At 38.9% G+C, this 72,089-nt stretch overlaps 1 pseudogene; it reads left to right on the forward strand.

Annotated features, from left to right (window-relative positions):
• Positions 1-5,511: 5,511 nt before the first annotated feature.
• LOC149230516 (ubiquitin-conjugating enzyme E2 22-like) lies at positions 5,512-29,382 on the forward strand (annotated as a pseudogene).
• The last annotated feature ends 42,707 nt before the right edge of the window (positions 29,383-72,089 follow it).

Here is a 72,089-nt window from a genome sequence, read left to right on the forward strand (position 1 = left end):
GCATCAACCTCTTCTAGGCCCTTACTTAAAGATGAGGATGAAGGGTGCCAATATCAGTGACAAACGACAATCAACCCAAAAAATGGAAGTGGATACAAAGGATTGTTTTAAAGTGATAAGTTTGAATTACCTTGGGCATGTTGTATCAATTAATGCCTCCTATTTGTGCCCCTCCTAGATGGTGAAAAGGAAAGGCCTTAGGGAAGGTCACATTGGACTAGGGACAAAGGAATCACCTCCTAGGTGAAGCATGGGAACAAGGATACAATCAAGAGCGGTCAATCATCTAGCTAAACCTATGATTCATATTAGAATGCCCTTAGCATTAAATGAAAGCAGATGATTACATAAATGGTTAGTGTACCTTATAATATATGACCACCTTCCTTCATGTATGCTAGGTGAGGAAGAAATCATTGACCGAACATATGTGGAGAGCTCTGAGGCATAACTATATGTCGATCATACTAGGGCTGTTGGCTGTTAGGTTGTCATTTAGGAGAAAAAAATTCTCCTAGTGGTTATCCGCTTGGGTGGGAAATAGTCACCTTGTTAGAACTTAGACGTAATATCTAACAAGATATAGGCCTTTAATTGTTCATTATATTCAACAAACATCAATTTGCTGCATTTTGGATCTAAGTTGATATTTCCTCATATATAATTAGAACATATGCTACTAGAGAAAAAATATTTCAAGTTGCAACCATGCAGTTTTCTTGTGGACTAAGCTTCCATTGGTGTGACATTCCATCCTGCCTTTGGTAGGATTCCTCTTGATCTGGTACACTGCAGTGTGCACTCCTTTCACTCAGTACCTGTTTTGAACTTCCCTACATCCCAACAATCATCCTATTTTTTCCTTCTCACAACCCTAATCTGTTGAGGTGTATATGTTGCAGAAACAAGTCTTTGGATACCTTCCTCCTTACAAAATTGACAAATTCATTAGAGTGGAATTAACATCGACTCTCAGACTGAATGATATTTATAATTTACTTGATTTATTTTCTTCTATCTTAATATTCTTAAATTCAACATATGCATCTGACTTAATTTAAGAAAGTAAACCCACATCTTCCTAGAGGAAACATCTACAAAGAGAAAAAAATACATTGCACCAAATATTTACAGTCACCTCAATGGACCACAAATGTCATAGTTGACCAGTTCCAACATTTCCTTAGTCCTTCAAGCGTTCTCCTCATATAAAGCTAATCTATGTTGCTTTCTAGCTAAAAAATCTTTGCAAAGATCCCCCTTTTCATCTACATCTAGCAAACCAAGCACCATAGTTCAGCCAAATATAATTTAAAACAATATTCATGTTGGAAACATTTATTTTCACATCTTATAAATAAAAAAATTCAACTCTCAAAACAAGTGCCCTATTCTTCTAACCATAGTATATTTGTAGTGCTCCATTAGCCTGTCGATATTCCATGATGTTGTCTTCATTTTCTTATGCTTTCTAGGGAATCAAATGAGTTAGAAGTTGTCCCTTAAGAAATGAGTGAAATAGTCATGCAAGCTAGGAATATTTGGATTTTTTAAGGCCTCCATGGGATCTTGTGAGGTATACAAATTAAAGAGTGCGTGAGGTGAGAAAGACCTCTTGTTTACATTTGTTCAAGAAGGTCTTTGAGAAGAACATGTTGGGTCTTTGTTTTGTTTCTAAAAGGCTTATGGCCTACTGATGACATGTGCAACCTTGGCAGGTGGCTAAGAATCTGGACATGTCTAGCTAGATGAGGCCTTATTGTTCTATGAATTATTTCTTCCCACCTGTGTTCAACATTCCTTTAGGAAGATTTTGAGTGGTTGGTTGAGCATGAGGAGCTTAGGGTTGTCAGTTGTCTGGTTTGGACAAAAAGGAATGTTTCCAAATCTTGTGGTCAAGGGTCTGACACCTAAAACACGTGTTGGGTAGATTATTATATTGCATTGGTTGGTGGAACATTTTATCCAGAATAAGAACATATTATTCGAGGTCCATGGACATATTGACCTTGATATAGATACATTTTTACATCACAAGGTTGTAAAACCTCAGGCTTGTGATAGTTAAACTCCTTAATAGGATTGGTGAGAATGGACAAAATTGCATAGGTAAGCTTCATAATTCAATCCATATCAGGTAATGTAATTGAAATTTTTTCTCAACAAAACATCTTTGGCCCAAGGCTGCTTGGAAGCAGGAAGCAGGAGTGGGAGCGACAATTTTCAGAAACTTCTGGGTCAGGAAGCATTGACTGTATTTTGTTGTTGTGTACTCAGTTGTCTTATGTTCCACTATTGCTATGGAAAATCCATCTAAGCATTTTCAAACTGTGACATTCACCAATTCTGTCTATGCTAGAATATAAACTTGACAGTTCTCTTCATATTCAAAATATTGGGAGTCTCTAGCCAATGTTGAGGAAAAAAACATATCATGGGAGAGATCAAGGGCCTGAAGACATAGTAAAATGATCCAGTGTAAGAATACTGAACACTTTGCCTTATCTTTAATTAGGCACTGGCATACTACCATGTCCTACTGCAGTCTTATAAATTCATGACCACTAAATTCCATTTTACCTAAGAATACACTTCAGTTGATGTAAGACTCTTGCATTGAGTGTGCTTGATGAATGTTTATTCAAAATGAGAGTAAATATTGGATTTCTTAGAGTATTTTGTTTGACACAACCAAGTTTGCAAATATCCTCGTTGGGGATGTTTTTATGAAAGGTACAATGAGGATCCAAGCAATGACAGAGATAATCTTTGGTCTGCATGGGAAACATCCTACCAATTCCATGAAAAATATGCCTTTAGTAGCTAGACAGTTAGTTGAAAACCTTGTGTTTTATTCATTTGTCCTTTCCCATAGAACATGAATTTTTTTATCAATCAATTATGCCACATATTTACACAGTTAGTGATCTATTTATCTCTATCAGGTCAAATGTTGCAACCTATGCTAAACATTTTGTTGGTGATGGTGGAACAACCACTCTGTAATCAGTTATAAAGGATTGGTGCACATCCACATGGCAACCTATTTTGATGCCATTGCCAAAGGAGTTTATTGTTTGAGGTATGATTAATTGACAGGCCAGTATTTATAGGTTAATGATGCAAAAAGGATGGAAATGTCTTTAATGGATTGAAATGTGCTTTGACGTCCATGAAAGGCATTAAAAGATTCACCCTGTCGACAATGGGGTTCTTTTTGGGTGAGTTTTACAATTAGTTGAGCACATGGAAGCAACAGAAAAAAGCATAGTGCAAGCTAACACAGATTCGATGAATCTTGAATGTTCAATCTTATTTTGTAGCTCACGAGGGTTTCGGTATGGGGTTTTGTTCCTTTGTCTCACTTTGAATAAGATTTATTTGTGTCATTTTGGCCCTGGTTTCATGTGGGATAGGATTTTATGTCACGGAATTGGGTTAATTTTGTTGATTGAGGCTTTGAGCATTCAATTCAGTAGATGAGGGATTTTTTGGATTGTTGCTTAGTCTGAAATTTGATCTAGTGAAGTTGTGTCTACAAGAGAGATTCATTCCTAATATCTTTTGGGGGTTGTATTTCTAAGGGCTTTGTAAATATGTGCAATGAAATTTGCATTTTGGGATTTTTTAAGCATGTGAATTACTGGGATTGTCGATTATTCGTATGCACAAATGTAAATTTACATTCATGGAGAAATCTGGGCAAGGCAACCCATGCTTGTATAAATTCAATTTATCTTTATTTAGATTTCCCACAATTAGAAGAATTTCTCACAATTTATGTTTTGGGGTTTTCTATAAGGTCATGGTTTCGACTCTTATGGAATCATCACCTGCATTAGCTGGGTGGCCACGGGCTTGAAAAATATTCCTTGCACCCACTTTGTTAAGTTGTACACATGAGTTCAAATTTTCTGGATTCATTCCTTGAAAAGACAATGCAGAGCCCTGTGACCGTGTGTCACTGAAACTAACCCTATGAGAAAACTGGTAGTTCAGGATTTCCTGATTATGTTGGCTTTAAGTCATGGTTCTGCTAACAAAACATAACAACATAGGAGAAATGAGTTAACTAGATGACTTTATCAATTTTATTATTTGGGGGGAGCTTGTGCATGGACTCAAAATTTGACAAATTTTTTCCATGGATTCTGAAATATGCAGATATTCCCTTCCATTGAAAATCAAGTGTGATTGGAAGATCAACCGCTCGAAAGAGATCATGTATGTGAATGTTGATACAGTTTTGGACAATTTTTTATCATCTACTGGTACAGACAATTGAAGATAGAGACAACCTGAGAAGAGTACTTTTGTTGTAAAAAGGACAACCAAATATGTGGACAACCAATTTTGGGGTTTTCAGAAATTTCGACAAGCATTATATGTGTTGTAATAAATTGTTTTGCTTCTGATTTCATGGTAAGTAAAGTATGCCTTCTGTTTTCAAGGTGGAAAATTATTTTATTATAATCGAGTTGCATTTGATTGTGTTGTTTGTTTCTCTCAGTGCTTCTTGGTTCCATATTCTTTAGTGAAGAATCTTTCATGCTGAAACCTTAAAGTTAAGAAATAATTGTTGTAATTGATTTTACCTGCAAGATTAGAGTTTTATTTTTCTTCCAAGATCAATAGGTGGAAACTTGCAATCATTGTGACAAGTCATAATACAGGAAATTATGTTAATGTTGTACACATTTTTCACCCCGATACAATTGGTCAATATGGATAGAAATGAATACGTGGCCCCTTTATCTTGTCATGGCCAGTGGTCTTTATTCCTTGACTATGTTATCTGTTCTTTTTTCTTTCCACATTCCTTACTGAATTTGTCATTATCAAGCCTTCAAGGTAAATGAGAGTTGTGAAATTCCATCTTACTTGCTAGATAGGGAGGTTCCATCTTCCAAATTAGCAAGTGGATGTTTTCAACCATTGCTACAAGTTGAATTTTAGGCAATTGTATTAGTGGGACATGGTAGAAATTTCGACCCTTCTAATGGATGATGGGGCCTTTTAGCTCATTATATATAATCAATTATCTCTAGTAGAGGTTTTCCTACAACTAAATTGGTATATTATGAATGTTTCTATCCCTTTTTATCATAATGCATAATTTTTGGCATAAATTTGTTTATTTTTTACTACAAGGAAGTCCCTTTTCCTTTCAAAAGTAAAAAACTTACATCAGTAAATAGTTGGGGCCTTTCATCTCTTATTGGAGTTTGTTGTGCTTTCTATTACCATTTTCCTATACATAAATAGCTATCAGTAATTAGCATATAGTGAGTGTTTCTATTTTGTCTTTACCAATACATAGAGTTTTAGCATATTTTTGTTTCTTCAACACTGCAAGAAAGTCCCTTTTCCTTTCATCTCCTCAATGCTAGAATTAAAGGTGCAAATTTCCAATTAGTCTTCAATTTACAGAATGTAAAACCCCAAAAACCTGGACAGTGGTGAAAATTTCATGTAGGCTGTTATATTTCGAGTTGCTCACAATCAGTTGATATGGGTTCATTCAGGCGTAAATTTGTGTGATGTTGTCCATTTTGAAGTGGATCTTCATACATAAATACATATATATCTTGTGTTATAAGCTGAAAACAAAAACCTCCCACCCGGGGTGATAAATGAAATTACAAAGGGGCTGAAGAGTCTTGATGAATCGCCTCATGGAGGTATAAAAGTGGTGGTGAACGATGACAACTTTTCAGTCACAGTTGCAGACATTGAAGGACCAAGTACATTCTAAAATTGTAATATAGAACAATGTAACATATTTTGGATGCTCCATGCTTGAGAAAGGGATCATTTTTTCATATTGCATTTACTGAAGAATTTGAATTCAATTTTTTTGCATGGTTATTACTAGATTTTTGAAACACAAGCTATATTTACATTTATTGATACTTTTTCCTGCAGCTGGCACTCCATATGAATTTGGTGTTTTTCGAATGAAACTAGTTCTAACTCTTGATTTTCCAAACTCTTCTCCCAGAGGTAATTGTTGATCCTTATAATGATGCTTCATCCAATTTACATTCTCTTAAATGGATATTATGTTTTCTTTAGATGTTTAGTTGCCTATAGGACATTCTTTTTGTTTTTCTGCTTACTGCTTATCTAAATCATCAAGTATATAAGGGGGATGCATGACTTGTAAAAAATGAGAAATAAACTTTTGTTTCTTTCAATAGTAATGATTGGCTTATACTACAGGGTATTTTTTCACAAAAATCTTCCACCCTAATATTGCAAGAAATGGAGAGATATGTGTCAATACTCTGAAGAAGGATTGGAATCCAACCCTTGGACTGTGACACATTCTTCTTGTATGTGTTCATCCACTTATCAATTTAGCTTATTTATCATAATGTTTGTTAAGAATTGTAGTGTGTTACATTTGGCTGGACACAATTGTTCTTGTTGCATATTTTTTGCTTAAAATATATTTGGAAATTGAAGATGCACATAAGCTATTTGAATGGCATTGTAGTGTGTTAATTTCTTCGATACAATGTAAGCTACAAGATTTTCACTTTTTCATATTGCTTAAATGATATTTGAAAACTGATGTTGCACATGAGCACAAAACTCAATGGATTTTTCTCAACTTGTGGATCGTTTTTTAGTGGCCACTTTTAACTTTCTATAATTAATTGACCAAGAAACTTAGGGATGAACTATTTGTGGTTCTAGGATTTAGAAGTGAATTTTAAAAATGTATTCAAAATGTTACATTTGACGTGATCTATGCACATTGCACAATGAGAACTGACTGGACTTCATGTGAAGAAGAAGAACTTTGTTGGAATATTTTTTATTGTTATTTGTAGCATGTTGGATGCCTATAGTAATAGGTTTCATATTTCATGATTGATTATTAAATTTCCAAATATGCTCTGCATTGTTAGCACAAAGATCACATATTTCCAGGTAATCAGAGGTGTGGGAAATTACTTCAGATATGGAGGACCTTATTTCATTTTGTGGATGATTCAACAGTCTAAACTGGATCATGCCATGTTTAAATTTTGAGTTGTAGAATAGATGAAGAAGTCTGTCCAAACAGCCTAATCTTGGCAGACAAGTAGTTCAGGTAGAGAAACAAAGGTTCCCAAAAGTCTAATCTGGGACCTTGGAGGAGATAAGGGTAGAAGTAGATAGATAAAAAAGGAAAAAGCCAAAGAAAAGAAAAGGCAATTGAGGGTTGCAAGTCTAAGTGCCCCTCCAAGAAGAAACAAAAAATGTTAGGTGAAATAGTTGGGTAGGCAGTTGTGGTTGCAGAAGGGATATGTTCACCATTACACAGTTGTCACAAGATGTTTTGCCAAGGCAATAGATATATCAGCAAACAAGGTGGTGAATTCCATGGACTCACATCAAAGAGCATCACTAACTTCTCTTTTCCCCCTCTACTCCATCACTAACACCCCCTTTCTAAACCCCCCACCTTCACTTATACTAACTCCTAATTCTACTATTTAGCTCCCCTATTTTACCCCTACCCCTAATAATACTAACACTAAGGTGTATAAAGCCCCAAATCTTATGTATATTCCCTCCCCTAGGCATAATAGCCGAGCATTCTTCAAAAAGGGACCATAATGGCATCTGGCCACTTTGGTGAACCTATTCCACCCCTTTCCCCTTTGCTGCAAGTCAATTTACCCTCAAATCACCTCTGCATTGGTAAAACCCCTCTCCAAACCCCTTTGGCCTATAAAATCCTGTGCAAACCTTACAAAAATCAAAATCCGCCTTCGGCACACTCCCAAATGCGAGCGCAGGTGATTTGAATAAAAACATTTGAAAAAACCATACAAAACCCATAAATTTTAATATTTTCCGCCCATATTATCGAACGTACACCTTCCTCCTCCGTCAGCCGTCGGATCAAGCCCATCAGATCCGACGGTCCTCATCAATATCGGAGCACATCCGATGGCCGCACGTTATGTCCCGAGAAGATGACGTTGCTCCTTGTCATGCTTCCGCCACGCGTCAAGCGCTCACCCATCTCGGAGCTCCGTCTGACACCCTCCGCGCCGTACTCAAACCGCCCCGAGAAACCGCGGCGGTTAAGGCTATAACCGTGACCGCTACGGTTTGACCACCACCGGTTCGCCGCTGACCCAGCGCCACGTCTTTCTCCGCTCGTACCCGCCTTTCTTATTGGTCCACCTCACTGCTGACTGGGCTGCCACCTCATCGCCCCGTTGACCAGTCGTCTGCTGCCACGTCCTCCCCGATGACGTCAGCCGACGTCACGTCGCCATGACCCACCAATGACGTCATGCTGACGTCATCATAAAAAGCGCCAAGTTGGTAAAAAACCCATATTTACCAATTCTACCCGTGTTTTTCGTCATTTTACTGTTGTGTCTGCTGAATGCTCTGCTTAACCGTTGCTGCCCGAATTTTCGCCAACCTGTGAAATTCGACCAAGGCGACCGCTCCAGTACCTGCGCCACACCTAACCACGACCTCTGCACGTCGAATTACAGGTATTTACCCTGCTCTGCCCTCCATACGACCTGCATTCTTCTCTAAGCCACTCACAGGCACAATAGGACCATAAAACAAATTTTTCACCGCTGGAACCAAATTATACCTCCACCATTGTCCCTGTGAAGTCCCAAACTTCCCTGCAGAGTGCTAACAAACCGCAATTCAGTTGAAAACCCCTCGTCCTCCGTGTTCTCGGTCAATGCCCCTCCGAACACCTCTGAAATACTACCAGGAGCCAAAATTGAACACCAAAAAGAGCCTCTGTAACCAATTACCAGCAGTATTTCAATTTCTAGCTGGTAAATTCCCTTCTGACAGTTCAGAAAATCAAGTTTTACCACAGAGGGCAATCTGCAGTCTGTTTTGCCACTCAATTGTCCAATTGCAACTGTTTATCCTTTCACAAGCTATGGAGACTCCCATTGCTCTCAATATTAAGCCTATCAATGCCCCCCACCAAGAATTAGCATGGCAAGCCCTGGGAGACATGGATTACCAGATGTTGGACTGGTTTCCTATGGGAACTAAGTATAATATCCAAATGTTAAATGAACTGAGAGCCCAGCACATGAGTGGAGCAGATATCCTGGGAATTTGGGAATCAAATTTGCCCATATACAACCTTCCCCAAGTTAATCCCATGCCAGAGCTTATCTACAGTTGCCAAGAGCGCTATGACCCCAGCCAAAGGGCAGTCATTAGCCCCACAGGCCTAGTACTGTTTCAGATCACTCCAGAGAGTATAAATCAGATGCTGCATTTCCATACAGCCAAGAAGTTGACCCCTCTTTCCATGCAAGATTTGATAAAGAGAGGAAGCAGCCTGCCTAATGACCAGATTGTGAAGATCAACCAGCTATTTGTTGCACCTAGCTCTGAAGCAGTCAGAACCCCTCCCATTGGTTACCAATACCTGAATGAGTTGGGCAAGATGATGGTGGACTTGATTAGCTATGTCCTAGGATTCAGAGGACTAGAAGATGTAGATGAGTGCATATTGGCAATGCTGTCCATATTTGCCCCTGGTAAGCCTCCAGCTATCCACTATGATTATGCTACTTATATAGCTGAGAAGATTCATGACCAGTTCATGAACTTGAAGAGGGAGAGGCTGTTCAAATACACCTCCTACATATACCATCTGTTCTTGTTCAACCAGCCAGCTACCTTCTCTGTCCCTTTGAGGCCACTCAACGCCCAAGGAACCCCAAGATCAGTTGTCTTTTGGACCCCAGTGTTCCATCGTACCTCAGTATCACCTTATACATACTGTGAGTTTATTGACTTATTTGTCCATCCAGCCCTGACAGTGCTGCAAGGTGCCCCTCCTCCTAGACTGACAGAGGAGATGAAAAGAATTCTTCATTTGAACAAGCTTTACAACATTGGCAACTGGTACTTCTACCAGAATCACACAGTCATTAGGGTGTATGGATGTGAATTAAATCCATTTAGACTGCCGAGGTACGTTCCCATGAGACTGTTTGCCTTAGAATACTTCAGGCAATTTGGGAACTCAGATTACCTACACTTTCAGAGTAAAAACAAGAAATCACAGTTGAAAGTGAGAAATCAGCTAGGTCCCTTCTTATACAACAGAAAGGAAGAAGGCTGGAAGGAGGCAGACAGGATCCTGGAAGGACTCCAATTGAAAACCAGTTTTGAGTGGATTCCATATGACCCTAACCACTCTATTTCTCTCAGGAGGATCAGGTACAAGTTAGGCAACTATGCACATGCAAGACTACCTGAAATTGAGAAATATGCAAATGCACCAGACTGGGAAGAGGGCACATTAATAGAGCAAATGACTAGTGAAGAAATATTTGAGCAAGAGGCTAGAAATGTCCAAAAACAAGCTGACTTGGAAACTTGTGGACAGGTGCCTACTTCCTACAGGAGGCAAATTGGGGCAGCCACCACAACACCAGCAACACAACAGCGAACTGCCGAGCAGACAACCCAATCAGCAAGCAAGGACAAAGGCAAACAGGTGGAACAACCACCTACATTAACAGAAGAGCAGGTTGACACTTTGTCACAGCAGCAAGAAGAAATGGAAGCACAGGCATTGGGGCAGCAACAAGAGAAACCACAAACTAGTGGGCAGCAGCCATTACAGCAAAGTAAGGAGACAGATTTGCCTGATTCTACAGAACAGCAGCCCCAAACAGAGTTGCCTCCAAGAACAGACATCAATGTGGACAGCTCAGTCCTCCAAACACCTCAGAAGGAGGACTTGACCAGAAAGAGAGAAAGGGAGACTCCCCAGACTTCATCCTTTATCAGAGGAGAAAAGAGGCAAAGATTGAACGACTCCCAAGAGGAGGACATGGCAGTAAGGCAGGCCATGGGCATGGGCCCACCCAGTGGAGAACTCTCGGCCAGCTCATCTCAAAGAGGACCAGATATGACAATGGGAGGAGAGGTCAGCTCTTCTGGCCAGCATAGAGAGGGGCACTCAAGCATAAAGCAGCAGTTCATAGAAATCAAGAGAAGGAGTGATCCCATAAAAGTGCAACTCTATGATCACTTGTTAAAACTAGCTCCCAGCAACCAGCAGAGACTAATGTCTGCTTTTGATGTGAGTGAGGGAAAAATGATAATGAGCCATTTCATGCCCACAACTCTACATCCTCAGTCCACCTCAGACTATTTAAGAACCAACATGGAGGTTCTGGCTAAAGATATTCACCCCATGGATAAGATAGAGTTACACAAGCAAACGGGTGAAATGGTGTACGCCTCCCTGGCAGATGAGACACTGGAAAATTACAAGTTAAAGAGCAGCCTAGACAATACATCATCCCAGCTGGAATTGGAAAGAGCATCCTCACAGGCCAAGGACAACAGAATCAAATCCTTGGAGGAGGTAATCATAGAGATTGGACATGATCCCAAGGATGTCAAGGGCATCCAAGAACTGCTGAAGATAAGGGATGCTGACATGGCAGCCCTAAGAAAGAAAATCAAGCTCCCGGCCACCATCCATCCACAAACAGATGAAGTTGCCCAGCAAAGGCAAGAAAAAGATACCACAGACTTGCTGGTATCCTTATACAAGGAGCTGGTTAGGACTCAAGACCAGCTAGGGCAAACTGAAGCTGCAAAGGCAGCACTACAAGAAGCCATGAAGCAGAAAGGGGAAGGTCAATCCTCCCAGCCTCCTCCAATAATAATAAATCTCGAGGAAACACCTCCGATCATCACTCCTCCTCCTCAGCAAACAGGAGCTACAGCATCATCCACAGCCCCCACAACAACATCAGAGCAAGCTGCTACCCTAGATATGCAGAAGCTACAAGCAGAGATCCGAGCTATGGAAGCTCAAATGAAAGAGCTGGATGAGCTCAAACAGAACTTGGCTAATGTTCATGAGAGATTTGATAAAAGCAAACAAAATGAGGCAGCCAAGGAAAGGGAGGTGAAAACCCTTAAGAGAAGGATTGCTGAGCTGGAAAAGGAGCTTGCACTGGAAAGGGTGACAGCTGACATGAAAGCAGTGTTATGGAGCAACATTGGGAGATCCATTGCCAAACAGTGGCAATACATTGAAACCATGGATGAACAAATGGTGCTCATCACCAAAGCTAACAAAGAGATACAAAGAGCAAGGGCAAGCCTTGGGCACATGCCAGAAGCAGCTACCAGGATGATCAATATCCTGAATTACAAGACCAGCACTCAATTGGCCACCATGGGAATCAACAACAGAACAGAAACAATTGCCATAGCCAAGAGAGTTGTTACTCTGAGAAACTTGATTGGAACCTTGGAAAGAAGGACACAAGATATGCAGACAGAAATCAACAGGTTCCTGGAGAAGTTTGTAACACTGCAGAACAGAGGCCTCCCCAACATTTTGAGCAGTGTGGGTAGACTGCTCACTTTGGACAACTATAATAAGAGAATTGATGCCCATGCTGTGGCAGAGATTGCAAAAGCTCCCAGCAGTTCAAAGGACACAGGGCCAGCCACGGGACAAATGATGTATGATAGAGTGGAGAACCTGTTTTTTCTCATGAATGAGATAGATCACCTGTTTGATACACCTCCCAATTTCTTTAAGTTCACAGAGGCAGATGAAACTCTAGGGGCAATTTTGGCACATCAACTGCCCACACAGGATGTCTGGAGGCATTTGACTCAGACAATTTTGACAGGACAGAACCAATAGCGCAGAAGGAAAGAAACAGGTACATACAGCGACAATTTTGGGAATTAATACCCACAGGAAAGGACAGAGGCTGAGCCAACTCAGCCAGACCAATGACTCACCACCTGCAGCAGTCAAAGTCATAATGGACAGGTCCGAGATACAGTGTACCAGCCTACAGTCGGGTTCTCCATGCATTAACTCCAAATATTCAGACCGACTTAGCTATTCCCAGTAATCTGAAATATCTTCTGACAGAGCATTAAAATGCCTATACTATGTATTAAATGCTGTATTAAATTCTGCCCATAATATCTTAGATAGTTGGTAAAGAAGTAAATCTGAGATAACCGAGGACTCAGATATTTTGTAAAAAATGACTAGTATATATTCACCCTTCACAGCAGTAAAAAGGGTTGGTTGGTTGGTCGATATTTAGAATTCTCCTAGAAGAGCTCTGGATGATTGTAATTTTTCAGAGAAACTAATACAAAGAAAGCATGGAATTTCCAAGGCTGAGTGTTATCTGATGTCTTGTGGTGAAGGATGCATGTTACAGGATTCCATGGGTGTTGCATAAGACTATAAGTATTCTCAAATCTCTTTGTCGTGTCTGCTTTGAGTCTTTTGTTCTCTTTACTGTTCTTATGTTTACACTTGATAGCAAGGTGAATGATTAGTACCAGGATTTAAACATGTTTACCCTGGACTCAAACTGAGCTACTATAAATGTTTTCCTCTTATACAGTAACAGAATTGTAATTCTTAAATGCTGCAATTCAGAACTGTGTATTTATTATAACAGTCATTCTCAGGGATTCAACTCTGCCCCTAAGACATCTGTTTTCTCCTCTTAAATCTATCTGTTGGGAACATATAAGTAAATAGTGAAAATTCTTTAATGCTTTCACTGTTCATGCTAGCTGTTTCCAGTCTTTTAACCAAAATCTGTCTTATTAAACACCCAAGTGGCCCTGTAAGTCCCATCTTTCATCCCAAAACTTCAAATACATACAGCTGCAGACTCCATTGCCCAATGGTACTCAACTTCTCAGAAAACTACTTCACCAGAACCTAAAAGGAATTTTCACCAATCAAACACAAACAAACACAGTGCATAATAGCTAGCCTAAAACCCTACAACAAACAGCTACATATCATAAAGAGAGAGCCCTCTCTGATCACTGTTAGGCTAGAAACAGTGATCCAAAGACTGGTTAGTGGTTACCCCGGCCGTATTCCCTTGGGAGTCATAGGGAACAACCTGGGTGTTAACATAAATGGCGACTCCACTGGGGACAACTATTCAATTACTATCTATCTTCCAAAGCTTTCATCAAGCCTGAAACTAGCCAAGACATCTTAGGACTGTTTCTCTAATACAGGGGCAGTCTTAGGGAAGAGCTAAACTAGGGAAACTTATCCTAGCCTTGAAACATATATAGTCATTCCAGAGTTCTTATTTTGCCCTTGTAAATACTAAACTTCTGTATAAAGTTCTGAAAGAACACTTAGAAGCTGGCTCCTAAAAGAAACCCAAGGCATACTAGGGCACACCCTGACCCTGATCAACCCATCATTGTTGATAACCCTAATATCATCCCAAAGAACATAAGGAAACAGCACAAGCAGGATAAACCTGCTGATTCAGGTATAAGGTCAGACCAACCCATCCTCATTCCCACTCCTTGCAAAGTCCTTTTTCGTTCCACACCCAACTCCCCTAGTTCATCTTCAACCCCTCAAAGTCCTACCTTTCCATCTTCACCATCTGCACATACTCACTCAGCCAGTTCTCTACTTCTTACCCATCCTATTAACCCCAGTACACCTGTTATCCCAGTTGTCCCATTTGTTCCTATCAACCCCATTAACCCTATAAACATGGCTAACAGATATGCACCATTACAGATTCCAGCCAATGCGCCAGCCCTACCCCAAGATTATCAAACCAAACTCTCATTTTTTGATTCCCATGGCCCTTTGACAGCCATCCAGCATGCTAAAAAGATGCAAGACCACTTTGAGACCTATGAAATTGATGATGACAGTGTCAGGATGAGAATCTTTGTTCAAAGCTTGACTGGGGATGTCAGAACTTGGTTTAGATCCTTGAATGCAAATTCCATTGCAACCCCTGAAGTTTTATACCACGAATTTACTAACAGATGGGAGAAAAAGAGAGATCCCCACCACATACTGGGTGAATATAACACTATTAAAAGAGGTCCCCAAGAAACGGTGTTGGAATATTGTGCTAGGTTTAACAACATATACAATGCTATTCCCCAGAACTTAAGGCCCCCTCCTGATTTGGCCCTTTATAACTTCCCTGATGGTTTTGACTCGGATATGGCTTATCAGTTGAGAGAAAGAGACCCTCCAACCCTTGCAGAAGCCCAAAGAGTTGCAGTCACTGTAGAGGCCAACCTAATTGCCAAAAGAAACAGGGCAAAGCTGGAAAAGAAGGTTGGTTTCAAGGAAGAGCCCTCGGGCTTTGATCAGAAGTTGGATGCAATACTAAATAGCATGAAAAGACTAGGTGAGAGAGTGGAATCAGTAGAAAGAAAGTCATCCTGGGAAGCGCCACAAAACAATACTCCTAGAAACCCAAATTTTAGGAGAACACAGAACCCCAATACAGGAAAAACAGGTGCTGACCAAGATATCAGACCACCTTTTCAAGAAAATTATGCAGAAACTTCCTCGGCTAATCAGCTCAATGAAGATCCTGAGATCAATTTAATAGGGCTGGATGGTAAAAGCCATGTTTTCCTAACACAAGAAGACCATGATAAGGATGAAGACAAAACATTCCAAACACAATCAGGAGAATCCTTTGATTTTAAGCAAGGATATGATACTGCTGTCTATGAAGTCCATAAGCAGTACAAACTAAGAAGTCGGACTGTAAATGCAAATCAGCCTGAAAAGGTAAAGGAGAAACAGCAATCTAAAGAAGCCTCAGTCACTGAACCTAATCACAAAACAAACTTACCTGCAAAGGAAGTAGTGGTTGAGGAGGTCACTGAACTTCTGCCTACATCACAAGAGCCCACAGCAACTTCATCCTCCCACCCAAACCCGAACATCACCCCTCAAGACATGGGCATGAGGGGCAGGTTCCAAAATCAAGATGAAATCCAACCAGAAGAGTCATTGAACAAGGAAAGGACTGCTGTCCGTGACCTTAAAATTCAGATGGATAAACCCTTTGACTTAGGAACAGAGATTGGCAAGTTAAAAATAGCAATTCCCCTTTTAGAGCTAGCCAAGCATGACATATATAAGCAACAGATCAAGAAATCCCTTCAGCTCACCAACAACAGAGATGATGTAAATGTGCTAGATGACACTCCAGAATTACTGTTTGGTCCAGAGGTAGATGGAAAAACAGTAGTCACAGGGGTTCTACCTTTTTATGTCAGCCTACACGTGCATGATAAAATACTGCACAATGCAATGTTTGACTCAGGTGCATCTCACAACCTCATGCCAAAAGCAGTCATGGAAAGATTAAATTTGGATATAACGAGACCATACAAAGACCTGTTTTCTTTTGATTCTAGTCAAGTAAAATGCCTGGGCCTGATTAAGGATTTATGTGTGTCCCTGGTCCAATTCCCCAACAAGACCATTTTGATGGATGTTGTTGTTGCTGATATCCCACCCAAGTATGGGATGCTACTATCAAGATCATGGGGAGCAAAGCTTCAAGGCTCCCTGCAGTTAGACATGTCATATGCAACCATCTCTGTCTTTGGACAACCAAAAAGACTTTATAGGGAAACACTCATGAAGTATATGGTTAGCAGTGAAGAGAAACCCCAAAATTTTCCAATATATGCTGTCCATTCAGACGTAGACTCTTACATCCTCTTTAATGACAGCATAGGCCTCTCGGGCAGTCACATTAGTACGGAGACATTTAAACCAGAGCAAAACATCCCTCAAACAAATGGCACCTGCAAAAATTTAATCAGCCCAACAATACCCATTCACCCTCCTTTAGTTGTCAAAAATTGTCAAACAAATGATGAAGCTACCCTGGAAAACAAATGGGAGAAGATACCCCAACTCATGCTCACACTGCCATCCCATGAACAGAACCTCAAATCTCCTGAACAGCAGGATAGTCTGTGGGTCCTAGAGTTTGACGGCTCAGTTAACAAGTTAGGGGCAGGGGCTGGAGTGTGGATACATAACAAAGAGAAAGCCTGTGCACAAGGCAGGGCTTATAGATTGAACTTTAGATGCACTAACAACATGGCAGAGTATGAAGCTCTGCTACTAGGCCTCAAAATTGCAAAATCATTACAAGCGCATAGCCTCTCAATCATGGGGGACTCTGATCTAGTAATTCAACAAGTAAAAGGGGATTTTGTCACCAATGACAAAAGATTAAGGTCCTACAGGTCTGCTGTAATTGATATACTAGAAACTTTCTCCGAGTTTGTTCTCACAAAGATTCCAAGGGGCCACAATCTCCATGCTCACAGCTTGGCAACATTTGCCAGCACCTTCAAATTCCCATTGCAGCCCAACAATTGTTTCACAGCAGAAGTCAAATATAGACCTTCTATCCCAAACAATGTCAAAGAATGGCAAGTATTTGAGAATGATAGGCAAATAAACAACTTTTTAACTTTGCAACAAGAGTTTACAGGATTAAATATTGACCTTGAGACAGCAAGTCAATCTCAAATTGTTGATGGAGCAAGTCAATCACAATTACAGTTTCAACAATCTGCTCGCCCAATGTCACTTAGGACAGCAAAACAATTACTCAGCCCAACCATTTTCAACAATGAAAACATTCAACAAATTAAACAAATGGACTGTGAAGAGGTGAGCAACATTGAAACTGAAATTATACAACTCAAAGACAACTTCCTCCCAGCAGGCCTTACCCCACTAGAGGACATTTTTGACTCAAATGATGTCCCCAGGAAACCAAAGATGCAGCCATTAGATGCAAGAGTTGAAGAATGTAATATTGGCACTATGGAAAAGCCTAAGATAGTCAAGCTGTCCGCCTCTTTGCCCCCCGATCAAAAGCCCAAATATGTTGATCTCTTTAAAGAATTCCAAGATGTCTTTGCCTGGGGTTATCAAGACTTGAAGTCTTATGATACCTCTGTTATACAGCACACCATTCCCCTCAAGCCTAATCAAAAACCATTCAAACAGAAATTGAGAAGAATCAATCCTGTGCTTCTTCCGTCCATTGAAAAGGAATTACAAAAAATGTTCAAAGCTGGGATCATAGCACCAATCAGGTTTTCTGACTGGATTTCAAATTTGGTCCCTACAAGAAAGAAAACTGGTGAGATTAGACTTTGTGTAGACTTAAGGAATTTGAACCTAGTATCACTCAAAGACAACTATCCCTTACCCAAAATGGACCACATCCTCCAAAGAGTAGTAGGAGCATCAAGAATATCATTGTTGGATGGCTTCTCAGGTTTCAATCAAATCCTGGTACACCCTGACGATCAAGACAAAACTGCATTTACTACCCCATGGGGAACTTTCAAGTATGTGAAAATGCCATTTGGTTTGAAAAATGCAGGGGCGACATTTCAAAGAGCAATGGACATTGCTTTTGCAAAAGAAATTCATGATTTCTTGGTCATTTACTTAGATGATCTTACACCCTTCTCAAAATCTGACCAAGAACATTTGAAACATTTAAGACAGATTTTCATAACATGCAGAAAATATGGCATTTCCTTGAACCCCAAGAAGTCTTTATTTGGTTTGGAAGAAGGGAAACTTTTAGGACACATCATTTCAAAGGATGGCATAAGAATTGATCCAGAAAGGATACAAGCGATCCTACAAATGCCTCACCCTAGGAATGTCAAAGAGTTGCAAGGATTCTTAGGAAAACTCAATTTTTTAAGAAGGTTCATCCCAAATTTAGCAGAATTGATCAGACTACTAAACAATATGCTAAAGAAAGATTCAAAGGTTAAGTGGACTGTGGAAGCAAAGCAAGCCTTTGAAAGCATAAAACTGGCTTTAACCCAAACCCCGGTATTAACTAACCCTCAGTTTGACAAAGACTTTATTATTTTTTCTTTTGCCTCCCAGCATACTATTGCTGCTGTTTTATTGCAGAAAGATGATCAAGGGAATGAAAAGCCCATTGCCTTCTTCAGCAGAGCTCTTAGAGATGCTCCTTTGAAATACCAAATAATGGAAAAACAAGCCTATGCATTAATCAAAGCTATCAAAGATTTTAGGATCTATATCCTTTACTCTCATGTTGTGGCTTATGTACCAAGTCCTATTGTTAAAGACATTCTCACCCAAGAAAACTTAGAAGGAAGGAGGGGAAAATGGATTGCAAACATACTTGAATTTGACATTGAAATCAAACCTACAAAGTTGATAAAAGGGCAGGGATTAGCTAAGTTAATGACAGAAGCAAATTTCCAAGCCTTAGATATAAACCAACTGGACAGTGAAACAGAGCTGGCGACTCCAAAGATCAATGTAGCCTTTGAACAATCTCCATGGTACTCTGATATCTGTTATGTGTTACAAAACCTGTGTGCTCCCCCAGGACTGTCCAGAACTAAGTCTAGGTTCCTAAAAATGAAAACATCTAAATTCTGTGTGTTAGATGAGAATCTGCTTTGGAAAAACCATGAAGGTATTTTGCTGCACTGTCTTCTTGAGAATGAAACTGATAAAATTATGCAAGAATTCCATGCTGGAGACTGTGGTGGACATCTGTACTGGAAATCCACTGTGGACAAGATATTAAGGGCTGGTTATTACTGGCCCATTATGTTCTCAGATATGAAGAAATTCACAACATCATGCCACAAGTGCCAACTGTTTGAAGGCAAAAGACAGCTGCTGCCACTTCCTTTGAGGCCCATTGCAACAGAGAGACCTTTTCAACAATGGGGCTTGGATTTCATTGGAGAAATTCACCCCTCATCTTCAGGACAACACAGATGGATTCTAACAGCAACAGACTACTTTACCAAGTGGATTGAAGCTGCCCCATGCAGACAAGCAAATGACTCAGTGATCATTCAATTCTTAGAGAACAATATACTGGCCAGATTTGGCTGCCCAGACAAGATAATAACAGACAATGCTGCTGCCTTCAAATCCAAGAAAATGATAAATTTTTGCCATAAATTTCATATCACTTTAGGCCATTCTACAGCTTACTATCCTCAGGGAAATGGTCTTGCTGAATCATCAAACAAAAGCCTGATAAATATCATTAAGAAAGTGCTGGAAGAAAACAAAAAGAACTGGCATAAGAAACTAGTCAATGCTTTGTGGGCAGACAGATTAACCACCAAAAGATCAATTGGGACCAGCCCATATGAGTTAGTCTACGGATTAGAGGCCAGGTTTCCCTCATCACTAGGGGTGCCAGTTATGAAACTTCTACAAGAAAGTCAAGCAGAGCCAAATGACATGCAAAGAAGGATCAACCAGATAATCTGTTTACAGCAGACCAGAGAACAAGTCTTCAACAGAGTGCAGATACTACAAGAGAAACTGAAAAAGGCCTTTGACAGAAGAACCAAAGCAGAAGACTTCAATCTAGGAGACAAAGTTCTAAAGTGGGATGCAAGAAGAGAGGACAAAGGGAAACATGGGAAGTTTGATTCTTTATGGAAAGGACCATTTGCCATCCAAGCAGTACAAGGTAATAACACTTATTTCCTTAAAAGCTTGACTGTGACTGAACTAGATGAAGGTCCTGTCAATGGCAGGATGCTGAAGCACTATTATGATGGTTCAATATGATGAGGATTCCGAAGGTTCATTGTATATATGCAATTGTATATATTCTCTTTTGATTTACATTGTATAAAGAGGTTTTCCCAAGTGCTGCAACTAGCAGCAACAGGCAGATAATATCAGAGGTTCTCCAAAAAAGAAACACACCATTTTGACAGGTTACATGCATAAGATCTCAAAGATCAAGATGGACATCCAAGGAACAAGGCAATCTGACCTGCTGTTCTTGGTCTTTCAAAAGAAAAACCATCCCCATGTGGAGCCACTGTTGGATGCCTATAGTAATAGGTTTCATATTTCATGATTGATTATTAAATTTCCAAATATGCTCTGCATTGTTAGCACAAAGATCACATATTTCCAGGTAATCAGAGGTGTGGGAAATTACTTCAGATATGGAGGACCTTATTTCATTTTGTGGATGATTCAACAGTCTAAACTGGATCATGCCATGTTTCAATTTTGAGTTGTAGAATAGATGAAGAAGTCTGTCCAAACAGCCTAATCTTGGCAGACAAGTAGTTCAGGTAGAGAAACAAAGGTTCCCAAAAGTCTAATCTGGGACCTTGGAGGAGATAAGGGTAGAAGTAGATAGATAAAAAAGGAAAAAGCCAAAGAAAAGAAAAGGCAATTGAGGGTTGCAAGTCTAAGTGCCCCTCCAAGAAGAAACAAAAAATGTTAGGTGAAATAGTTGGGTAGGCAGTTGTGGTTGCAGAAGGGATATGTTCACCATTACACAGTTGTCACAAGATGTTTTGCCAAGGCAATAGATATATCAGCAAACAAGGTGGTGAATTCCATGGACTCACAGCAAAGAGCATCACTAACTTCTCTTTTCCCCCCTCTACTCCATCACTAACACCCCCTTTCTAAACCCCCCACCTTCACTTATACTAACTCCTAATTCTACTATTTAGCTCCCCTATTTTACCCCTACCCCTAATAATACTAACACTAAGGTGTATAAAGCCCCAAATCTTATGTATATTCCCTCCCCTAGGCATAATAGCCGAGCATTCTTCAAAAAGGGACCATAATGGCATCTGGCCACTTTGGTGAACCTATTCCACCCCTTTCCCCTTTGCTGCAAGTCAATTTACCCTCAAATCACCTCTGCATTGGTAAAACCCCTCTCCAAACCCCTTTGGCCTATAAAATCCTGTGCAAACCTTACAAAAATCAAAATCCGCCTTCGGCACACTCCCAAATGCGAGCGCAGGTGATTTGAATAAAAACATTTGAAAAAACCATACAAAACCCATAAATTTTAATATTTTCCGCCCATATTATCGAACGTACACCTTCCTCCTCCGTCAGCCGTCGGATCAAGCCCATCAGATCCGACGGTCCTCATCAATATCGGAGCACATCCGATGGCCGCACGTTATGTCCCGAGAAGATGACGTTGCGCCTTGTCATGCTTCCGCCACGCGTCAAGCGCTCACCCATCTCGGAGCTCCGTCTGACACCCTCCGCGCCGTACTCAAACCGCCCCGAGAAACCGCGGCGGTTAAGGCTATAACCGTGACCGCTACGGTTTGACCACCACCGGTTCGCCGCTGACCCAGCGCCACGTCTTTCTCCGCTCGTACCCGCCTTTCTTATTGGTCCACCTCACTGCTGACTGGGCTGCCACCTCATCGCCCCGTTGACCAGTCGTCTGCTGCCACGTCCTCCCCGATGACGTCAGCCGACGTCACGTCGCCATGACCCACCAATGACGTCATGCTGACGTCATCATAAAAAGCGCCAAGTTGGTAAAAAACCCATATTTACCAATTCTACCCGTGTTTTTCGTCATTTTACTGTTGTGTCTGCTGAATGCTCTGCTTAACCGTTGCTGCCCGAATTTTCGCCAACCTGTGAAATTCGACCAAGGCGACCGCTCCAGTACCTGCGCCACACCTAACCACGACCTCTGCACGTCGAATTACAGGTATTTACCCTGCTCTGCCCTCCATACGACCTGCATTCTTCTCTAAGCTACTCACAGGCACAATAGGACCATAAAACAAATTTTTCACCGCTGGAACCAAATTATACCTCCACCATTGTCCCTGTGAAGTCCCAAACTTCCCTGCAGAGTGCTAACAAACCGCAATTCAGTTGAAAACCCCTCGTCCTCCGTGTTCTCGGTCAATGCCCCTCTGAACACCTCTGAAATACTACCAGGAGCCAAAATTGAACACCAAAAAGAGCCTCTGTAACCAATTACCAGCAGTATTTCAATTTCTAGCTGGTAAATTCCCTTCTGACAGTTCAGAAAATCAAGTTTTACCACAGAGGGCAATCTGCAGTCTGTTTTGCCACTCAATTGTCCAATTGCAACTGTTTATCCTTTCACAAGCTATGGAGACTCCCATTGCTCTCAATATTAAGCCTATCAATGCCCCCCACCAAGAATTAGCATGGCAAGCCCTGGGAGACATGGATTACCAGATGTTGGACTGGTTTCCTATGGGAACTAAGTATAATATCCAAATGTTAAATGAACTGAGAGCCCAGCACATGAGTGGAGCAGATATCCTGGGAATTTGGGAATCAAATTTGCCCATATACAACCTTCCCCAAGTTAATCCCATGCCAGAGCTTATCTACAGTTGCCAAGAGCGCTATGACCCCAGCCAAAGGGCAGTCATTAGCCCCACAGGCCTAGTACTGTTTCAGATCACTCCAGAGAGTATAAATCAGATGCTGCATTTCCATACAGCCAAGAAGTTGACCCCTCTTTCCATGCAAGATTTGATAAAGAGAGGAAGCAGCCTGCCTAATGACCAGATTGTGAAGATCAACCAGCTATTTGTTGCACCTAGCTCTGAAGCAGTCAGAACCCCTCCCATTGGTTACCAATACCTGAATGAGTTGGGCAAGATGATGGTGGACTTGATTAGCTATGTCCTAGGATTCAGAGGACTAGAAGATGTAGATGAGTGCATATTGGCAATGCTGTCCATATTTGCCCCTGGTAAGCCTCCAGCTATCCACTATGATTATGCTACTTATATAGCTGAGAAGATTCATGACCAGTTCATGAACTTGAAGAGGGAGAGGCTGTTCAAATACACCTCCTACATATACCATCTGTTCTTGTTCAACCAGCCAGCTACCTTCTCTGTCCCTTTGAGGCCACTCAACGCCCAAGGAACCCCAAGATCAGTTGTCTTTTGGACCCCAGTGTTCCATCGTACCTCAGTATCACCTTATACATACTGTGAGTTTATTGACTTATTTGTCCATCCAGCCCTGACAGTGCTGCAAGGTGCCCCTCCTCCTAGACTGACAGAGGAGATGAAAAGAATTCTTCATTTGAACAAGCTTTACAACATTGGCAACTGGTACTTCTACCAGAATCACACAGTCATTAGGGTGTATGGATGTGAATTAAATCCATTTAGACTGCCGAGGTACGTTCCCATGAGACTGTTTGCCTTAGAATACTTCAGGCAATTTGGGAACTCAGATTACCTACACTTTCAGAGTAAAAACAAGAAATCACAGTTGAAAGTGAGAAATCAGCTAGGTCCCTTCTTATACAACAGAAAGGAAGAAGGCTGGAAGGAGGCAGACAGGATCCTGGAAGGACTCCAATTGAAAACCAGTTTTGAGTGGATTCCATATGACCCTAACCACTCTATTTCTCTCAGGAGGATCAGGTACAAGTTAGGCAACTATGCACATGCAAGACTACCTGAAATTGAGAAATATGCAAATGCACCAGACTGGGAAGAGGGCACATTAATAGAGCAAATGACTAGTGAAGAAATATTTGAGCAAGAGGCTAGAAATGTCCAAAAACAAGCTGACTTGGAAACTTGTGGACAGGTGCCTACTTCCTACAGGAGGCAAATTGGGGCAGCCACCACAACACCAGCAACACAACAGCGAACTGCCGAGCAGACAACCCAAGCAGCAAGCAAGGACAAAGGCAAACAGGTGGAACAACCACCTACATTAACAGAAGAGCAGGTTGACACTTTGTCACAGCAGCAAGAAGAAATGGAAGCACAGGCATTGGGGCAGCAACAAGAGAAACCACAAACTAGTGGGCAGCAGCCATTACAGCAAAGTAAGGAGACAGATTTGCCTGATTCTACAGAACAGCAGCCCCAAACAGAGTTGCCTCCAAGAACAGACATCAATGTGGACAGCTCAGTCCTCCAAACACCTCAGAAGGAGGACTTGACCAGAAAGAGAGAAAGGGAGACTCCCCAGACTTCATCCTTTATCAGAGGAGAAAAGAGGCAAAGATTGAATGACTCCCAAGAGGAGGACATGGCAGTAAGGCAGGCCATGGGCATGGGCCCACCCAGTGGAGAACTCTCGGCCAGCTCATCTCAAAGAGGACCAGATATGACAATGGGAGGAGAGGTCAGCTCTTCTGGCCAGCATAGAGAGGGGCACTCAAGCATAAAGCAGCAGTTCATAGAAATCAAGAGAAGGAGTGATCCCATAAAAGTGCAACTCTATGATCACTTGTTAAAACTAGCTCCCAGCAACCAGCAGAGACTAATGTCTGCTTTTGATGTGAGTGAGGGAAAAATGATAATGAGCCATTTCATGCCCACAACTCTACATCCTCAGTCCACCTCAGACTATTTAAGAACCAACATGGAGGTTCTGGCTAAAGATATTCACCCCATGGATAAGATAGAGTTACACAAGCAAACGGGTGAAATGGTGTACGCCTCCCTGGCAGATGAGACACTGGAAAATTACAAGTTAAAGAGCAGCCTAGACAATACATCATCCCAGCTGGAATTGGAAAGAGCATCCTCACAGGCCAAGGACAACAGAATCAAATCCTTGGAGGAGGTAATCATAGAGATTGGACATGATCCCAAGGATGTCAAGGGCATCCAAGAACTGCTGAAAATAAGGGATGCTGACATGGCAGCCCTAAGAAAGAAAATCAAGCTCCCGGCCACCATCCATCCACAAACAGATGAAGTTGCCCAGCAAAGGCAAGAAAAAGATACCACAGACTTGCTGGTATCCTTATACAAGGAGCTGGTTAGGACTCAAGACCAGCTAGGGCAAACTGAAGCTGCAAAGGCAGCACTACAAGAAGCCATGAAGCAGAAAGGGGAAGGTCAATCCTCCCAGCCTCCTCCAATAATAATAAATCTCGAGGAAACACCTCCGATCATCACTCCTCCTCCTCAGCAAACAGGAGCTACAGCATCATCCACAGCCCCCACAACAACATCAGAGCAAGCTGCTACCCTAGATATGCAGAAGCTACAAGCAGAGATCCGAGCTATGGAAGCTCAAATGAAAGAGCTGGATGAGCTCAAACAGAACTTGGCTAATGTTCATGAGAGATTTGATAAAAGCAAACAAAATGAGGCAGCCAAGGAAAGGGAGGTGAAAACCCTTAAGAGAAGGATTGCTGAGCTGGAAAAGGAGCTTGCACTGGAAAGGGTGACAGCTGACATGAAAGCAGTGTTATGGAGCAACATTGGGAGATCCATTGCCAAACAGTGGCAATACATTGAAACCATGGATGAACAAATGGTGCTCATCACCAAAGCTAACAAAGAGATACAAAGAGCAAGGGCAAGCCTTGGGCACATGCCAGAAGCAGCTACCAGGATGATCAATATCCTGAATTACAAGACCAGCACTCAATTGGCCACCATGGGAATCAACAACAGAACAGAAACAATTGCCATAGCCAAGAGAGTTGTTACTCTGAGAAACTTGATTGGAACCTTGGAAAGAAGGACACAAGATATGCAGACAGAAATCAACAGGTTCCTGGAGAAGTTTGTAACACTGCAGAACAGAGGCCTCCCCAACATTTTGAGCAGTGTGGGTAGACTGCTCACTTTGGACAACTATAATAAGAGAATTGATGCCCATGCTGTGGCAGAGATTGCAAAAGCTCCCAGCAGTTCAAAGGACACAGGGCCAGCCACGGGACAAATGATGTATGATAGAGTGGAGAACCTGTTTTTTCTCATGAATGAGATAGATCACCTGTTTGATACACCTCCCAATTTCTTTAAGTTCACAGAGGCAGATGAAACTCTAGGGGCAATTTTGGCACATCAACTGCCCACACAGGATGTCTGGAGGCATTTGACTCAGACAATTTTGACAGGACAGAACCAATAGCGCAGAAGGAAAGAAACAGGTACATACAGCGACAATTTTGGGAATTAATACCCACAGGAAAGGACAGAGGCTGAGCCAACTCAGCCAGACCAATGACTCACCACCTGCAGCAGTCAAAGTCATAATGGACAGGTCCGAGATACAGTGTACCAGCCTACAGTCGGGTTCTCCATGCATTAACTCCAAATATTCAGACCGACTTAGCTATTCCCAGTAATCTGAAATATCTTCTGACAGAGCATTAAAATGCCTATACTATGTATTAAATGCTGTATTAAATTCTGCCCATAATATCTTAGATAGTTGGTAAAGAAGTAAATCTGAGATAACCGAGGACTCAGATATTTTGTAAAAAATGACTAGTATATATTCACCCTTCACAGCAGTAAAAAGGGTTGGTTGGTTGGTCGATATTTAGAATTCTCCTAGAAGAGCTCTGGATGATTGTAATTTTTCAGAGAAACTAATACAAAGAAAGCATGGAATTTCCAAGGCTGAGTGTTATCTGATGTCTTGTGGTGAAGGATGCATGTTACAGGATTCCATGGGTGTTGCATAAGACTATAAGTATTCTCAAATCTCTTTGTCGTGTCTGCTTTGAGTCTTTTGTTCTCTTTACTGTTCTTATGTTTACACTTGATAGCAAGGTGAATGATTAGTACCAGGATTTAAACATGTTTACCCTGGACTCAAACTGAGCTACTATAAATGTTTTCCTCTTATACAGTAACAGAATTGTAATTCTTAAATGCTGCAATTCAGAACTGTGTATTTATTATAACAGTCATTCTCAGGGATTCAACTCTGCCCCTAAGACATCTGTTTTCTCCTCTTAAATCTATCTGTTGGGAACATATAAGTAAATAGTGAAAATTCTTTAATGCTTTCACTGTTCATGCTAGCTGTTTCCAGTCTTTTAACCAAAATCTGTCTTATTAAACACCCAAGTGGCCCTGTGAGTCCCATCTTTCATCCCAAAACTTCAAATACATACAGCTGCAGACTCCATTGCCCAATGGTACTCAACTTCTCAGAAAACTACTTCACCAGAACCTAAAAGGAATTTTCACCAATCAAACACAAACAAACACAGTGCATAATAGCTAGCCTAAAACCCTACAACAAACAGCTACATATCATAAAGAGAGAGCCCTCTCTGATCACTGTTAGGCTAGAAACAGTGATCCAAAGACTGGTTAGTGGTTACCCCGGCCGTATTCCCTTGGGAGTCATAGGGAACAACCTGGGTGTTAACATAGCAAAGTTAACATGCCTTGTATTATTTTTTGAACTTTGGTTTTTATCAACTCTGCAAAAATAAACTAGCATGTACATTCATGCATTCTTGGATCTTAGTTATAGGGACCAGAGTACCTGATTTTTTCCATAAACAATAGTATTTTATTTCCCTTTTTAAACTTTGGATTACTATTGTGGGTCATAATGTGCCTACTTGTAGAACCATTCCCGGAGTCTGCTTTGAATGAATAGGTTGGGAAGATGCTCATGGAACACTATGAAGCATATGAAAAGCATGCTAGGTATGTTATATTTTTTCATCTATATCTAGAAAGTATTTACATGATTACATTTTATTCATATAATTTTGGAATATATATGGTTAACCATAATATTAAAAAAGTGATTGGGGTACTGGTAAATAAATGAAACGTTGAACATACCCCCATAAGAGGAAATGAGTATTGATCTTCAAATCTCAATTTTGTAGTTATTGACATAATTCTGGACATTTCCCCGTGTAAAGTTGACCATGCTTTAAGTATAGTTTCTACTAACATTTCCCCTAGTGAGTAGGGTCTAAAACTTCTTCACATTTTCCTTTAATTTCATTATTTTAAGTTTTGTCTACACATTAGATTTATCAGGTTCTTCACTGGTTGTATTCTCTCTACATCTCTGTCTACATCTGCCTGCACTATCTAATGTTGAGTAGTGCATCTCCCTTTTCTAGGGTTAACACTCGTGGGTCACCCTTTCTTAGGGTCTTCTTTCTTGTTTTCACTTGTATCCCATAGCTTGTAGCTTAGGCTTGTTAACTGGGTTTTCTAGCCCCTAGCCTCATTCACCTATTTTCCTTGTGACAAATTTTTCTTTATCAATAACATAAATAATAGTGTGAGAGGTTCTTAATGGGTCCAGATCCACACACCTGCACCTGTCTCTACACATATGCCTTTGGTAGTTGTCTACCTGGATCTTCTTATGCGAGTTTGCCTTTGGTAATCGTCTACGTGGGTCTTCTTATGTGAGTGTGCCTTTGGTAATTGTCTACGTGGATCTTCATATGCCAGTAGTAATATTAGTAATATGTAATATGTAAATTGTTGAGACATGTTGTGGATCTAGTCAACTCTTCTAAAAAGGGTATCATAAAAAATGAAAACAAACTTGTGTGCCTAGTTAATTATACAACTTGATTTATTTCTCTTCTTTCCAAATATTTGTTTCCAAGAGGTACAATGTGCTTATGTTACAAACAAAATATATTGATATGGGTTTATTTTGCAGGCTCAATGCAAGCATTCACACTTTGAATCCAAAATTGAAGAGTAAAGTGGCAATTTTAGAGTTTACTGCTTTAAATGAAGGCCCAAAATATACCCTTGTGACCTCTCCTACCTCACTTGTACCTTACAAAAAAAATAGGAGAGTAATATTCAAAATCCAATGTTGCTTCAACAAAAGCTATAGGAGTTGGTGCATCAAAAGTTCATAAGAAGGATCTAGCTTCTACCAAAGTGCACGTTGATAAGAAAAATCTCGATGCAAGGAAGAAACATCATAAAAGATCATAGAACTTCAGCCCTTCTTATCAGTTATTTGAGTCTTTTAACTGGTCATGTTACAAAGGTGAGCTAATTTATTCTACGAAATTAAAATGCATTGATCCTTTGAGGCTAGATTGAGTATAATGTATTTAGAAGCTGGAAAGGTTTGGTCTCAAAATTTTTGGGAGCCAAAAATTGGGTATCTGAGACATAGGTAATGGAAATTGCTACAAGTTTATTAATTGGTATCTACATTTATTATTTTTTGCACTCCCTTAAATAATTTTGTATTTTTGTGTTTTTTTTATGAGATTTCGTCCATGTAAATCTAGTTTGGTATGTAATTTTCAATGATTTTATGCAATTTTCGAAATAATAGTTTTTTTGGTGCTATGTTGTTACTTCGAACAACCAAGCCCATAATGGAAACATTGAATACCCCTGAAATATTGAGTTTCTTTGGCAATGTTGAAATTTAGTCCTTTTACAACAATTAGTTTTTAGTTGAATAATGCCTATTTTTCATTTTTGTGGGTATGATGTGTATTAAGAGGATGGAAAGGCTTGGTATTAGAACCTTCTCCAATTATAAAAACATAATCACTACTTAGACCAGGATGTTCAAACTTGATATCAAAAGTGGGTTGTTCTCAGATTCAAAAATATTTTTTCCATCGAATTCACAATCAATTTTATCCATTGTTTTTTTTTTCACCTGATTAGATTCATGAAGAAGCAGAGGAAATACTTATTCCTCTTGTTCAGGTTTTGGCTATATATTTGAACATAACACTACGTGACATATAGGATTGCTTGTATGTTATTATTCTTGATTGTACATCAGAATTTTTGCAATTTTTTTTGGGTCTCCAAAATTAACTATGGGTTGATGGTTAGGCCTGTAATTTCTCCCGTTTCATATTAAAAATTTAGAACAACTTTTTGTATGTAACAAACTTACATGTAGAAAATACATTTATACAAAAAAGCAGTGACATTGCCACCACGTGGGTCTTGTTAGATCTCCATGCACAACGCTAAAAAAACACCTGTAAAGAAAAACAAGCATAGTGACATTGCCACCATGTGGCTCTTGTTTCCCAAAGAAAACAACCTAATCATCTTATTTATAGAGGGAGTACATATATATGGATTTTTAGTTTGTACAAGTGTAAAATAGTAACTTTTCATTGGTCCCATATTTTCCAAAGTTTTTATCATAGTAGATGTACATTACATGAAGTATTTCATCCATATTTTTGCTGAAAAGGATGTTTATTTAGTGAAAAGAACACCCCCTACGCTGAAATAGTCAACAAGAGACCATGGTAATACATGTATTTGGGAGGGGCTGCTTAAATATATAGCTTCACTTCTATTCATAGAGTCAAAATAGGACTATGGTACATGGAAGGGAGAGACCCTCCAATGTGCTCTTGATCTGTAACCTAGTGGAACTATCACAACATGAACTGCTAGCTATTATGCTTCATTGTTAAGCTCCTTGTATATATGAGTAAGAGATTAGGATGGAATTTGGAAACAATATCACATGCAGTTCTTACTCTTGCTTGATGGAAAATATCAATAAATGTGGAGTCACTCGAAATCTAACCTAGAACCACTTGTGAGTGCCCATATCTACCAAGCAATATCAAGAAGTGTGCACATTGCAATGAGCTATGCTCTATTGTTGGTGGCACTTCCAAGTCTATGTTTGAAAGATAATGTCTCACTAGAGGGTATTAAGAGTCATTCTCTAGTGTTGTTGAGTCTCGTGTTCCCTTGAGAGGCACCATCAAAATATCCTCTAGAAATTTTAGAATTGTATTTCAAAGGTATGATAGTGCAAGGAAGCCTTGTCTTTGGTGAGGTGCACGATAAGTTAATGCTTGCCTTCAACATGTAGAAAATCTTGTAGATGTTTGGAGGTTTATTTTGGAATACACCATTGTTTTGAGCTAGCCAAATGGAGCAGATCACCTCTAGAACCAAAATTTTGTCTTATGTTCTAGTTGTAGTCCATTCATTTAATGCCTCTGTGTTATCTCCAATCCATTGTCTCATTTTACATAGTCTATGAGTGATAGCCCATATATTATTGGTGAGATGACAATGAATCAAAAAGTGATTTCATGCTTTCGTGCTATTCCCTTAAGAGCACATGCGTTGGGACTTGTCCATCCTCTTCTTGTAAGCATGTCTAGGTTGGGATTGCACCCTTGATTTGAGATTTGGGGCCCCAATCTTGGTTGTAGATAGTGGTATTGCATCTAGAGGGTATAGACTTGTTCTTGAACACCTTATTTGATGCAAATCTATTCATAAAGATTCATCAATTGATTTTTCATCATTATATATATCAATTTATATGTTATTTTATATACATGCACATAATCAATATTCCTAAAACATGGTTGATCTTTGTGTGCCTTAGACCATTAAATGCCACAAATCATAGTGAGATGTGCTTGAGTGTGGGTTGAGTAATTGCATTGTGGGAGAACTAATATGCATTTACAATGTATATCAAAAGAAGAAAAGTGCATTGTAGAATGCATGTGGGGTCATAAGAGAGGCATCATGTCACTATACCAGGGATATAAATATAAAAGGGTATAAAAAATGTTAATGAAAAAATGGATACATACAATATCTAGTGAAAATAGGGGTTTTTTAAATTGGGAAGGTGTATTGGATTCATATTGGTAGGGGGTTAAATAAAGTGATTTTTAGAGGTATTTTCCAATATGTAGTCAAATTAAGGATATTATTTAGTATGCCATGAATGCATGTGCTATGTCAGAGATTCATTGAGTGAAGCCCCCGTGAAAAAAAATCATGATCCTGTCAAAAAATGACATACATACATATATATATACACATAAGCATTAGCATTAAATAATCATGATTTCTGGTGACCCTGTCAGACAACGACATACATACATACATATATACTGTTATGAAACCAGCTCAAGAAAAGATAGATCAACGCCTTAGAATTCAGCCTCTTCGAGGGGGCAACCTCCTTTACATTACATAAATGAACAATTCTTGGATGATTCAAATGACAAAACCTCCTTTCTATATATAGGAGTCTAAGGAGTCACAAAATAATCCAACCGACCTAACAATAATAATATAAAGCCACAAAAATAACAATAGAGGGATTCTATGGGGCACAATAATAACAATATGGGGGCAATAGGGGCACAACAATATTAATAAGGGGTATAACTACAATAGTAATGGGGTAATCACTAGTATTATAGGGACCCAACATGCCCCTCTCCTTCAAAAAAGTGTTGTCCTCAACGCTTGAGTAGTTCTGGATACTTCTGCATAAAATTCTCATCCTCCCATGTGGAATCTTCAGCGGATAAGTTCTTCCACTTGATAAGATACTCTGAAATTGATCGATTTCGTAGCTGTCGAGTTCTTGTTTCTGTGACTGCTTCTGGTTCCAATATAATTTTTCCTTCCTCGTCAAGTTTTGGCAATATTGTTTGAACTGGGAGCTTGTCGCCTATAACCTTCTTTAAACATGAAACATGGAAAACTGGGTGCAATCGAGAAGCTGCAGGAAGCTCCAATTTGTATGCCATAGTACCAATCTTTTGCAACACCTTGTACGGACCATAATACTTTGGTGATAATTTATTATCCTTCTTAGCTTGCTTGAGGGACATTTGCTTATATGGTTGTAGCCGTAGGAATACCCAATCACCTACATCAAAACTTCTTTCACTGCGATGTTGATCTGCCTGTTGTTTCATTCTATTTTGTGCCAACACGAGGTTATCCTTTAAGAGTTGGAGGACTTGTTGTTGATGTTCGATGTGATGTTCCACTGCCTGAACCTTAGAATTTTCTCTTAAATATGATGTGATGGATGGTGGTTGATACCCATAAAGTGCCATAAATGGGGTCATTTTTTTTGTTGTATGGAAGGAAGTGTTATACCACCATTCAGCCAGAGGCAACCATTTGACCCATTGTGTCTGTTTATCAGATACAAAGCAACGAAGATATCCTTCCAAACATTTGTTTACTATCTCAGTTTGCCCATCAGATTGAGGATGATAAGATGAGCTATGAGCTAACTGAGTACCAAGACAAGAAAATAATTTTGTCCAAAAATTTCCAGTGAAAATGGGATCTCTGTCACTTACAATAATCTTTGGGTTTCCATGTAGCTTTTGAATTGTTTCCATAAATGCAGTAGAAACTGTACTGGCTTTAAATGGATGTGATAATGCACAAAAGTGTGCATACTTGGTAAGTCTGTCAACTACCACCATGATGACACTCTTTCCCTCAGACTTGGGTAAACCTGTGATAAAATCCATTGAAACCTCCTCCCAACGTTGGCTTGGAATGGATAAAGGTTGTAATAGACCCGGTGTCTTAATTGTTTCAACTTTATTTTGTTGGCAAACCAAACATTCCGCCACAAACTTTTGAATATCTGATTTAAGGCCATCCCAAAAAAATTCCTTCTTAACCCTGTGGTAAGTTTTTAAAAATCCTGAGTGCCCTCCTAAGGGAGAAGTGTGCAATTCCATAAGAATCTTTTGTTTTAGCTGGGAATTCTTACAGAGGTATAAGCGATCTTTGTACCATAACGAATCATTTTTCCAGCTAAATGTATCAGACGTACTGGAATCTTGTTGTAACTTTCGAATAAGTGCCCACACTTCTTCGTCATTCTTCCATTCCTCCCTTGCTTCGTTTATCCAATCTGGTTGGATAATAGAAATGGCGCACAACAATGCTTCCACATCCTCATCCTTTCTTGAGAGTGCATCTGCCACCACATTTTGCTTCCCTTTTTTGTAGATGATTTCAAAGTCATAACCCAACATCTTTGTGACCCACTTTTGTTGCTCTTCAGAGGATAATCTTTGTTCTAAAAAGTATTTAAGGCTATCATGATCCGTTTTTACCTTGAAGTGTCTTCCCATTAGGTAGGGTCGCCATTTCTTAAGTGCATGGAGTATTGCCAACATTTCCTTCTCATAAATAGCTTTGCTTAAAAACTTTCCCTTGATTGGACGACTTTCAAAAGCAATGGGTCTTTCATCTTGCATTAGAACAACACCAATTCCATTTCCTGAAGCATCACATTCCACAATAAAGGTTTTTGTGAAGTCCGGTGTAGCTAAGACCGGTGCTTGGCACATTGCCTCTTTAAGATGTTCAAAGGCCTTTGTTGCTTCCGGAGTCCATGAAAATGCATCTTTCTTCAATAATGTTGTTAGAGGTGCTGCTATTCTCCCATAATTCTTAACAAACTTGCGATAATACCCTGTCAACCCAAGAAATCCTCGCAGATGCTTTATGGATGTGGGGATTTTCCATTCCTTAATGGCTTTAATTTTGCTAGGGTCTACCTTAACTCCTTCATGAGATACAATATGACCCAAATATTCCACCTCCTGGACTCCAAAGAAACATTTGGATCTTTTTGCATATAATTGTTTCTCCTCCAATAGTTGTAGCACCCTGTCAACATGTTCAACATGATCCTTCCAAGACTTGCTGTAGATTAGTATATCATCAAAAAATACTAACACAAATTTTCTAAGGAATGGTTTGAAAATTGAATTCATCAAACCTTGAAATGTTGAAGGTGCATTGGTAAGGCCAAAAGGCATGACCAAAAATTCATAATGACCCTCATGAGTTCTAAATGTTGTTTTCGGAATGTCTTCAGTCTTCATTCTGATTTGATGATATCCTGAACGAAGATCCAACTTGGTGAAGTAAATTGATCCATGCAATTCATCCAGTAATTCATCAATGACAGGAATGGGGAACTTATCTTTAATAGTGAGCTTGTTGAGCTCCCTATAATCCGGACACATGCGCCATGATCCATCCTTCTTGTGCACCAATACTACTGGAGCAGAGAAAGAACTTTGACTCGGTTGAATTATACCAGCCTCTAGCATTTCTGCAACCATACGTTCAATTTCACTCTTTTGGACATAGGGATATCTGTACGGCCTGATGTTTGGAGGAACACTTCCTGGAATCAGATGAATAGCATGATCATGATCACGCATAGGTGGGAGACCTTTGGGAGTCTCAAATACCTTGGAATGATTGTCCAGGACTTTTTGGAGATCTGGAGAAATAGATGATTCCAATGTGGAAACATCTAGCGAACATAATTGTGCAATTACACCTCTTTTCTCCTTTTTTAGAAGCTTTTTCATACCATTAGAGCTGATTATCTTTCCTGGTTTCCCTGCAATACCCCTTAATTCAACTTCCTTTCCTTCCGTAGAAAATTTGATGAAAAGTTCTTGAAAATTAAAAGCTATTGTACCCAAGGATTGTAGCCATTGGACTCCTAATACAACATCAGCACCTCCCATTGGAATGGAAAGCATTGGGCTATTGGGCTAGTCAATACATATTCTCCCATGGATAGCTTGTTATTATGGCACTTTCCAGAGCAATTTATTGTTCCTCCATTTGCAATCATTACTTGACACTCTAGTGCTGGATATAGGAAGCAATTCAATTCTTTTGCTACCTTACAATGAATAAAATTGTGGGTGCTTCCTGAATCAATCAACACTATTACCTTTTTCTTCTTGATTTGTCCTTCTATCTTGATGGTTTGAGGAGTGGTAATTCCCGCCAATGCATTACAAGATATGGTCGGATTTATTTGTTCTTCATCTAGGCTTTGTTCCTGGAGTATATCCTCTTCTTTTGACCTTTCTTGCTCCTTTTCTTCTTCCTCTTCACAATCTATGTAGAATAATTTCTTCTCAGCACACTTATGACCTTTAGTGTATTTGCTATCACAACTGTAACAAAGCCCTTTTGCTCTTTTTTCTTCCAATTGTTGTGGTGTCAACCTTATAGGTTGTGGAAGACTAGGGGCAACAACACTTCCGTCTTTATAGTTGTGAGTGGTATGCTTCCTGGTTGCCATAATTTTGCTTTCCATTTTTCTTGCTAACCTGAATGCCTTCTCTAATGAATCAGGTTCCCAAAGGCGAACATCATGTTGGATATTATCCTTTAAAGACCCTATGAACACATCAATCCTATGCTCCTCTGGAATATCTTTTACCCTTATGTTCAATTTTTGGAACTCCTCAATGTGCTCCATTATTGAACCCTTTTGTTTGAGACTTATCAATTGGCTAAAAAAAGTGTTGCTTTTTGTATCCTCATAATGTGCTATCAATTCTTCCGTAAAAATTGCCCAAGTGATAAATTGTTTACGAGAGCAAAGCCATTGATACCATACAAACTGATTTGGTTCCAAATATAAAGTTGCCATACGTACCTTTTGTGTGTTTTGCACATTATTGAGATCGAAGAATTGCTCCATCTGTAATATCCATGTGGCGGGATCCTTGCCATCAAACTTCCTCATATCGATTTTTGGAATATGGTGAGTCTTTGATCCAACATTAGTGTCTATGGAATCATGATTAACATTTCTTTTGTTCTCATCATGAGTTTCCTTTAGTACCCTTTCACCCTTAGTGACCATTTCTTGTAGCAACTTATTCATATTTATCTTCAATTCTTCCATCTTATCATCCATGCCATCAATTTTAGCTTCTACGCCTTTCTTTAAACAATCCATCTTAGCTTCTACACCTTTATTTAAACCATCCATCATAGCTTCTACATATTTCCTTAAACCATCCATCTTAGATTCTGTTGCTTTTTATGCAAGTGACACTTGTTGCACTTGTTCTTGTAATTTTGATATATCATATAGCATTTCTTCTTCTTCTTCATGAGTCATGCTAGAGCTTTCAGGTTCCTTACTAGGTGTTTGCATTTTCTTTCCTCGGGGCATCAGTTACTGATAATAATTCTCTATTATGCCTTTTGAATTCCTTCAAAATAATTTTCAAACCAAGCTTAAGCAAAAATTTAAGAAAATCTACACACCTTTTTTCACTTTGTAGGAGCTCGATATTGCCTCTGATGTATCTCTGTACTTTCCAATCATATAGTTTTGAATTTGTGACCTGCAGTAGCCCTTTGTGTCCTCTTTCCAATGCCACAAGTCTGACCCAAATTGGATTCTCCAAGGAAGAGTTATGCGAAATCTCCCACAATGACTTGATTATAGACTAGTTCAGTAGAGAAAACTTGTACGACATGCCACAAGTCACTATTTCGACCTTTGGATATGAAAAATACATACAAGAAACTAAAGTCCATCCTCTTTTTGTACCTTCTTACGAAATTTCAATCTGATCCCTAGAGAGAAAGTTATGACGATTTTCCCCAAGTCACCTGTTTGGAATGTAATTCATGAGTCTGCAAAAAGACCAACTTCCTCAGATCATATCTCCGCAAATATAGTGTGAAAAGCTCTGAAATTTGGACTCGAGATTCAGCGTGATTTCTCTTCAAATGGTTTTTTTTTGCAACTTCTGAAACGTCGCAGAAAAAAAGTTATAGCGAAAATTCCACGATGACCTGTTGGGAGCAGCGAAACCCTAGAATCCAAAGCTCTGATACCAAATGTTATGAAACCAGCTCAAGAAAAGATAGATCAACGCCTTGGAATTCAGACTCTTCAAGGGGGCAACCTCCTATACATTACATAAATGAACAATTCTTGGGTGATTCAAATGACAAAACCTCATTTCTATATATAGGAGTCTAAGGAGTCACAATATAATCCAGCCGACCTAACAATAATAATATAAAGCCACAAAAATAACAATAGAGGGATTCTATGGGGCATAGTGATAAAAATATGGGGGCAATAGGGGCACAACAATATTAATAAGGGGTATAACTATAATAGTAATGGGGTAATCACTAGTATTATAGGGACCCAACATATACATATAAACATTACCATTAAACAATCATGATCCATGACAACCCTATCAGACACGACATGCATACATACATACATGTATACATATATAGACATCAACATAAGCATGATCATAACATATTACCAGATATCATAATGTTAAGGTTAAGAGAAATCCCTTTATTCGTGCATCAGATGCACAACATTGAGAACAAAAATTCCCAACGTACCTAAGGCATCTGATGCCTCAAGTCCTCCATTTACTTTAGCTTTCCTACTACCTTTCTCATGGCTATTTTGCCATCGTCTATTTATCACAATGGACCCAACCAGTCTGACCGACTGTCATATTTTAACCTTCAACTTCCCTTACTCATTCACCAAGCTTCATTCAAGTCTTACATTACCTATCCAGTTCCATTCAACCCTTCCTGAGCTTCATTAAATTTACTCTTTCCCAAACTAATTCCAAATACACTCAAAATTTAAAAGGAAAGAACAAGAAAGCCAACAAGAAGAAAACCATGAAAACTAGTAGTAGCACTATGTCACAAACAAAGTGGCATGATCATGCACTAGACATAACCAAGACCACAAATCAAGTGTAAACAAATCACAAAAGACAAAAATCACAAAAATAACAACAAACACCATGACTCAATCCCCATGTTTCCCAAGGAAAGATCAACCTGAGTCTTCTTCAAGATTTCATGACAGTCTCTTTGCCATGCAATCCCCTACAACATATTTCCATAAACACACAACTATCAGTGCATAAGTAAACATAAAAACATACTAGTTGCCTTACCTTGTTATGCCAAGCACATTGACCTGTAATTGAACACATCCATACCATATCTTAAGGGAATCCAATTCCCTTGACAAACCTATTATAACTAGAAACCACTATTATATCTATCAAATACATGTTCAAGAATATAACACAGCCACATATTGTCAAATAAAATCAAGGTTAAGAAGAATTCTTGTATGCAAAGCACTCAATTGTTTGGAACTGTGGTTTCCAAACATAGCCAAAATAATTTTCACTCAATTCCTTTCTTTTACCTTTTTACCTTTTTATATAAACACATCAACTATTACCTTGTCACACTAATGCCAAGCATGTTTCCCTGCAACTGGTCACACATGTTAGCCACATGTTCCAAAGATCAAGACATTATATATTGTAATTGAAATTAACCTTTACCAAGACTATCAACCATGTCATAATCAACAATCAACTCATAGTCATAAATCATAACACGATAACTAGCACTCACTTGCACTCAAGTAAATATCAGTTGTCTCAACACATAGTGTGTTAGTACAACCATATGAAATCTTATAGACACGTACTCATATCATGCAATTAATAAAACATTCAAACAAACTATAAACATACCATGTTAGATAAATCAACTAGATGACATAATAGAATAGACAACATAATAAAACAATCAAGCCACCAAGTATACGACATAAGAAAACTCATACCTTAATGTATCTCATGGGAGGTTATCTGGTCTGCACAATCAATCTAGATTAGCACAATATAACTTCACAACATATTGAATCAAACATAAATAAGGTCATGATATCCATAATAGTAACTAGCTAACATGTTCACATCATAATCTCATAAAAAATTGTCATTCCTGCATAACAATGGCATATGCATAGTCATTATAGATTAGTATGGCATAATATCACAATATATTAACTCATCCTGAATGTCATAACCATAACCATCTACATAGAAAAATCCAAGTCAACACAATACATACAACATCAAGATCTTAATGAAATAACCCTAATCATCAAGTTAACTAACATATAATAACAACAAGTTAACATATCACATACTCATAAACAACATATAGCATAATCAAGAAATTAACTATCATATAACAATAAACAAGTTAACATATAAAATAATCATCCAGTTAACTAACATAAAACAACAACAACAATGCATATAATAACAAGTTACTATCATTCATGACTATTCGACACATGTGCATATGACCATACTGATTCACTAGCATCTACCATGCATGTAATCATAACAACAATAAAATGAAAAACATGTATATAAACCTAATGCATATAACAATCCATTAACTAACATACCTGCATGCCAACCATACAATACTTGTATGCTGATCTTCTCTTATCCCAAAGTCCAGTGTTGCAACCTCACTCTGATGGTCTGCATCTCCTACTCTATCTCAGTCAACACATTAGAATCATAACATAGCAACAACATCATGATGACATAACTACATACAATGACCTCACAATGCATATCTAACCTATTATGCATGCATAACCATAACCATAACAATGCATGCACAACAACCTATAGACACTATCATGCATAGAAAATGCATATACAACTGACATGCATTCATGACAAACACATCCCGACAACAACATCATCAACTCCTACATGGAAACACAACTGTGACAATGACCACTACCATGCATACATAACAAGTACATAGACCACAAGCATAAGGACATATATGCAACCGACATGTATGCATGACAAGCACATTCCTCCCATCCAGTCCAAGTATTAAACCATGCTCTAATACCACTCTGTAACACCCTCCTCCCACATCTACCCAAGTAATGGACCAACCAAGGTAAACATGTGATGAAGAGTTACTAAGATATGATTCAACTCCCTATGTAGCAGTTAAGGAAGTGGAACTGATGGAACAAGACAACTTGGCCTTCTACACATGTAATAGAACCCCCAAGAACCATCCAACCTATCCCGGTGACCAACCCTTGAGACAAACTAACTTTTTGTTGCATTAAAGCCTCAATCACTCCCTTGACATGGATATGCATGCAACTGGGACCCTCTAGTCGCTCCCACAACAAGGCATGCATGCGATTGGGGACTTTTCCAGGTAGTTCTGTGCCAATGACTCCAAATTTTGTGCCACTTTTTTAGGGCCATGAATCAGGCCACTACCCAAAAATCCATGAAACTTCCAGAAATTAACAATAAAATTGAAACAATGATACAAATGTAAATACTTGAACAAGGACTTGACTAGACCCCTACTAGCCATGACAAACATTTCATCAAACATGTCACAAATATGCATCCTATAGGTTTAAACATCAAATCTGAGCATAGGGGTCTCAAGATTATCTAAGAATCATTTAGAAGCAATTTTGTCTCATCAAAATAACTACATTACCATCTATCAAGCCACATATTCATTATACATTCAGTGATTAACTAAAACATGATGAGAGACATACATGTTCACTGCCATGAAAATCATCCATAACCAACATATAACCGACAGAAATATCAAGGATATAACAACCATATAAGCCACATATAAACAAGTATATTTACCCATAAAATGCCAAGGAGAAAGAGAGTTCTTATTGATGATTGCATAGGTCGACCAGGTATGGGACTTCCATGAACCACCCAATTGTAGACTAGGCTGAACCAAAATTTTCTTTTATCCAATCACCCATGTGCCATATTCCAAGCATGAATGTGGGATCTCATAAAAAAATCAATCAAAACCATCTAGGGATTCCAGAGGCCAAACCACCTCAACCCTCAACCAATGATTCCACCTCATGGTCAAACATCACTGACCATCACCAGATTGGTCTCTACCCAATCTGTCTAGGGCTCCACAACATTTTTTTCAACAAGGGCTTTCAGGACTAGTAACTCAACCCACAACTACCATTAGGCTTCCATAGCATTTGTCCAACCAAGGCTTCCAGGACTAGCAGCTCAACCCACCAAGGGTTTCCAGAGCATTTGTCCAACCAAACTAGTAGCTCAACCCACAAAAGGGTTTCCAGAGCATTTGTCCAACCAAGGCTTCTAGGACTAGTAACTCAACCCAAACTGTTACAGGGATTCCAGAGCATTAGTTCCAACCAAGGCTTCCAAGAACTAATATCTCAACCCATAGCCAAAGGCACAAGATAACCAACCAGAAAACAAAAGTAAAACCCACAACACCATGTCTATCCATGAAATGGAAAGGCTAGGAAAAGCCACTGTCAATCCAAGAAATCCTCCATTCCCATGAGAAATCATACAAAAATAACCACATGCATATGCCATGCATGTCAAAACTAGAAAGGAAATCATACATACAACTCGATAACTGTAAAGAAATCCACCTGTAGTCGTTGATCCCACTATCCTCTTGCGCTTTCTTGCTCTTCCTTTTCCTTCTTACTTCAAAAATCCAAGTATACCACACTCCTCCAAGAGTGCTCCAAGAAAACTCTAAGTGTCCAAGAGTATGAGAGAGAGAATAGAGAGAGAGCTCCAAGCTAAAACTGACAAAAGTATGATCAAAAGCTTGCCAACTAATCCTCAAATGCCTTTTTATTAATGAGGCCTCTATTTTCTTCATTTTCCACTATTTTCCTTCATTTTCCTCCTCGCATGCAACCTGTGACCTTTCACCTTCCTTTTATCCTATTTTCCATTATTTTCATAGTTAAAATGCCAATTAATGTCTCTTTTCCTTTTCAAAGCCTTTGCAAATTTCCTTTAGCCATAATAAATCGAAGCGAACACCCACTAGGATTTTTTCCCCAAAATTCAACATAGAATATGTTTCCCTTGACCATGGTCTTATCTATTTTTACATGGATTTTTAACGAGGGATTTTACAAACAAGTGACCCTCCTCTTTTTGAAACAAGGAAGCTGCTATGGCTGCTCTGTAGCTTGCCCCCTTTTATTCACACTAAGCATGAAAACTTGTTGATAGGACCACGAGCCAATAATCTTCATCCTAATCTGACATGTGTTATAATCCCAACCATGTGAAAAAATTGTTGATGTCAAACACAATGTAGAATCATTGGATTACTAGAAGATAATGATTGTTGTTAACTAGAGTGAGAATTCTCACTGTTAATGTGAATGAGAGTCAAGGTTACCCTAGTACATCTTGTTGGTGATGAATGAATGTGTTGATGTTGAATGCCCAAGAAGATTTGATAATCATGAGGCATTAAGGAATACTCAATGCTACCAGCGAGGGTCCTTGCCATTGTTGTAAGTAGGTCCCTAGGTACTACGAAGGTCTTTGAATTTGAACCTCTAGATGATGTGTCACTGTCAATGGAGGAAAAATTGTTAGAACGCAAGCCATAAGGAATCCTACATCATCTAACATGAGAACAACATAAATGAATTGACGAAAACATATGATGGAAAAAAAACTAAGTTTGTAAATTATTGTGAGCTGGCTAGCCAACAAGCTAGTTTTTAAGCCAACTCAAGTCTAGTTACTCTAGGGATATTGGTTTTCTTATCCAAACAATTTTATTTTTTACTTTATTTATTTATTTATGTACAATCATTCTAAAACAGGAAAAAAATTGAGGCAGAAGTTGGAGAGGGAGAGGAAGACTCCTTGCTAACCCCTTCCATCTTAGCTTGCTATAGAAAATATTGAACATTTTTTTCTTTAGAGAGAGGCTTATGATACAATCTCAACCTATGCCCATTTACCACAAAAGGTACCTTTTCCTCATTGATTATTTTTATCTTCACTGAGCCATTATCGAAAATTGTATCTACCTCATAGGGTCCCAACCAACATGTAGTTAATTTTCCCTTATATTTCTTGAATTCGAGTAAAAAATAAGGGCCTCGTCACTAGGATTGAAATGATTTTTCCTAATAAACTTATCGTGCCACCTAGCCTATTGATCTTGGACAAGAATTATGTGTTGGATGACATCTTGACGAACCTCATCTAACTAATTGAGTTGTGCCACCCTCTGTTTCCGAGCTTTCGATAAGTATAGGCCCAATTACACAACCATCATAAAAGTTTTGACTTGAAAATCGATTGGAAGAAGAACCTACTTACTATAAACCAACTCATAAGGTGTGAACCCTGTAGTGGTTTTCCAAGTAGTCCTATAGGCCCATAATGCATTTGGAAGTTTGTTTGCCCAGTCTTTGTGATGCAATTGCACAATTTTAGTTAGGATAACTTCCAACACTTTGTTTGTTGACTCAACCTACCCGTTTTCTTATAGATGGTACGATGAGGAATTCCTATGCTTTATTTGGTATTGTTGAACAAGGGACTGCATCACCTTTGATGTGAATTGAGCTCCATGATCTATTACTATTTATCTAGGCTCGCCGAAATGAGTAAAAATGTCCTTGAAAAGAAAAACAATAATAGACTTTTCACTAGCTTGATATAAATACTTTGCTTCTACCCATTTAGTGACATAATCTATGAAAACTAAAATGTACCCTTTTTTTCCACGATGTAGGAGAGATAGGTCCCACGAAGTCTAAGGCCCACCTTTCAAATGATTCGATGAGTAATTGAGGTTGCAGGGGTATCTTGCTGCTTAGGTTTGCTTTCCCATTTGCTGGCAGTTGTCACAACTATTGACATATTTATTTGCATCCTTAAATAATGTTGGCCTATGATACAAAATAAAAAATGCAATGAATGGATCTATGAGATATTTAGATTCCTCCTTTGGTAGTCCAAGATTCGATGGTGCCAGTCCATATGACCCCACACTTCGTCACTTTGAATCACGTTTGGCCACATCAAACCATGCATAATTCACCACAGGGATGGTCCATGAATTCCAACATAGCTTAGAAAATATCCCATGTATGCACCTCATTTATATCTATGCTAACTTTATCAAATGAGAGTACGACCCACGAGCATGAATAAATATGTGTCATGCACATGTTCCTTAATCTAGCTCTTCTTTTCTTAGCTTTATGAAACAAATTGGACTAGAAGGAAATTCACTACACTTCAAAAACTTAGGCATTAGTTTCTCCACTTCCCTCAACTCAATTGTGCACTTTGGATCCATGTGTTTCTTCTCCCAAGAGATGATTTTTCTCTAAATGGTCATTTCTTCAACCTAGCAATAACTCATCTTTCTCTTGATTCGATGGAAAAACAAAACGCTCACAACACATTATCTTTTTTCCATTTCTATAGGCCCCCCGATGAGGGAGTGAGGCCCAGACCAGCTCTGATACCAAATTAAAAATACATACACATATGATTTTAATCAATTAATCAAAATAATATTATATATAGAAATAGATCATTGGAGAATATCTCTCACACTAATTACTTCTAACCAATTCCTAAATAATAAGAAAAGACTCCTTCTCAAATCAATTATCACACTTTAAAAAGTCAAAATTACACATCAAACATAAATTGGTTTTAGATATTCTTTAGAATATTAAATTCATATTTAAACAAGATGAAAATGAAACTCCCAAGATTCTTTTGGTTTTTCTTTTTGGTTTTTATAAAAGAAAAAGAGATCAATAATAATCAAGTTATAAAAGTGAGAAAAAATATTTTATATTCTTTTGGTTTTGATAAAAGAAAAAGAGATCAATAATAATTAAGTAATAAAAGTGGGAAAAAATATTGTATATTCTTTGAGTATGGAGAAAGTTAAAGACAAAACACTATTTATCTTAACCCTTCTTTATATTATAAATTTTACAAATTCACTTATTTTTTTTAGTTATTTTAATATTGAGAATAGCTATAACAACAAAAGAGTTTTATTTTTTATTTTGAAAATATTTTGTTTATCTTAAACTTCATATCATTATATTATGAAAATCGAATTATGCAAATGTCAATTCAAATTTATGTAACACTGATTAACAATTCCAAATTGGCTTTCGGTCTGTTTTATTATTATAAGAAAGTAAAGAAATTTAAAACCCTTTGTGCAACGAGAGGTTGTAATGTTTTATTCCTCCCACTATTAAATACCAATTAAACAAATAAAACCATAGGTTACAATGTTCTATTATCTAAAGCTGTTAATATCAATTTAAATAATGCTAGGTATAAACAAAAGAAATATTAAACCAATAAGATGTAATCACACATTTCTTTAACATATTTAGATAAAATTCTATCCATTTTTTAAAATAAAAAAATATATCTAGTACTCTTATAAAAAAATATGTCTAGTACTCTTATAAAAAAATATATCTAGTACTCTTTTAAGATGTTTAGAAAGTTTTTCTACAAGATTGGATTACCAATTTAATTTAATAATTTTTTTGGCAGTAAAAAGGAAGTAACTTGATATTAAAAAAATTAAAAAAAAGTGAGAATGTAAATTTTCTCACTCAAAGTGAGTTATTTTACCAAATTGGTATGAAATTAGTATTTAATTTTAAATATGTTTTATATGTTTTTAAATTAAAATTTAAGTATTATTAAAAGTGTTAATAATATTTTGTTTTTATTAATTTTTAATAATTTATATGTAGTGTAAGGAGAAATCACCATTTTAATTTATAAGAGTAGATTTATAAGAGTAAGTATAGGTGCTTTAATTTATAAGAGTAAGTATAGGTGCTATTAACACTTATAAGAATGTAGACTTAAAATTGTATTTATAAAAGTATAAAACTAATCTTATATATCGTTTCTTCTCGTTGAAAAAAATTATTAATTCTTTAATTTTTTTTTTATTTGGATAGATATAAGGAATTAATTTTTTATTTAAATCTAGCAAATAGATGTCATACAGTTTGTTTGTTCTACGTAAAAATCCTTTGGGAATGACTAATAAAAATCCTTTAGGAATGACTAATTCCTTCTAGAAAGGATTGGTATCCATGACTTTGACACTACTCCTTAAGGAGGAATGGATTCCCCTATAGGCACTTGGGATTACTTATTGCCATTTTGATCATTTTCATTCTCTAGAAATTTTAAATTTTTCAGTTTGTTTTTGGTTTTTTTTTCTTAAGAGGAAGAGCATGAGTATGAGCTTAGGGAGATGTAGCTTATACATGGCCTATGAAATGACATATCCATCAATGAAATGTTGTGTTCTCATAATCTAAGAATTGAGGATGTTGAAATTTCTCCATTTGAGAAGCAATATGTTTGGAAAACTCTTAGTAAGGTCTATCTCAACATAAACATGAGCATATGTACTTAATCTTGCCACTTCTCTCTCATGATTGAATTTTTTTTTTTTTTTTTTTTTTTTTTTTTTTTTTTTTTTTTTAATTTTTATTTTATTTTATTTTTATTTTATTTTATTTTTATTTTTATTTTTATTTTTATTTTTATTTTAATTTTTTTATTATTTTATTTTATTTTATGTTTATTTATTTTTTTATTTATTTTTATTTTTATTTTTCAATGCCGAAATTGTTCACAATATCCTCAAAAGATAAGAAATGTTAGAAATATAATGGCAAATTAGGAAGACAAACCCCAACTAGGATTCTAGTACTTAACATAGAACTAGGATCAAAATCATGAAACCATGAATTATAAAATGCGACGTGTTTGCCCAAAACCAAGGACTAGTCTCAAAAACTCTCTCATAATCAACATGACCAAAGAATTGAGCAATAAAGAAAATCCCTTGGAACAAAGACAAATTTCACAAAGTTTTATCTATGATGAATGAATTGTGATATAAAGTGGTCGTAGGCGGGCATCATCCATTAAAGTAACAAATCAATGTGTCTTTTTTATATTTAAAGAATGTAAATAACTAATCTGTAGCATTCCTATCTCCATAGTTGATACCTCATAGACTTACTAGGTTTAAGTACTAGAATATATCCTAAGTTGTTTATCACTATTAACTTTTTTCTATTATTTATAATGATATGACTATACTACTTTATTCAATTTAGTCAAAATAGGTAAATGATATAGAGAAAATTCCAAGTGCTTACTTAACCTTATCTCAATTGCAGATTTAGACATTCAGTGAACATGCAACAAAGAAACATTGTAAATTGTTGACTTTGTTTCACGCACATTGCACACTCTATATCTACAATTAAGATAAAAGTGCCCATAAAATTATGAGAATTAAAATTGGATTTGACCACAACATACTCATGACTACATTATTTTGTTGTAGTCTAATTATTTTATTTTTTTGGCTCTTTTCCAACCAATTTTACCCAAAATCTAGTGAATATTTGTCAAATTAACAAGTTAGAGATATGTAAACTACACAGTCCAGGTGTCTCATAGATTTTGAAATGGTGTATGATTCAAATTCTTGAGGTTGTGGTTGAACGGTTATGTGTAGAGGTTTGGTCTCCACAAGTCTCACTGTCCAATCCTGAAATCTCAGGTAAGAATATATACGTCACGATCAATTCCAAAAAAAATTATATATGCCTGAAAGCTACTTTCTTTAGTTGACAAAAAAACTGTGTAAACTGATTTTGATGGTTCATTGAAAACTGCTTCCAAGAAAATATAAAAGCAAAAGGGTATTAATGTTGCACCAAAAATTTAGGTGTCTCATTGAATTCATTAAATACATGTATCATTATGTGTTTATTCTAGCTTGTATTACGTGTTTATTCTTATTAATTAGCTTATAAGAAAAACTTTGGTCATGAACGATGTCAAGCAAGCCTAATCTATCTTGTCGAATTCCCCATAAAGAAGCCTAATCTATCTTGTCGAATTCCCCATAAAGGCTTATTGCAAATCCGATCAAATCCGATCAAATCATAACTGTGTATGTAATAGTGTATGATGTAGATCACTGATCTTCACTGTTTAACTAGAAATCATTTAGAAGAAAATACAAGGAAAGGAGGGTATTTATGTTGCACCAAGAGTTTTATGGTGTCCCATTAAATTCATTAAACACATGTATCATTGTTAAATACATATACCATTATGCATTTATTCTTGCTATTTAGCTTATGGTAAAATTATATACCTCAGTTCTTCAAATGGATGTGAATTTGAGGAGAGATCGTAGGCTTATTTAATGTCTGGTGTTTCCATGAACGACATAGAATATGAATGACTTTAGAGTATACAATTATTTTGTTTGGGCTTCGTGTCATAGTCCACTTATGGAATAAAGATTAATTCCATAGGGCATTCGTGGACTTTCACATAACTAGATTCTTGAAATCTGTGTGAAATCCCAAGACCATTGTTTTGGCCTCAAATTTTAGCTTGTGACATAAGAATTGTGTACTAAAACACACACACCTTTATGTTGACTTGGTTGCACTCATGGATCAATGACTCCCTCAATAGGGTTTATGGCCTCACCTAAGGCCCATCGAACCTATCCGAAGTTGTTATGTATAGATTTTATCTTTTGCCCACACAACATGATCTAGGCTCTTAGAAACATTGATTGTGTTGAAAACCTTGGAATGACTACTTTATTTTACATATATTTAAAAGATTCCTCAGGAAGGGAATGTGTCATAAAGGGCATGTGTGATGATTAAGGATTTTGTTTAGCTGATCAATTTTTTAAGGTTTTAGTTTTTTTCCTTGGACCATTAAATGAACCTTAATAGTTATCCAAAGTTTTTCAATAATCAAAATCATGACTATATCCAACACATGGTAAACATCTCTACTGTGAAAAACCTCAAAATTTTATACCATATCCCATATATAGGTTAGATATACCATATGGAGGGATTGTGTGGTAATTTTGGGTCTCTTCATAGCCATGATCTTTGAATTAAAAAGTTAAAGCTTGAGTTGAACTATTACATAAAATAAGGGTGGGAAAGGCTTAAGGCCCATAATATCTATATATCTATCTATATCTATATATATATATATATATATATATATATATATATATATATATATATATGTATGTATGTATGTATGTATGTATGTATGTATGTATGGCTAGCTTACGCTTACCTTCATATTACAACATTAGTTTAATTGTTCATAGTATCTAAACTCAAGTACGAGAAAATCATGCATCTCTATATGTTGAGTTTGGAAGATGTTCATGAATGGTGGGGGTAAAAGAGCCAAAATTATCTTAGGGCACACTGGGAGAAACCAACTTGTGCTTGCAAAATCAAGAACCCATTTCTTCATTGAGACCCATAAGAGATTCTTAGAATCCATTCTAGAAGAAATCAGTTGATACATCAATCATGTTGCTAAAGAATATATTTATAAATAATCAAAATTTAATGCTAAAAATCACCAATGGGGGTCTAAAAAACCTACACGAGTGGACCGTGAAGAATTGTAATGATTATTATGAAGTGCAAGCAATAGAGGAGAGAGTTTTAGTTGATAAAGTAAAAATAATTCTTCAGAAAAATTTCACAACAATTTCTTATGCACAATATGGTCTCTTCCACATAATTTTTTATTAGGTAAAGGAGTGTCTGATATTAATCACCTCTAAACAATTTTCCTTCAAACTCTAATTAGGGTCAGCGACAAAAGAATTAGTAAACATTTTTAGAATCCAATTGTAAAAATACAAATGACAATTGAGATAATTTCATAAGCAAATGAATTTAGCAATCATGAGTAACACCATCAAATTCAAGTAAGTTTGATAGGTAATGGGATTGTTGTTGATTCATGAGATTCCTTAGTTGAAGTTGAGAGAATCACGTACATTGAAGAAAATAATGCTAACATCAAAGAGAAAGTTCACCAAAAGGGAATATACACTAGATGAAGAACAAAAATGAAAGATTGCATGCCAAATGCAATACCATAAACCTTTAGTGAGAGTTCAAAAAATAGAAAGGGATAAATGAAAAAGAAAAATAGAGGAAATGTGAAATGTAAGTGACCACCAAACATCATTAAGGAAGAAAGTTTATGTGAAAGAAGTTGATGTATTGGACTCATTCAAGGTTGGCAAAGAAAAAATAGATTCAATAGGGGTTTCCCAATTGTTCCTAAGAGTAGTGACAACCTATAGTTGGTTATGGCAGTAAATGAAACTTGTCAATTTGCAGATATAGTCGAAATATCGATATTGATGATTCCATCTAAGTGTTACATGAATTTGAATTAATTGTGATACTAATCCCCACATCTAATAATTCCTCCACTAGAGACTAAATCTAGATCTTGAGCCATATTCAGTGTGGTATAGAGTATGCTCACAAAGAACCTACATGATAAGATGTTGATAGAATTACCTATGGTAGATTGCAGTTGGGTAGGATAAAAGGTATAAAGGATCTCTCTAATGCATTGCCACCATAGAAAATGACTCCACGTCATTGAACAATTTTGGTGAATCGACATGTCCCTAAGAAGGGTAGTTTGCTAAGTGTAGAGATAAATTGTGCTAGAAGGACCAAGTTGGTCCTGTTATCACTCCAAGAAACCCACCTAGGTTGCAGCTCGGAGATGCCTGGTAACATATAATCTTCAATATTTTTCTCTGAACTATTGGAATAAAAGATGGTTTGGATCAAGTCAGATAACCATTTCAGCTCTATTCTCACTCAAGACATGCATGAAAACTCTCACCAATGCAAGGCTTTAGACACTAATGCTCAATAATTTACAGATTCAATGGATAGATGGAGAATACTAACTATACCATTAGATTGCATACATAAAAACATAAGAATGGCTAGCTACAGGTAGCAAATGAGAATACTGACTGTACTGGAAGATGCATATATAACCACATATGAATGGCTAGCTACAAGCAGTAAAGAAGCTTGCAAATCTTATTCATCAAAGCAGAGATAAGATAACAGTTATTTGGCCTTAGACACAAAAGAAAACATGAAAAAACTATTCAAGTGCAAGCTTAGAACAGAAGAGAAAATGAAATATTGAACATATAATAGCAAAAGAAGCTTATATTGCTAGAAATGAAGATGAGAAACTTGAAGGAACAAAGGAATAACAGTCTCCAGAAGTTGAACCCTTGTTACATTTAGCTTTTCGCTATTTATAGCTCTTTACAATGATGTTGAGCCTTCTGAGGCTTGAGAGGTCTTAATCTATCCCTTTTTCTTGTTTAACTGTTTGATCTCTGGCTAGGCAGCATGGCTCGAAGGTTTCTTCTTCTGACAGAAGAATAACCGCATTCAGATATTTTGGGTAGCTTGCTACGCTGTTTGGGAGCTCTCTCGTGCCAGAGATGACCCATAATGTTTGTTTTGATGAGCTGTGCTTGTCCATGATATTTCTGTTTCATTTGGTTGTGTTGTTGTGGCTCCACGATCGCTTTGGGTTGATTCGGCCTCTGCTCTGTGGTGGAATGGCTCTTTAGGCCTATGAAATCCCTTTAAAATGCGGACAGTGACTGCTTTATGTTATGAACAGAAAACACAACATTACTGCAAAAATATCGCCTTCTCTATATATTTTAGACTTCAAAAGTCCTAAAATATGGTTTAATTGTTTATTGGGTTTGGCCTTGTTTCCATCACAAGTCGCAAAAAGCCTGCTCCTATGTATTTCCCTTGTATTATGAAACACACGAAAATACACGAAATATATTAAAAATTGGGCTTTTGTGGACTTGAAAATATATATATTTTGTTTCCTGAAACCCATTGGGTCTAGGTTCCATCGCTATCACACTGCCCCTGTTTCCCTTTGTATTTTTTATATAATGAAATACACAGAAAATGCATTAAAAATGGCTTTGACGCGGACTTGAAATCTTATGAAAAATCATTTATAATATTGTCGGGTCCAGCTCATCGGGTCACACATATGCCTGTGCATAGGCCCTGCCCCATGGTATAGTGCCGATGTGATATAACGATGCGATCTGATCGCAATCGCTAATTGCTCAATGCTCGGGCCTTTACTTAAATTGTCGATACCTCGCCGATGCGACCCGCTGATCCGATCATTGGCGATCGCTAATCGGCGGTGTCATGCGCCCAACTTTAAGTTGTCCTTTCTACTTGGCCGATTGTGATTAACCACTTAGATTTTGGTCGTTGATCGGCCAAATCTAACGACGCTGTTCATTCCTCTATTTAAGCCTGAGATTGTGGGTTTTTCATGGTTTTCAAGCGTTTTTGCCTCCCGATAGTGTATTTCTGCCCTTCCAAGGGCTCTCCTCTTGTGCTGATTTTGATCATCAAATGATCTTTGAGCAAATCTTGAAGATTTCAAGAGCATTTTTTGGATCCATTAGCATGATTTTAAGCAAATTTGGAGACTTTAAGAGCCTACATGGATCCATTATTGGGCCTTTTGCTAGCGAGGCTAACATTGGCTCCTTCTGGGGATGAAATCCTCCCTGTGAGGTTTCAAGGATCACAGATCAATGCCTTTCCTGAAAAAACAAAGTCAAATCTTCCTTCTAGTGTTCCATTGGGCATGGAGTCTATTTTGTAATGAAATAAAAATGGGAAAAACATATTTACAATGACAAGGATTTAAAGCCTTAAACGAAATAAAGTTTCAAGAACTTCCCCTATATTGGGCTACCAAAAGTATCTCCTCCTTCAAGACTTTGCAGAATGAATGTATTGTTCTCCTGAATTTGAGCGATGACAAATGGACTTGTCCATAAGGAGTCAAACTTGCCATGATTACCTTTCTTTTCTTTAAATGCATCCCATTTAAGCACCCAATCACCCACTTGGAAATTGTCCACTTTTTCCTTCTTGTCAAAGGTTTCTTTGATTTTCTTCTGATGAGCTTTTGACTTTTCAACCAACTGCTCTCTGATCTGTTATAGTTCAATTAGTTTATTCATTCTTCTTACCATGTCATTCTCTTCATCTTGCTCTTCTTGCACGAACTTAGCCACAGGGAGAATCAGCTGGATGGGGAAAACAACATCAGCGCCATAAATCAGTTTAAACGGAGAATTCCCTATGGACTTTTTGATGGTAACTCTGTTAGCCCATAGTGAAAACTTCAACTTGGAATCCCAACTCTTTTTGTTGTCCTCTAATAGTTTTTTGATTACCCTTACTAGACTCTTGTTGGATGATTCTTCCAGGCCATTGCCTTGAGGATAATATGAGGTAGAATGCACCACTTGAATGCCCATGGATTCAGCCATGTCCACCAATTCTTTTGCCTTGAAAGCTGCTGCATTATCAGTGACTATTTTGGTTGTGCAACCAAATCTAGTGAAAATATTCTCATTCAAGAACTTTATGACAACTTGATGATTGACATTCTTAGTGGGTATAGCCTCAATCCACTTGGTGAAATAATCAGTGGCTACTAAGATCCATTTGTGTTGGCCACTGGAATGTGGGTTGATCTCACCTATAAAGTCCAAGCCCCACTACTAGAAGGGACCATTGACATGTATTGGCTTCAAGGGTAGAGATTTTAGCTGCTGTCTTCCTGCAAACCTCTGACACTTGTCACAAGCTCTTACAAAAGAAAACACATCAGAGAACAAAGTAGGCCAATAATATCTAGCCCTCAAGATTTTGTGAGCTGTGGTTTTCCAATAATGATGCCCTCCACAGATGCTAGAATGGAACTGGTGTATGACTTCCACAAATTGTTCTTTATCTAGACATCTCAAGGGGATTCCTGATGGGTCTTTCCAATAAATCAGATTTTTGTTAATGCAGAATTTGGTTGATCTGAGTTTCATGGCCTGGGCTTCACTTGAGCTAAGACCTGGAGGGACTTCTAGCTTCTGCAAGAAATGAACTATGTTGGAATATCATTCATAGGTGGCTAGATTTTCAGCCAGAGACTGATTTTGATTTTATTCTTCTACTTCTCCCTATGTCTGCTCATCATCTGAATTTAGACCCATGCAATTTATGTCTAACAAGCTTCAATTTTCTTTGGTCATAAGTTTAGCCAAGCCTTGGCCTTTGACAATCTTAGTGGGTTTCACCTCTATGAATTTTGCAATCCATTTAGCTCTCTTTCCATCAATATTTTGCTGAGTTAAGACATCTTTTACTGAGGCTGAAGGTACATATGCAACTACTTTGGAATGTAGAATATAAATTCTGAATGCCTTTTGTTATCACTCAGGTTGTCCTTAAGCTCCGGAAAAGGATATGGCCGAGGTAACCACAAACCAACTTTGGACTACAGGTTCTAGCCCACCTGCAATCAGAGAGGGCTCTCTCTTTCTGATTTAGCTTTGTTTGGAAATGATTTTAGGCTAGCTATAGGGTTCAGGGGGTTTGTTTTTAATTTTGGTGGGAAGGAGAATACTTTCAGGCAAAGAGGCAAGGCATATTCTGGTAAGTTTCAAACCATTGGGCATGGGGTCAAAGAGTAAGACTGCTGGTGCGTTTTCTTGGTCACAATACTAACATGGAGCAAGATAGCTGCATACAAAACAATTTTTCAAGTTAAAGGATGGAAAGAGAGCTAAGGAATGAGAGGCAACAAAGAATCTCCCAAACAAGTTAGCAGAGGGAAGATGAATGAGCTCTGCCTAGGAGCAATTAAGAATTCCTAGTTAGCAGTCATTCATATGTGAAATAGGTTAAACATGAGCCATAAAGGAATTCATATTCATGCCTAAATCAAGAGGAAAACATTAAGAAACCACAGAAACTGAGCATAGAGTGCAGATATGCAAATTCTAAACCAATCTTTCTTTCTGTGATTTGCGCATATATGAAGTGGAAATGACAGAGATAAGGAACACTTATTGTTTCATATAGCAGTGCAAGAATTCCATATTCATGGCTTTAAACCATTAAACACAGCACAAATAGCCATTCCTCCAAGCTTTTCAGTAGTCTTTGATTATAGAAAATAACAGGTACGCAGTGCGAGTCTCTCTTGGAATACATAAGCCGACCAACCCTTTTTACAATGCAGAGGGTTGTATTTATACAAAAATTGGATACAAAAAATATCTTAGACGAGAAGTTAATAGCTGATAACTTCTCTACCAACTCTTAAGGAGTGATTGATGAAAAGTAAATGCTAAAATAAATACAAATGCAACAACTGTTCTTTTCTGGCAGTAAATGTTGACTTTTGAGTTGGCGGGCTGCGTTCTCAGAAATCCGAGCTCTTAGGTTTGCCATCTCAGCGTTATTGCTTTGTACCTGCTCCCACCTGTCCTGTGCGTTCCTTAATTGCTTTGTCCTGTGCATTCTGCGCCTTATCCTGTGCTTCTTGTTGACCTGTAGCTGACATAGATTTTGAAATGAACAAAAAGAGGTAAAAACTGAAATCACCTGGGCAATACGGCCAGCATTGCCTGCCACCAATTCTCAGAAGGCCACTGATGCCTTTGTATTTTGACAAGTGTTTCGTCGGCCTCTGTGTACTTGTAATAACTGGGTGGCATCTCAAACAAATGATTGAGCTCATGCTCCAGGTAAAATAAGCTTTCCAGCCTGTCGTCGAGTGTCTGTCCTGTAGGCGGCCCTGCCTCTGCTGTAGAACTTGATGCAGCAGTAAGCTGATTATTGACAAAATTATTGAGCCGGGTAGCATATTGGTCACATGTTAATAACTTTCCAGCACTGGTCAGCAAGCTGGGCAACCCTCTAGTTTGTAGTGCTGCAAGCTTTACGTCAAAATTGTCTACATCCCTCTGTATATCCCGACATCTTGCCTCCGGAGTTTGCACCAAGCTTCTCAATGTGAGCACACTCTTTGCTGTCAATATGGAATCAGTTCTGCTCATGATATGGAATGCTGCCAGCTCTTCTCTAGTTTGATGATTCATAAAATTGATCATTTTGTTTGCCTGCTCAGGCATGTTTCCTAATCCTGTCTTAGCTCTCTGAATTTCAGTTTTAGCACGGCCAAGAAATTCTACTTGTTCGTACATGGCCTGAATTGACCTCCATTGGCCAGTGATTGACTAATTTATTTTGGCCCACAGGATCCTCTTTATTTCAGTCAAAGTCTTGTCCAATGACAACTCTTTTTCCAAGGTTTTGATTCTGTCCTTCAGGGCTTTGATTTCCCTTGATTGCTCACCCACTGTCATTTTGGACTTATCATATTTTTCTTCTAGTTTAGCCAGCTTTTCTTTGGCCTCCTTTATCTCTGTCGCCTGCAGCTTAAGTTTATTGACAACTTCTGTCAAATCATCCACGCTCATGCTTGCTTCAGGTGCTGTTGTTGTTGATGTTGTGGCTTCTGCAACTATTGTTGTGGCTGGAATAATTGGAGGGGTCACTGCTGCTTGTGATAGAGGATCAGTAAGAGTTGGGATTGTTTGAGGATGCTGGGAGGTCGACTCTCCCTGCTTTCCTTGCAGTTCTTGCTCCAACTCCCCTTCCAAAATGATTACTCTCTGGTTCAACTTCATCATCAAATCCAATTGATCCTCCGCTTCTTTTTCCTTTTGCATTTCTCCTGTTTGAGGGTGCTCAGTAGGAAGCAGCCTCAATATTTTCTTCAGTGCAACAATATCATCATCTTTCTTTTTCATAAGGGTCCTGACACCCTTAGGATCCTTAGGATCATGACCTAAGTCCACAATAATCTCCTCCAGTGTTTTAATTCTATTGTCCTTGGCTGTGGAGGACAATCTTTCAAAATCCAGCTGAGTGTTAGTATTCTTCAATGATTCTTCTAACTCATGGGCCAATGTGGCCTTTTCAGCAAGTGTAGCATAAAGCATTTCGACTGTCTGCTTGTGTAATTCTATTTGATCCATTGGGTGGATGTCCTTGGACAGGACCTCTAACCTCGTTTTAACAAAGTCTGCGGCCAATTGTGGCTGCTGAACCTTGGGCTTGAAGTGGCTTAGAATCATATTTTCTTGCTTTATATCAAATGCTGCCATCAGTCTTTCTTGTTTGGCAGGTGTTGCCTTTAAAAATTGCTTATACAATTGCACTCTTAGTAGCTCATTTTGAGCCTTGATTTCTTTGAAGCTGGCCTTGGTGCTGACTGGTTTCTTGCCTCTTTGAGTGGAGGAAGACACCTCCATGCCTTGTTGTCTATCTTGCTCTTGCTGAAAAGAGCTTGTTGGTGTATGCAGGATTTTTTCTCTTCTCGGGCTTTCCACGATCTCTTCACTGACCTCCTCCTCAACCGGAGAATCAACCCTTTGTCTCTTTGATTCAGGCTGCTGCACAGACCCACTAGTAGGTGTGGAATCTCGTCGGTCCCGCTTCCTGCCCCTTTCCTCATGGGCAGGAGTTTGCAAAGGTGGCACTTGTAGTGCCTCTGTTTGTTGAGGAGGGGTTTGCCCCTGAATTTGCTCCATTGAGGTGACCGGCTGTTCCGTGACCGTTTGCTCTGTCTCCATCGGCTCCTTCCCTTTGGCTGTACCTGTTGCTGATGTAGAAGCTCCTTGGGCAGCTTGTGAAGTTGCAGCTATAGAAGTGGCCTCTTCAACTTGGTAAGGCAGCTTGAAATTTACCTGGTCATCAGAATCTAAGTCAAGAATTTTTTCAAGATCCCTAGCAGTTTGTTCCAAGATTTCCTCTTGAGTTAATTCTTCCACTAAAGTTCCTTGTGTCCATGCATCTTGATTAGCATATTTTTCAATGTCTAGGTATTTGCAGTGGTCATATGGTGTTAACCTATATTTGACCCTTCTGGCACTAATGAAGCCAAGAGGGTCATAAGGGACCCACTAGAAACTCCTTTTCAATTTAAATTGATCCTTGAGTATTATGTTAGCCTCTTGCCAACCATCCTTCTTATTCATGATGAAGGGGCCTAGGCGGTCTTTGAATTTCAGTTGTGCCTTCTTTTTGGTGCTATGAAAGTGAGTCAAATATGAATTTATAAGCTGCCTGTAGTATTCTAATGCAAACAGTCTCATTGGCACATATCTTGGGAGCCTGTATGGACACAACTCATAGCCATAAACTCTGATGACAGTATGGTCTTGATATAGGTACCAATCACCTAGTTTGTAATTCTTAGACAGCTGTAAGATCTTTTGCATTTCATAGGTTATTCTGGGAGGAGGAACCTTCATTAGGAGGCAGGAGACTGGATAGACAAACTGGTCAATGAATTCACAGTATGAATAAGGAGAGTGCTGGACTTGATGAAATACAGATGACCAAAAGACAATAGACCTCCTTTCTCCTTTTGAGTCCAGTTTCTTGATAAGGCATTGGAAAATTTCAGATTGATAAAACATGAACAAATGATAGATATAGGAGGAATATTTGAAGATTCCCTGCCTATCTAGTCTAGTGAGTTGGTCATGGATTTTGTTTGATATGAACCTGGCATAATTATACTTGACAGCAGGAGGCTGTCCTTGGCTGAAAGAAGACAATATAACTAGTACTATCTCGTCTATGAGTTCAGTTGTTGTGAAGCCCAACACATAGGATATCATATCTACCAGTAGTTTGCCCACCTCATTGAAATGGTCATAAGGAAATGGAGGTGGTTCCTTTGGTTGGCAATCTGCCCTCATAAATGTCTTAGCAATCATTTCAATCTTGGTACCAGGGAACCAAGAGGCCTCTTCCAGCAAATTATTTATGGAGAAGGGCAATAGCGTCTGAGTCTCTTTGAAGTTCAACATCTGGTTGATGGAGTCAGGAGTAGTGTAGAAAAGTATGCTTCCAGATGAAGACTTAACAGCCCTTTGACTAGGTTCATAATTTGCAGCACAGAGGTGAATAATCTCAGGAAAAATATTCACAAAAGGGAGGAAAAAATGGGGCAGATTGGACTCCCAAATGCCATATATGTCAGATTTGTTTATGAAACTGTTTCTCAGCTGGCAGTAGGTGTGTAGATGATTCCTTTTGGCAACAAAGTCTTCAATAAGATAGTCTGTATCGGCCAAGGGCATGGACTCAATCTCTTTACTTGGCGGGTTGATGGGAGTAACGTTCAGAGTAGATGGAGTGGCCATTATGCAGCTTTTGAATGCTTGAGCTGAAGGAGGACTAATGTAACAACTGGCTATCAAATTTGCTTGTAATAACCAGTAAGAGCAGGCGAACTGAACTCAGATGTAACAGTAACTGGACAGCTTGAGAGTTTATGCTGTAAGAGACCAATTTTGTAGAGCTTTGGGTCAATTTCCCTTTTTTAGTGAATTCTCTGGAGCTAGAGACTGTGAAGAACAACGCAGAGGAGCAGAGGGCAATTTACAGTTTCGGTGAACGAATTTGGACAGTGGAACAGGGTAAAAATGAGCAAATGCTGAGCTGCCGCGAAATTTTTGCTGGGGGCCGAGCTTTAACAGAATTCGCCATCAAAAGTGTAAATGGGCATAAGGTGTCTAAGACTTTTCTGAAGTAAAGGGTTTCCAATAGGTTTAATGGGGTCTGAGGCGCAGCAGAGTTATAAATTGTGGAATTTTTGCAGGTTCACAGTATGCGCAACGGATAAAATGCAAGCACAAGAGCGAAAAGGGGAAAATATGGCAAATAGCTGGTTTGAACGGCGCCGCAAGTTGACGAACTGATGCGAAAGTAGGCTATGAACTTGAATTGCAGGACGCAGCAGCTTAGTTGGTCGCTCTGAAGCTTTGGGAGTGAGAAAATGAATGAAACAGGGGACCAGAGCGTTCAAATGAACCCATAAAAATGAATTACAACGGTCGTCCACGCTCTTTTTGAGCAAAAAATTGACATTTGGCGCTTTTGGCGTTTTTTCGGGATGACGTCAGCATGACGTCATTGGTGGGTCCCGAGGAACGGATGGATGACATGGCAGTAACGGTGGCAGGGCGCGGTTACAACGGGATGATGTGGCAGCAACGTGGCACGGTGGCGGAGCACGGAAGGTGACGTCATAGGGGAGGATGTGGTGCTGACGTCACGTAAGGAAGGGTGGTAAATGGTTTTGGGCAGACTGCCTTAGCGCCTGGGCGGTTTTGGAGGGAGAGGCTCCGCCACACCCGGGAGTTCGACGCATGGAGGGAGTACAGCGGGAAAACCACCAAACTCCTGGACGCTAAATTTCGGGCATGTTGGCATGTGAAAAGGCCCGCCCACCGTAGATCTGGGGCGGGTCAGATCTAACGGCTGGCAGGGAGGACAAGGTAACAGAGGGTTAGGGCGGGGACCCGCCCACTATTCTGTTTAATTATTGATACGGCGGGGGGGGTTATAACTTTAATAAAGAGGTTTTTTGGGTTTATATGCGCGTGGGAGGTTAATTTAATGTTTTAATAAAGCTTTAAACATTAAACCCTTGGAGGTAATGACTAGGGGGGGTGGATGTGAAGGTTGTGGTGAGCGGAGAATCAGATAAAGGTTATTAACCAAACAAGAGGTTAGGTTAATTCCTAGGTTAGGAAACAAAAAGGCTAATAGGAGCCCCAAATGCACTGCTATTTCCCGAGTTTGCAGAATATATGGCTATAGTGCCAAGGGGGAGGGCTATTTAACCTTTTTTTGGGGATTTTATATAGTTTTTTTTAGTAGTGAAATAGGGATAGGGGAATAGTTAGGGAGCTACATAGTAAAATTAGGAGTTAATGTGACTTTATGAAATGCAAAATAAGGGGAAATGATGATAAGTCTGTGGACTGATGATAGACACAGGGACTGTGTAGAGGATGAAAACATGACTTTTACACAAGAAATATGGCTTCTTTTCATTTAGGAAAGCTAACACCCACCTTAATGTTTCACAGAAACGAAATGGAATTAGGACTTGTTGGGCAGATCCCAAGGTCCTTTGGGGGGAACGTTAGTAAGAGGGTTCTTTTAGGGGGAATGAAGGGAAGTTAGACATGCTTCCAAAATTCTGCCATTAAAATACTGCTTTATTACTTCTGCTACTGATAAGATGAGTTTTCTTTGTGAAAGCCAAAACTGAAGATGATTTTTTCTGCAACCCCAGGCTACCTACCCTTTTTACAACACCTAGCCTTTTTTTCTTTTTCTTTTTTTCTTTTTTTCTTTTTACTTCAGGAAGGGTGCACTTAGACTTGCAAACCCTGATTGTTTTTCTTCTAATCTGCCTTTCCTATCTAAATCTACCCTTATTTCTTCCAAGGGCCCAGATTAAGCTGTTGGGCTCCTTCATTCTCTACCTTAGTTGCTACTCTACCAAGCTTAAGATGTTTGGCTTTCCCTTAACTGAGAAATCATTCAAAAATGGAACTTTTGCAGCTTGAAAAAGCTGAACATTTTTGGCACTGCCACTGTCAATCATGAAATATGAAACCTGTTGCAAAAGGAGGCTAAAAGTGGCTCCACTTGGGGATGGCTTTTCCTTGTGGAAAGCCAAGAACAGCAGGTCAGACTGCCTTGTTTTCCAACTGCTTCTGCACTCTAAAAACTTTCCTTTTGCTGGTTGCTTTATATATATATATATATCTATATATATATATATATATATATATATATATATATATATATATATAACAACACATTTGATGAGCTTAGGGCCTTCATTTCGTGCATCAACTGCATCAGGCTGCTATACAAACAGGAAACTGAAATCCTACCTACCTACACTAATCAGCACCTATTTGCTGGTTAGGTAAAATGAAACAACTAGTGCAACCACTTTAGCATTTGTAGAAGAAAACACACTGTTTGACTGATAGTTAGTGAAATCAGAAACATTGTCTGGTCATGTGCTCCCATAATCAAAATTGTGACATATGAAGGTATTTGCTGAATGTCTTGGTCTTCATAGAGAAAATATGTTGAAGATTTTGAGTTGAAAAGATTCTCCATGTAATCAGCTACAGGATCTATAAAAACATCATGTGGGAGAGTTTCTTCTGGGCTTGCCTTGTCTGATGGAACAACTGCATCCTTAGTAACAACCTCTGCAGCCAATACTTCATTCTTTCTCTTGAAAGTATGATCATCCTCAATCTGTAAGTCAGAGGGTAGTACAATATCCTCATGACTAGGAGAAGGAAGATTTTGGAAGAACTCTTTAGGATTAGGAAAATCATATGAGCAAATTTGAGAATGCAAAAATTGAATCTCATTCTCATGTTCTTCAACAACTAGGTCCAGGAAAGATATTTTGATTTGAGGCTGCTTTATTGTTTTGACTTTTACCAGCACAGATCTAACAAAATTTTCTTCAAGCTCATATTCTGATAACAACTTCTTGAATTGATTTTCAGCTTGTTCAACCTCATCTTCCCCACACCCGGTCATCCTATCTGACTATTAACACTGGGAAATGGGATTACTTGGCTGTAAAACTGCTCAAAACTTTGAAATTTTTTTCTTTGAGGTTCGCTCCTCCAGTGGAGTCTTGATTGTGAAGATGATGTGGAGTCGCCAGGTGGATGATCAACTTTGCGGTGCCTGATCTCTGTCCACCATCAAAGATCAGAACTAAACTTGAAAATAGTTTTGAAGGTTTGGTTCTTCCCCAGTGGAGCTTTCTTACCTTCTTCGTGAATTTATCTGAGGATGATCCCCAGTGGAGTCGCCATTATGTTATCACTCAGGTTGTCCTTAAGCTCCAGAAAAGGATACGGCCGAGGTAACCACAAACCAACTTTGGACTGCAGGTTCTAGCCCACCTGCAATCAGAGAGGGCTCTCTCTTTCTGATTTAGCTTTGTTTGGAAATGATTTTAGGCTAGCTATAGGGTTCAGGGGGTTTGTTTTTAATTTTGGTGGGAAGGAGAATACTTTCAGGCAGAGAGGCAAGGCATATTCTGGTAAGTTTCAAACCATTGGGCATGGGGTCAAAGAGTAAGACTGTTGGTGCATTTTCTTGGTCACAATACTAACATGGAGCAAGATAGCTGCATATAAAACAATTTTTCAAGCTAAAGGATGGAAAGAGAGCTAAGGAATGAGAGGCCACAAAGAATCTCCCAAACAAGTTAGCAGAGGGAAGATGAATGAGCTCTGCCTAGGAGCAATTAAGAATTCCTAGTTAACAGTCATTCATATGTGAAATAGGTTAAACATGAGCCATAAAAGAATTCATATTCATGCCTAAATCAAGAGGAAAACATTAAGAAACCACAGAAACTGAGCATAGAGTGCAGATATGAAAATTCTAAACCAATCTTTCTTTCTGTGATTTGTTCATATATGAAGTGGAAATGACAGAGATAAGGAACACTTATTGTTTCATATAACAGTGCAAGAATTCCATATTCATGGCTTTAAACCATTAAACACAGCACAGACAGCCATTCCTCCAAGCTTTTCAGTAGTCTTTGATTATAGAAAATAACAGGTATGCAGTGCGAGTCTCTCCTGGAATACATAAGCCGACCAACCCTTTTTACAATGCAGAGGGTGGTATTTATACAAAAATTGGATACAAAAAATATCTTAGACGAGAAGTTAATAGCTGATAACTTCTCTACCAACTCTTAAGGAGTGATTGATGAAAAGTAAATGCTAAAATAAATACAAATGCAACAGCTGTTCTTTTCTGGCAGTAAATGTTGACTTTTGAGTTGGCGGGCTGCGTTCTCAGAAATCCGAGCTCTTAGGTTTGCCATCTTAGCATTATTGCTTTGTACCTGCTCCCACCTGTCCTGCGCGTTCCATAATTTCTTTGTCCTGTGCATTCTGCGCCTTATCCTGTGCTTCTTGCTGACCTGTAGCTGACATAGATTTTGAAATGAACAAAACGAGGTAAAAACTGAAATCACCTGGGAAATACGGCTAGCATTGCCTACCACCAATTCTCAGAAGGCCACTGATGCCTTTGTATTTTGACAAGTGTTTCGTCGGCCTCTGTGTACTTGTAATAACTGGGCGGCATCTCAAACAAATGATTGACCTCATGCTCTAGGTAAAATAAGATTTCCAGCTTGTCGTAGAGTGTCTGTCCTATAGGCGGCCCTGCCTCTGCTTTAGAACTTGATGCAGCAGTAAGCTGATTATTGACAAAATTATTGAGCTGGGTAGCATATTGGTCACATGTTAATAACTTTCCAGCACTGGTCAGCAGGCTGGCAACCCTCTAGTTTGTAGTGCTGCAAGCTTTACGTCAAAATTGTCTACATCCCTCTATATATCCCGACATCTTGCCTCCAGAGTTTGCACCAAGCTTCTCAATGTGAGCACACTCTTTGCTGTCAATATGGCATCAGTTCTGCTCATGATATGGAATGCTGCCAGCTCTTCTCTAGTTTGATGATTCAGAAAATTGATCATTTTGTTTTCCTGCTCAGGCATGTTTCCTAATCCTGTCTTAGCTCTCTGAATTTCAGTTTTAGCACGGCCAAGCAATTCTACTTGTTCGTACATGGCTTGAATTGAACTCCATTGGCCAGTGATTGACTGATTTATTTTAGCCCACAGGATCCTCTTTATTTCAGTCAAAGTCTTGTCCAATGACAACTCTTTTTCCAAGGTTTTGATTCTGTCCTTCAGGGCTTTGATTTCCCTTGATTGCTCACCCACTGTCATTTTGGACTTATCATATTTTTCTTCTAGTTTAGCCAGCTTTTCTTTGGCCTCCTTTATCTCTGTCGCCTGCAGCTTAAGTTTATTGATAGCTTCTGTCAAATCATCCACGCTCATGCTTGCTTCAGGTGCTGTTGTTGTTGATGTTGTGGCTTCTGCAGCTATTGTTGTGGCTGGAATAATTGGAGGGGTCACTGCTGCTTGTGATAGAGGATCAGTAACAGTTGGGATTGTTTGAGGATGCTGGGAGGTCGACTCTCCCTGCTTTCCTTGCAGTGCTTGCTCCAACTCCCCTTCCAAATCGATTACTCTCTGGTTCAACTTCATCATCAAATCCAATTGATCCTCCGCTTCTTTTTCCTTCTGCATTTCTCCTGTTTTAGGGTGCTCAGTAGGAAGTAGCCTCAATCTTTTCTTCAGTGCAACAATATCATCATCTTTCTTTTTCATAAGGGTCTTGACACCCTTAGGATGCTTAGGATCATGACCTAAGTCCACAATAATCTCCTCCAGTGTTTTAATTCTATTGTCCTTGGCTGTGGAGGACAATCTTTCAAAATCCAGCTGAGTGTTAGTATTCTTCAATGATTCTTCTAACTCATGGGCCAATGTGGCCTTTTCAGCAAGTGTAGCATAAAGCATTTCGGTTGTCTGCTTGTTTAATTCTATTTGATCCATTGGGTGGATGTCCTTGGACAGGACCTCTAACCTCGTTTTAACAAAGTCTACGGCCGATTGTGGCTGCTGAACCTTGGGCTTGAAGTGGCTCAGAATCATATTTTCTTGCTTTATATCAAATGCTGCCATCAGTCTTTCCTTTTTGGCAGGTGTTGCCTTTAAAAATTGCTTATACAATTGCACTCTTAGTAGCTCATTTTGAGCCTTGATTTCTTTGAAGATGGCCTTGGTGCTGACTGGTTTCTTGCCTCTTTGAGTGGAGGAAGACACCTCCATGCCTTGTTGTCTATCTTGCTCTTGCTGAAAAGAGCTTGTTGGTGTATGCAGGCTTTTTTCCCTTCTCGGGCTTTCCACGATCTCTTCACTCACCTCCTCCTCAACCGGAGAATCAACCCTTTGTCTCTTTGATTCAGGCTGCTGCACAGACCCACTAGCAGGTGTGGAATCTTGTCGGTCCCACTTCCTGCCCCTTTCCTCGTGGGCAGGAGTTTGTAAAGGTGGCACTTGTAGTGCCTCTGTTTGTTGAGGAGGGGTTTGCCCCTGAATTTGCTCCATTGAGGTGACCGGCTGTTCTGTGACCGTTTTCTTTGTCTCCATTGGCTCCTTTCCTTTGGCTGTACCTGTTGCTGATGTAGAAGCTCCTTGGGCAACTTGTGAAGCTGCAGCTGTAGAAGTGCCCTCTTCAACTTGGTAAGGCAGCTTGAAATTTACCTGGTCATCAGAATCTAAGTCAAGAATTTTTTCAAGATCCCTAGCAGTTTGTTCCAAGATTTCCTCTTGAGTTAATTCTTCCACTAAAGTTCCTTGCGTCCATGCATCTTGATTAGCATATTTTTCAATGTCTAGGTATTTGCAGTGGTCATATGGTGTTAACCTATATTTGACCCTTCTGGAACTAATGAAGCCAAGTGGGTCATAAGGGACCCACCAGAAACTCCTTTTCAATTTAAATTGATCCTTGAGTATTATTTCAGCCTCTTGCCAACCATCCTTCTTATTCATGATGAAGGGGCCTAGGCGGTCTTTGAATTTTAGTTGTGCCTTCTTTTTGGTGCTGCGAAAGTGAGTCAAATATGAATTTATAAGCTGCCTGTAGTATTCTAATGCAAACAGTCTCATTGGCACATATCTCGGGAGCCTGTATGGACACAACTCACAACCATAAACTCTGATGACAGTATGGTCTTGATATAGGTACCCATCACCTAATTTGTAATTCTTAGACAGCTGTAAGATCTTTTGCATTTCATAGGTTATTCTGAGAGGAGGAACCTTCATTAGGAGGCAGGAGACTAGATAGACAAACTGGTCAATGAATTCACAGTATGAATAAGGAGAGTGCTGGACTTGATGAAATACAGATGACCAAAAGACAACAGACCTTCTTTCTCCTTTTGAGTCCAGTTTCTTGATAGGGCATTGGAAAATTTTAGATTGATAAAACATGAACAAATGATAGATATAGGAGGAATATCTGAAGATTCCCTGCCTATCTAGTCTAGTGAGCTGGTCGTGGATTTTGTTTGATATGAACCTGGCATAATTATACTTGACAACAGGAGGCTGTCCTTGGCTGAAAGAAGACAATATAACCAGTACTGTCTCGTCTATGAGTTCAGTTGTTGTGAAGCCCAACACATAGGATATCATATCTACCAGTAGTTTTCCCACCTCATTGAAATGGTCATAAGGAAATGGAGGTGGTTCCTTTGGTTGGAAATTTGCCCTCATAAATGTCTTAGCAATCATTTCAATCTTGGTACCAGGGAACCAAGAGGCCTCTTCCAGCAAATTATTTATGGAGAAGGGCAATAGCGTCTGAGTCTCTTTGAAGTTCAACATCTGGTTGATGGAGTCAGGAGTAGTGTAGAAAAGTATGCTTCCAGATGAAGACTTAACAGCCCTTTGACTAGGTTCATAATTTGCAGCACAGAGGTGAATAATCTCAGGAAAAATATTCACAGAAGGGAGGAAAAAATGGGGTAGATTGGACTCCCAAATGCCATATATGTCAGATTTGTTTATGAAACTGTTTCTCAGCTGGCAGTAGGTGTGTAGATGATTCCTTTTGGCAACAAAGTCTTGAATAAGATAGTCTGTATCGGCCAAGGGCATGGACTCAAGCTCTTTACTTGGCGGGTTGATGGGAGTAACGTTCAGAGCAGATGGAGTGGCCATTATGCAGCTTTTGAATGCTTGAGATGAAGGAGGACTAATGTAACAACTGGCTATCAAATTTGCTTGTAATAACCAGTAGGAGCAGGCGAACTGAACTCAAATGTAATAGTAATTGGACAACTTGAGAGTTTATGCTGTAAGAGACCAATTTTGCAGAGCTTTGGGTCAATTTCCCTTTTTTAGTGAATTATCTGGAGCTAGAGACTGTGAAGAACAACGCAGAGGAGCAGAGGGCAATTTACAGTTTCGGTGAAAGGATTTGGATAGCGGAACAGGGTAAAAATGAGCAAATGCCGAGTTGCCACAAAATTTTTGTTGGGGGCCGAGCTTTAACAGAATTCGCAAGCAAAAGTGTAAATGGGCATAAGGTGTCTGAGACTTTTTTGAAGTAAAGGGTTTCCAATAGGTTTAATGGGGTCTGAGGCGCAACAGAGTTATAAATTGTGGAATTTTTGCAGTTTCACAGTATGCGCAACGGATAAAATGCAAGCACAGGAGCGAAAAGGGGAAAATATGGCAAATACCTGGTTTGAACGGTGCCGCAAGTTGACAAACTGATGCGAAAGTAGGCTATGAACTTGAATTGCAGGCCGCAACAGCTTAGTTGGTCGCTCTGAAGCTTTGGGAGTGAGAAAATGAATGAAACAGAGGACCAGAGCGTTCAAATGAACCCATAAAAATGAATTACAACGGTCGTCCGTGCTCCTTTTGAGCAAAAAATTGACATTTGGCGCTTTTTTGGGATGACGTCAGCATGACGTCATCGGCGGGTCCCGAGGTACGAATGGATGACGTGGCAGTAACGGTGGCAGGGACACGGTGGCAGGGCGCGGTTACAACGGGATGATGTGGCAGCAACGTGGCACGGTAGCGGAGCGCGGAAGGTGACGTCATAGGGGAGGACGTGGTGCTGACGTCACGCAGGGAAGGGTGGTAAATGGTTTTGGGCGGACCGCCTTAGCGCCTGGGCGGTTTTGGAGGGAGAGGCTCCGCCACACCCGGGAGTTCGACGCGTGGCGAGAGTACGGCGGGAAAACCGCCGAACTCCCGGACGCTAAACTTCGGGTGTGTTGGCATGTGAAAAGGCCCGCCCACCGTAGATCTGGGGCGGGCCAGATCTAACGACTGGTGGGGAGGACAAGGTAACAGAGGGTTAGGGCGGGGACCCGCCCACTATTCTGTTTAATTATTGATACGGCGGGGGGGGGGTTATAACTTTAATAAAGAGGTTTTTTGGGTTTATATGCGCGCGGGAGGTTAATTTAATGTTTTAATAAAGCTTTAAACATTAAACCCTTGGAGGTAATGACTGGGGGGTGGTGGATGTGAAGGTTGTGGTGAGCGGAGAATCAGATAAAGGTTATTAACCAAACAAGAGGTTAGGTTAATTCCTAGGTTAGGAAACAAAAAGGCTAATAGGAGCCCCAAATGGACTGCTATTTCCCGAGTTTGCAGAATATATGGCTATAGTGCCAAGGGGGAGGGCTATTTAACCTTTTTTTGGGGATTTTATATAGTTTTTTTTTAGTAGTGAAATAGGGATAGGGGAATAGTTAGGGAGCTACATAGTAAAATTAGGAGTTAATGTGACTTTATGAAATGAAAATGAAGGGGAAATAATGATAAGTCTATGGACTGATGATAGACATAGGGACTGTGTAGAGGATGAAAACATGACTTTTACACAAGAAATGTGGCTTCTTTTCATTTAGGAAAGTTAACACCCACCTTAATGTTTCATAGAAACGAAATGGAATTAGGACTTGTTGGGCAGATCCCAAGGTCCTTTGGGGGAATGTTAGTAAGAGGGTTCTTTTAGGGGGAATGAAGGGAAGTTAGACATGCTTCCAAAATTCTGCCATTAAAATACTGCTTTATTACTTCTGCCACTGATAAGATGAGTTTTCTTTGTGAAAGCCAAAACTGAAGATGATTTTTTTTGCAACCCCAGGCTACCTACCCTTTTTACAACACCTAGCATTTTTTTATTTTATTTTTACTTCAAGAAGGGTGCACTTAGACTTGCAAACCCTGATTGTTTTTTCTTTTAATCTGCCTTTCCTATCTAAATCTACCCTTATTTCTTCCAAGGGCCCAGATTAAGCTATTGGGCTCCTTCATTCTCTACCTTAGTTGCTACTCTGCCAAGCTTAAGCTGTTTGGCTTTCCCTTAACTGAGAAATCATTCAAAAATGGAACTTTTGCAGCTTGAAAAAGATGAACATTTTTGGCACTGCCACTGTCAATCATGAAATATGAAACCTGTTGCAACAGGAGGCTAACACCTTTAAAGATTTTATGAGAGCATAAGCTTTTTTTTCAATAAGGTCATACCTTAGTTCAACATCCCTTAAATTTTTGTTGAAAAAGGCCACGGGGTGTTCTATGCCTTCATCATTTTTTTGCAATAGAACTACTGCAAGTGTATCATAAGATGCAAAAGAGAAGATACAAAACTCCTTAGTGTAATCTGGGATGATTAGAGTGGGAGCTTCCATGATAGCTTGTGTGATGGCTTCAAAAGAGCTTCTTGAAGCATCTGTCCATTTTATTTATGATCCTTTCTTCAGCATGGAAGTGATGTGATTTACAAGCTCTACAAAGTTTGGAATGAACATCCTTACAAAGTTATTCTTACCCAGGAAGGATTGAATGTCCCCTTTTGACCTTGGGATGGACAATGTCTGAATGGCTTGAACCCTTGCTGGATCAATCTTCACACTTTCAGCAGAAACAATATGTCCCAGAAGTTTGCCTTCTTCTAGAGCAAATTGTGACTTCTTTGGGTTCACTGAAATTCCAAACTGTCTGCACTTTAGGAAGACCTTCTTCAAATGCTGTAAATGGTCTTTGTGGCTGCTGGAGAAGACTGTTATGTCATCAAGATAAATAAGGACAAACTTGTCATTCTCTCCCACGAAGGCTATGTCCATGGCCCTTTGAAAAGTAGCCCCAATATTCATCAGCCCGAAAGGCATCTTGGAGTACATGAAAGTGCCCCAAGGAGTAGTGAAGGCAGTCTTTTCCTGATCTTCTAGATGCACAAACCTGATTGTAACCTGAAAATCCTTCTAAGAAAGACATGACTCTGGCCTCTGAAACTCTTTGCAGCAAGTGTTCCATCTTAGGAAGGAGGTAGTTATCTTTTTTAGAGCACTTGTTCAGATTTCTGAAGTCAACACAAAGCTTGATTTCTCCATTTTTCCTTCTCACTACCAAAAGGTTAGTTATCCATTTTGAATACCTTAGGGGAACTATGATTTTGGCATCCAACAGCTTCTTGATCTCTTTCTCAATCAAAGGCAATAAGAGAGGGCTGATAGGTCTTAATTTCTGCTTAAAAGGGGTAGTATTCTTTTCCAATGGAATCTTGTGCTGAATGATGTTTGTATCATAGGTTTTAAGATCACTGTAGTCCCATGCAAAAATATCAGCGAATTGCTTCATGAGGGTGCAATACTCAGAATTCTAGGCAAAAGACAAATGAGTGGATAGATTGATGTATTTCAGATGGGATGGGTTTCCTATATTATGTTTACAAACAATATACTCATTTTCTGTTTTGGCAGGTTTAGAAGGCACATCGTTATGGTCAAACAATTTCTCTAGAGGCACCAATCCTTTTGGCATATGATTACTACGCAGTTGGACGATGCTTCCTCGGCCGACATCTTTTTTTAGCATGGACTGGCCACATTCTTCCATGGTTTCATTTTCTTGGTTGATGTGAATTTCAACAAATTCCTCAACGACTTGTAAAAACCTATTAATTTCCTCATAGTCTTCAAAAACTCTCTAATATTTGACATTGTCAGGCAGAGATGGTTTATATTTTACCTGAAATTCATATGTCAATTTAGGAGGCAAAGGAGGAATAAACGTGCTAGTAGACATAACAAGGGAGTTGGCACGCTGGTTCTTCATTCTCAGAATATAATTAATAAAAGAATCCTTGAGCCTCCATACCTCATCTTTGTATGATTTCAGCCTTGGATTCTTTGCTTGGAACGCTTTATTTACCT

The sequence above is a fragment of the Pinus tabuliformis genome, chromosome J (assembly GCF_031772625.1).
Source record: "Pinus tabuliformis cultivar Carrire ecotype Pingquan chromosome J, CPIR1, whole genome shotgun sequence".
NCBI classification, from domain to species: Eukaryota; Viridiplantae; Streptophyta; class Pinopsida; order Pinales; family Pinaceae; genus Pinus; species Pinus tabuliformis.